A 72089-nucleotide genomic window follows, 5' to 3' on the forward strand; every position below is an offset into this window, starting at 1 on the left:
TCATCAAAATGGTACACTTGGCCTTTGATATACATGGTGTAACATCAGCCTTTAATATAAAATCAAACAAACATAATAATTGCCGGGTTGGGGGGAGGGAAGGGATGTTGTTTCTACTTATCATCCAAAAGCATGATGCCGATATGTTTGTGTATAAACTTATGGGAAAGTTTTGGAAGGATACAAATCATCACCTCATCAGTAATACAATATTGTAGCATGCATATTGTGCGGTTGTGGCCAGTGTCAGTTTCTCACTTTAACCCGTTGAAGGCTAGTCCCGCGTATACTCGGGCATGTGTGTATGGGAAATGCATGTTGTGGCAAAATCAGTCCGTCCTCAACGGGTTAAAGCCCATTTTAGTGGCACTTTTCACGTTCTATCTGAATTTTACCCCATTCATTAAAACCGAGTAGAAAAAGGTTTTGACTTGCACTAGAAGCGCACAAAACGAAACATGATGCTTTCACATGATCAGGAGAGAAGTAAACATTTTTGCAGTTTCTTTTCAACAACAACAAGGAACCAACAAAATCAGAGAACAAAAGGAAGTAGATTTTAAAAAAATACAAACGAACAAACAAACAGACAAACCAAAAATCAGTTGTTATCTTTGCTGAACATGAGGTCAAAACACAATAGGCTTCTCGATTCACTGGGTAGGAAGCATGCTATGAATAGTTGTCTCCCGAGGGCGCCCTCACTATTTGCACATGCCCTTGCTGAACTGCAGAAACCCAGTCTGGGTCACAAGCAGAACTCAATGGAAGGGAGCATATCACAGACCAGCTTGAATATATGCAATTCCTTATTGATCTTCTTCTGAGAACCTATAAACAAGAGCTCTATTCTTTCCAGCTATGCACATTTAAATTCACTTTGATATAAAATGCTTGGAATCCAATTTGAACACAATAGCTTCTGCTATAAGAAAAGCTCTACGGGTGTCAGTGACAACTTTAATTTAAAGGACAAGTTCACCTTCATAGACATGTGGGTTGAGAGAATGCAGCAATATTAGTAGAACACATCAATGTGAGTTTGAGGAAAATTGGACAATTCGTTCAAAAGTTACAAATTTTTGAAATTTCTGCTCAGTCACGACTGGATGAAAAGACTAATAAAGCTTGTGATGTCACATGTGTACAACTCTATAAAGAAAGAATAAGGAAAATTCAACATATTTCCATTTTTCTCGCATAGCAAAAGAACACTCAACTTCTCTCTTTCGGGAGGCAGGGGGAATAATATTACCCCTAACATACGTCAGTAACAAGTCGAAGAAATGTGCACTTTATTCAAAAAGTAAAGTTTTGTGAAATTCTCTTTTTACTTTCCTTATATCGTTGTATGCATGTGACATCATACACCGTAGTAGTCTTCTCATCCAGAAGTGATTGCGCAGACCCTTTAAAAATTCATAACTTTTGAACGGATTGTCCGATTTTCCTCAAACTTCCACCAATGTGTTCTGCTAATATTGCTGCATTCTCTCAATCCTTATGTATATGAAGGTGGACTTGTCCTTTAAGTAATTTTCTTCAGGAGTAATTGTCCTAATATGGTACATACAATATTCACAATACACATACAAACTGTAAAGCATGAAATATTCAAGGTATGAAATTTTCATGAATTGTAGCCAACAGCCTTTTTTGCGGCACTGAATTTTTACAAAATTTGCAAAATTAAAATTCACACAAATATTTATAGTTTTACAGTAGGCCCTAAACAAAAAATGCACAAAAACATACACATGATTATGTATAAACCTCTCTTTGCTAACGGAGGGCAGCTCTATATCTTGGTTATTCCAGTGAAATGACTGGTTTGCATAATTATGTAAGCAACATGAAATCATACAACACTCCATTACTTTTGTGCACAGTCATCTTGGATTTGATATCAGCTCCCAATATTCAAATACTAATGACCATCATACGTATGTCAAAGACACTACCGACACAAAAAGAAATTCTTCCGTATAGCGGCTGTATAGATATGCAGGTCTGACAAAATAAATATTATCAAACGAAGCTTTTGAACAGAAACAATTTTTTATTCTGAAGAACTTTAGCTTGAAGCATCCATCCTTCCAGTAATCTTACCTGTCATGCTCTGTAGGCAAAGATGCATGTACTGTAAAACAAGGAATGTTCGCATGCATTTTAATTTCGCGAATTTCGCGAGCGCCAAGATTAAAATGCACGCAAAATTTCTTGTCTACACTATATGCATTGAACGCCAGTGGCAATTCGCGAAAATTTCATGCCACGAAAAAGGCCGTCAGCTCCAATTCGCAAAAATTTCGTGCCGCGAATATATCAGGTTTTACAGTATGTCATTGTCTAGTGTGTATATGCCATATCTATCGAATCTAATTTTTCGTGAATCAGGACTTCCCGACAATTTCACAGGTGGTTAAATTCGCGATCGTGGAGTACGGTACTGAACGGAGAAATGTACACGTGCATGTCACATTCATGTCGGGATCAGAGTCAATATTTTCACTTTTTGTCACATGAATTTGCAAATAGCACCCACTTGAAAATTCATGAAACTAAAAACATTGCACAATATTCGGTGTATACATACAAATATTTGCCTCAACACACGTGGGCTTTCACGTAGTGTGAAAACCAATACATCTCGAGCATACATGTATCATCAACCAGAGCAACACCACAACACTAGCAATTCCATTTTATATTAACATGCAGCATTTTAGCTACATCAGTCATTCACTGATTTGGTCACTTTTGTCTTAGTCAGAGCTAGGTTAAGTTTAAGAATGACTCAAACACAGTAATCAATGACGGTGTGCTGTTTAAAGGTGGTCAGTCATATTACCTGAAGGAATCAGACGATTGTTGCAGTCCCCTTTGCAGCCTACTCCATGTGAGACCACGGGCTAGCCAACAGCAATCATGCATAGACCTGTGAAGATATAACAGATGGGAATCGAGAAACAGGATGCTATGACATGACTACCAAAAAAATACAATAAAATAAAGGGGGGGGGGTCGGGCAAAACTGTGGGTCATGTGACCCTTAATATTCGACGTACTGTGCAAATAATCATTTTGACTTTGATTCATGTCCTTCATCTGTTTGGATATTACAAACATGTCTTATTAAAGGACAAGTTCACCTTCATATACATGTGGATTGAGTGAAGGCAACAATGTTAGTAGAACACATCAGTGAAAGTTTGGGGAAAATCCGACAATCCGTTCAAAAGTTATGAATTTTTAAAATATCTGTACAATCACTGCTGGAGGAGAAGACTACTACAGTGTATGATGTCACATGCGTACAACGATATAAGGAAAATAAAAAGAGAATTTCACAAAACTTGACTTTTTGAATGGAGTGCACATTTATTCGACTTGTTACTGACTTATGTTAGGGGTAATATTATTCCCCCTGACTTCTGAAAGAGAGAAGCCGAGTGTTCTTTTATTATGTGAGAAAAGTGAGAATATCTTGAATTTTCTTTATACTTTCTCTATATAGTTGTACTCATATGACATCACAAGGTATAGTAGTCTTCTCATCCAGCCGTGACTGGGCAGAAACTTCAAAAATTCATAACTTTTGAACGAATTGTCCGATTTTCCTCAAACTCTCATTGATATGTTCTACTAATATTGCTGCATTCACTCAACCCACATGTCTCTGAAGGTGAACTTGTCCTTTAAAGCATGTGGTTTTAAGGGCAAATCACACATAGACATGCATACTCTTAAAAAAAGTCATCAAAAACAAAACCCTGAAAGTTTTCAGGGTCAACAAACTCAGATTTACATGAAGAGTGCATTTTTGCCTACATCAATTTAATGAATATGTGCATGAAAACAAGAAACTTGTTTACAAACTGTGTGCTTGTCACAGCAAATGAGCCCTTCCTTTTACAAAAAGGTCAGGTGGTATGAAGCCGCACATCAACTTACTTACATGAAACAACTCTCACTGTAAAAAGGAAAAAAAAAGAATTGTAATGCGACAAACACTTTCCACATTGTCACCAGTAGCCAGAAGGGCTTCATATTTCTTTGATGATTTTTTTTTTTTTTTTTTTTTTTTTTTTTGTACAACAACACAGTGGAGTGTAGAGGGACACAGGTCTCCCAGCTCAGAGAGCTAACCAACCCTTCGGGTAAAAGTGATGCTGCATAATGAGAAATGTTTGTGTGCATTTTAATTTTGCAAATTTCGCAAGACCAAAGATTTGTGAAATTAAAACGCACGCAAAAGTTATCATCTACGCTACATGCATTGAATGGTAGTGGCAATTCGCGAAAAATTTCATGCTGCGAATACAGCTTGTTTTACCGTCTGTCCCAGGTAAAAGGGTACATTTCATGAATGTTGGATTGTTTTTTGTTTCCAATGTGCATTATCCCAAATACAATACAATCTTTGAGAACACTTTTAAAATGAGAGATCATACCTTTGCCACAAAACTACTTCAAAGCAGTAATATATCAAATTTTTGCCAAAATCATAATTTTGAGGGTGACGTATGTAACACTGGACAAAAATCTATGCACTAGAATATGAAGATCAAAAAATACATAAATATACATTGTATGTAATTGTGATGCCAGATTGTTTGTATCGTCATGATTATTATACAATTGTAATGTCAATGGGAACAAAATTTCAATGTCCCATCATAGACCAATAAAGATGAATCTGAACCTGAATCTGAATACATGTTCATTTAACTCAATAGCCTAATATTGATTTAAAGAGATAAATTACCCCCCCCCAAAAAAAAACCAAAAAAAAAAATTCTCATTTTAGCAAAAATTATAATCCCTTCTTTAAAGCAATGTTGGGGCAACATTATCTCTAAAGTGTGAAAACTTGACCAAAGAAAATGGGATTCCATCCCGATGACATCCCATTTGCTTTGCTCAATTTTCATTAATGAATTATATTCATTTCTGGTCAGTTTCCCTTTGTTTGAGTTTATCTCATTGAAGTGTTCTCAAAGATTGTATTGTGTTGGTGGGTAATGCATATTGGAAACAGAATATAACATGACATCCCTCAAACATACCATTTTCCTGTGGAAATGCTCAAGTGCATGTACATGTTCCCATTAAACTACATTTTTGTGTGTTGACTTTGGAATATAAAACCATTATATTATTAAATACCACAGTATGTTACGCTCAATGTTCTCATTGGCAAAACAAAACAATATATTACAAAAGATACTAGGGTATTTTAATTGGAGCCATTCTAATTCATAAAATACTGTGGTGTTTCCTCCATGTAGCCATGTGACTCACACTCAAAGGTCACATTGCATATTTCATGAGAAGTTTGATTACCATCCTAAATAACATTATTTTGTGATGTATTTTGCTGGATCTTTGCATTCAGGTTATGAAATACTTGTATTATATATGTACAGTAGAGCTCTTCATATTTCATCAACAATATGAACACACCTTATGTCTTTTAATAAAACAGTGTGGAATGTTTTATGACAACCCTCAAAATAGTTTAGGATGTCAGAACAACCGTTAATCAACAGGTAAATAGTTAAGGGATGGATATTGAGTGTTATCACTTCCAGCATCATTGTACAGCATGTGAGCCGACGATTAATAGTACAAAAGTTGTATGTCAGAGAAATGAACACAGGCAGCGAACACAGATTATCTCGGTAAAAGTAGGCTTTGGTTGTCAAAACGTGTCAAGAATATCTATACATCACAAATCATAGATGTCAGTATCACATAATCGACAATGGAACAAATGAAAATCACAATATGGGAAAAATGCACACACAACCACAAGGTATTACTTGCTATCGATGTGTATGGTCAGTGACATGTAATTACTGGCCAAGCAGACACATACCCTGGGAGGGTATACAGTGTAACAGCTACAAGTACAAATTTATTTAAGACTTTTTGAGTGGTGGCTAAACATATATGAGCATATGCATATTTTCTATGAATTTTTTTCTCTCCCCAGATCATGTGGAGCCCTCATTTCTTCATAATTTATGTCAGCATCATTTCTCTCATGCTTGCATCACAGCGAGAGCGATTTTTTTTTTTTCCTTCGACGTGCGACTCATAATAATCTATTCTCGTTGGCATTGATCACCAATCAATGGCCCCATGTCACCGCTGACATCACTGCTGGAGTCATCCCTCCTCAATGGCTTCAGGGATGCGGTCGCCATGGCGACCGGTGAGGCTTGAATGGGCAGTGAGTCATCATTTGCGCACGGTGACAAAAGGGAGCACGCCGTAACAGACCGGCAATGTTGACAGCAAGGTCCATTGAGACAACGAGAGAATGAGAGAGAGATGGAGGATCACAAAAGAAGAGTGAGAGAGAGAAAGAGAGACAGAACGAGAGAGGGAGAAAAAGAGAAAGGGAGAGAGGAACACAAAGCATATTTCCTTGCACCTCATTCATGTCTCCTTTTCTTGTGCAGATGTACAATGTACATCACTTATGACGGCATCGCTACCACACGACAGCACGCACACTTTACGTAATACAAGGTTTCGGCAACATTCAGGTAGGATGCACTTTTGGTGCATATGTGCAATAGGGAAAAAAGAGACAAAAAAGAAAACATATAAAAGCACCGGCGATTTTTTTTGTCAAAACCGTATAAGAACTGATGATCATGACGCACATCGACTTGAATATTGCGTTAATGCTGTGGAATACAAGCGTGAGATTCACGTCTTAGCGCTGGCAAAAGACAGAATGTAGACCCCTGGGAGAGCACCATTTTGGACAACAAAATAATGACAGTAAATCTCTTGACAGTGAGAGGAAAAAAAAATGGAAACCATACCGCGGCAAAAATTGTCGTCAACGATTGGAACAGAATGTCTTCATCATAGCAAACCGTGAATCCGACATGATCACGCAAACTCATACGTGACGGGGCATCGCAGATTCTTACTTGCCCAAAAGGCCCCACGGGAAAGGGTCAAATACTTTATGCCCCTTCACATCACTTGCCCTTTCCATAAGTTTCAGTTGGCCTGGGCGGGCTAATGGGTTTATAGCACCCTCCATGGAAGTATCAAGATTGCTCCTTTGAAGAGAAAGTTGAACTCTTTTAAGTTTTTGTTTGCCAATCCCTACTAGGTTATAATGATCTTGTGTGAACCATGATATTATACACTTTCACATACCATGTACATGCATAAACTTTCACTTTTCTTTATCCCCTCCCCCCCCCCCTTTTTTTTTTTTTTTTTTTTTTGGTGGGGGAAGGGGATAGTAAAATGCAAATGAAAGACATATAGGCAGCTTGACAAGTTATTGTAAAACCAGAAATATTCGCGGCAATTTTTTTTTTGCAAATTGGGACTAAAAACTGCCTTTTTTTGCCACAGCATATTTTTGCGAATTGCCACGGGCATTGAATGCATAATTCTTACGTTCTTTGACAACATGTACTTTTGCATGTGTTAATTTTGCGAATCGTGGCTCTCACAAAATTTGAAAAATCAAAATGCATGTGAGAATGTCCAGTTTTACAGTATACCTATGTGCATATGGGCACATGGAGGGTTATTCAGCCTCAATCAGTGACTTGGAAATATCATCATGGGCCAAATAAAAATAAATAAATAAGTGAATAAGGAGAAGTACTTCATGTATGTCTATGCCATATGACTCGGACTTTATTTTATCACCTGAACAAGACGAGATTTCTTGGCTTGCCCATGATCGTAATTTTGATATCATGTTCATTTTTGTCTTCTTTTCACTTCAGACAGTAACAGATTTCCAGCATACAAATAATCCTCTATTGCAGTTTCATATTTAATGTAATTTGCAAAAACTCCCTAAAATGACACCTGAACAAGTTGACTTCAATGAGTTATCTCAATTCAAATGTTGTATTAAAAGAAGAAAATGATAGTAATATTTGTCACGTGAGAGGTTCATATCGCAGCCACAATTCTTGCCCACAACTCACCAGATAAATCAACTTTATACAGCTAGCACTGACAGTAATTCCACTCCTAAAGAAAAAAAAAACAACAACATTGGCCTCAATCAAGTCTAGCTATCACAGACAGAAAACAGCATGAATCTGACATCGACAAGGAGCCAAATGCGCTGTGCATTTCTATGTGAAAGCAATTACAATGTACACTGTATGTATCTCCCTGCCCTATCCCAGTCCACTGTCAAAACAACCACAACACAATCCTACAATGTACATCCCCTGCCCAATCCCATCCTGTTCCACATCCCCCAGAAAATTCAAACGAAATAAAACAAAACAAAACAAATCAAAACAACAAAAGTGGGGATATGAACCTCGGACCATGTTTTGTATCCCGCCCGGACACACAGTAATACCATCTGCAATACAATTATGAACTTCATTATATTGGTCACCTTCTGACATACAATGATGTCTGGTATGTGTCCACCACCAACACATCAATAAAACGGGCTCAGGGAAAACTATAATGACCGCTGCCCTATGTTTTGATGATGCAAACTGCATTGTGGGAAGTACCCCCAGCACACAGCGGACGTGATTGACAGCCTGCTATTGATCTCTCACTCTCACATCCGACTATTTCCACTCCCCGCCATCTGGCATACATCCGACTCATCGTGGCTTCGTCGAATCCTTTACCATGTGACTCACGGCAGCCTGTTTGGCACAATGATTCAACATCAATCACTGTGTAAACATGGGGTACATTTTTTTTGGAAGGGGGCACATTCACAGTTGAGGTGGACAGACGTAATTAGGTCTATGCAAGGTTGACCAGATTTCACCTTTCAAAAGTCAATGACGTCTCGTCAGTTTTAAAAGCCGAGAGTTTCGATGGCAACAGCATCCACATTTCTACTAAATATACATGTGGTAAAATGTTCCCTTCGATATGTAAACCATGAGTCAAAATATTTGTTTTGTCTTGAATGTTTTTTGTTTTGTATTGTTGCATTCTATTGAAAATGTAACCTGAAGTGTTCTAGATCCCCTTTTAAGAAGTACATGCTTGTACCTCCATTTCACCAGTTGCCCATATCAGCACAATAATGACACCATGGACATGCATGTTAACCCGTTGAGGAGGAGTCCCGAGTATACTCGAGCAGGTGTCTATGGGAAATGCATGTTGTAGCGAAATCAGTCCGTCCTCAACAGGTTAAATGTAAGGGCGAATTATAAAATGGGCTTTAGAATCTCTGTAATCTGATAGGTCAATTGTCATGCACTGAATTTTACTGATCCACACTGCCATGCGTCCGGTAAAATCCGACTGCATGGCCATGCGTCCGGTGAAATCCGAACGCATGGCTCAACTCTTGTACAGTGTTGTAGGTGTACCGGATGCATGATGGGGAAAATGGTTGTATTTCATGAATTTATGGGGCCATTTTATAACACAAATGATGCACAGGCCTATTTCGTGGATCAATGAGAATTGGATGTTCTCGTTTCACTTTGGAACAGTCTAAAACCCACTCGCTGCGCTCGTGGGTTTAAACAGTTCCAAAGTTAAACTTGCGCATCCAATTCTCACCGATCCACTCTGTCCTGTGCATCATTTGTATACTATCATAAACCCATACAGTACTTTGTCCCCCTATTAAAGCACAGACATCTGGAAACTAACTGTCAATGAAGAAAGATTACCTCATCCCCTTTATAAATCCCTATTGTGACACCATGGCCTTCCTACTGGACTGAGGAACACTAAGTCCATTCACACACAATGAGAAGAGCATGTCAAATTGTGTTTCAAATCATGCTTTTCTTTTGCCCTCTGGGTCACACGGGCAAGAAAAACTTGTGATCCAACTTGTGATCCAACTTGTGATCCAAATCCCACCGAAGGTAAATCACGACTCAAATCGCACCGGTTGCACCAAGGCCAAACTGCACATGCGCTAGTCTCAGGAGTTTGAATGGACTTTGTCCCAACTGTCCCATGCACCTTTATACACTATAAAGTATCAACAAAATGGTATAATTTCGCACCATATACAATCGCGATTACTTACACACACAAAAAAAGAAGCATGACTGTTTCAGAAAACAGCAAACTTTATTAAAGTTGTGTGTGGATAACGATTTGAATCTCGCTAATAGTCACGATTATTATGTCCACACATATAAAAAAACTGATTTTGTATCGTGATTGAAATCATGACTACTGGAGGCTGTGTGAATGGGCCTACTGTTACACCTGAGTGGGCCTGGTAACTTTTCATCTAGGTTATAATTCGGATCAATAAGCCAGTTCGTAGTTAGCTCATGTGTACGTTGGTACAAATGACCTTTCTATTTTCTTAGTTGGTTAGGCACTTCACTCATATTCAAATCAACATAATGCGTACCGGTAAGTTTGCCCGGCATAACAATTTATGGAATTTTTGTTAAACAAAAAATGATCTTGCATAGCGAGACAAGGTGACCAGAATGGTCCGTCAAACAACCCTTGGGGGAAGCATCCATTTCTTTGTTTTGTATCGAATGCATATTCGTATTGCCAAATACCAGGTTTGCAGTCAGGTGGATGTAATGGCAAGTATCATGTACAAGGATTGCATAAATAATCATTATATGGCAGATGCTTATCTCCGTGAATTTAAAAACCATCATGCGTTTTGGTACCAATGACCTTTTTCTGCTCATGCGCAAAGTAGAACTACGAACTGGCTTATTGCTGTATGCTGATGAAAAATCTTGGCAAGTTATCCCAAGTGCCTGGGTCCAATAAGGTTTTAGTTCGACATGCTGTGCTCTGTGATCATACGGTAGCTTAGCGTTCAAAGGGTGGTAACTCTCCTGATATTCTAAACCTAAATCATATAGTAAAACTAAACCTGTTTCTTCCTCGCCCAATTTCCAAAAATGTATCGTATGTTCCACTACTCGTGCAAGTCATTAGATAATTGAAAATGTATTGTACTGTATGTTAAAAAAAAAATGATTTAGCAGCACAAGAGAAGAATACAGCTGCTTATTTCTTACACTAATCTTATTGTAAACGTGGGCCTGATATCAAATGAAATTCAAATAAAGAATATCGTAAAATAAAAATTCATACTTAAAAGAGCCTTTAAAGTAAGAACTTCAAACGTGCAAAACTTCAGATAAAAATGGAAGTCAGTGTGGCTGAAGTGAATTACGCAATGAGTCTCAAAAAACCACCTTTTTGTGGTTTGTGCTAACATACCGGTATCTCTTAGTATAACTTGTATTTCTCTTTTAACTGCCCATTGTCAGTGTTTCACAAGGTGAGTAAAACGATGTCTTTCATTACAAAACCCTTACGTTTAATTGCTTTTTTTTTCATATTGCAGGATTTCAAAAGCCCCCTTATTTCTCTTAAATTGTTAATGCAATTCTTAAATTGGCAACAAACTTTAAAGATTAAAGTTCCTCTTGCTCTCTCAAATTGAGTCAATTTTGTAAATTTGTTTCTGATTTTGGGCAGATTTAACTAATTAACCTCCTCTATTAGAGTGCCAGTAATTATAATGCAGTGAAATTCAGAGACTGCATGAACAGGGTGCTACATAACTTTTTTTTTTTTTTACCATTTGCCTGGTCGAGCAGGCAGATTTCTATATTGTTGCAGAATACTTGTCCAAACGGCCCAAAAAGAAAGTCTAAAAATATCAGAAAATGATATAGAAAATCACTTGTAAGTCAAAAGCTTCATAACATTCAATCATTTGAATAAATAACACATGTTGATTCATACGCTTGAACAAACTGGATTAACAAACTGGTTAGATTGAGTGTAGGTGTTGCATTGCATTGGGGCTTCAGTGATGGAAAGTTGCTGAAATAAGATTTAAGTGTGTAGCATCACTAAACAGTCATTATCTTTGGGCTTCTGTATGGTTGACTTTGTGAGCTTGAAGGGGTTAAAAGTGAAGAAAAAGGGTGGCTTCAGAACTTTTTAGTTGCCCAATTCGGCCATGCATTTTTTTTCTCATTGTTCCAAAACATTTGCTACACCTGTAGCACTTTGCATGTACATATACAAATTTACAGATGGCAAAATGATAATTTCTTCACCAAAATTTTCCCAGGGCTTGATGGGTTCAGAATTTAGTAAGTACATTGTATGTAAGGGTCACAAGGATTTAGCTGATTTTCTCTTGCTCAATTCTGCTGTTCAACTTCAAAGCCCATTAGGGTTTATTGCTGGAGTCCAAACTGCTACACAATGATTGTTATCTTTGCCCTTTTGCAATGTGTGTCCAGTCTATGGGGACAATTGCTAAATCACAGTAATGTCAATATTGGCTGGCACTTAAGGCCCTGATAGCACACACTTGTCGCCTGGAATTGAATAAAATTAATGATTGGGTTAACACAATTGAGGGCTGTTTAACAGGACTCAAAGTAATCTAAATTGGTGGGCAGCTAAACCGCAGTGCACATTTATGCCCAGATTATCACAAGTAGACAAACACTACTCAATTTGGTGGTCACTGTTCTTATTTCGGCATTGGGGTCAAAGCAGAGATATCAAATAAAATGAGTGACAACAGTCAGGACACATTTATTTGCATAAATCTACATTTTTTTTTAATAAGACTCCACACCACTCTCATGCTCCTGAAAAACTCCTGAAAAGTGTTTACAGAATTCACCACATAATCTAACAAGGTGAAGAGCTAATATGACTTTCTTTTTTCAATCAGACAAACATTATTTCATCTACTTATAACCAAGTGCTTTATCAGTTTTTTCCTTCTTTAGTGTGAATGCAAGGGTGCTATATAAAATATAGGATATATCTCCCTATGTTCCCCACCAGAAGCAAATAATATCTCAAATTATAATGTGTATGAAGTACATAACTTTCCTCAAAACAGGATTTTTTTAGCACCTGTTTATAAATTTTGAGGGCTTTTCTCAACTAAAATTCAAAAGGTCAGTAGAGGGCATAGATTTTTAACCAGTACCATGAAAGAGCGGACCGTACATACAGTGTATCTTTCTGAACATAAGATGCGAAGAGTCCAGCATCGTATTCTCACTTGGCTTGCATTAGATTAGGCCAGGACTTGAGATATGTCCATGACTGCTTTTCCCAGCTACACAAACCTGAATACAGTTTCATGAAGAAGATGATGGTAGCAGAGGACTACACACAAATACCTGAAGAGGATGGCAAGTTTTCTGTTTAGGTATTGTTATCTTTAAAATGGAGAGTGGCTGTATTAACCTATTAGTACTACTTAACATGAATCAATGCCATGAATCAGTATGTATGACCATACAAGTATATCTATATTATTACAAGCACAAAATGGTTGAAGGTCAAAAAGAAGTATTTTTGATGATTTTTATAGAGCAGCAGCTCGAGGTTCTCAGATATACGAGTTCAAGAGTTCAAGTTTCCTCTTCCTTAGTTAGTTCCTTTTCAATGTTTTTCCTTGGTATCACTGCCAAAACTTGCTTCCGAAACTCCTTGAATTTGAAGAACTGTCTCACCGATTCCCACGCTGTGACAGAAATCTTTTTCATCTAATTTTTTTTTTTTTTAATGGGAAAACAAAATTACGATAGCTACGTGTAGAACCAAACATTTGAGAATTTTATACAGAATTTAAACAAACAAATATTATTATTACTAGACTTGCCGAGCGATCTATGATTCCAGTATGAAGGTACCGGTAACTATAAATATATATAGACAGAAAGATCCGTCTGTCCGGAGGAGTCTTTTATTTTTTTGACGTTATCGCTCTCCTACGGTCCGTGAAGCCAGACGCAGTCTCCGCAGAACATATACCCGACGACCAGATACAGACTGATCTTTTGGTCAACTAATGTTATAATTTACTGAATTAACAAACCAGCATACATGATCATGAAAAAACAAAGACAGGATCCAGCACTAATCAACAATGCACTAAAATGAAAATATACCATTAACAGGCAAAGTCTTTAATATTATAACAGTTCTAAACCATTATTGATGCATTGCCTTTGAAATGTACAATTGCACAGTCAAAAACAAACAAGGTAATGTCAAGTAGAATGTAGGCCTAAGATTATAACTAATATTTATCATAAATTGGCGATGCCACATTTTGGCATGAGCATGACCGTCACTAACAGTTACACTATTAAGAGCCTCAGTGTAGCTGTATGGTGTGGTTGATGGTCAATCTATTATTGGCAAATTTTGCCTGTTATCAACAGTAAGAGTTACCAAATGAGAGTACAAAGTCTAGTATCTATCGTTCCATATTGCTACCCGTTGATCAGGCCATTGCTTTCGCCAGCGATATGGCAGCTAGGCACGCGTACATAATTTGTAGAGATGCCGGTACGAGTATTTTGCCCGTACATGGGCCTGTTGCGTTCGAGCTAAAAACCCTTCAGCACAACGCTCCCTGGCCTTGGATCGTAACAAAGAACCCGGCGATATACTCACGAAATAATGGTACAAACAGATGAATTTTAGGCCAGGAATACCTTCAGGTCACGGCGCAGTTTGGTGATCGTTCTCTAAACACAATGGCCAGTTCATGCAGAGTTCAGAATATGGCTGCAGTGTAAAATACGGCATTTGATGACTCAAATCGGGACCGCAGGACCGAAAAAGGTGTAATATCAGGTCAGGGGTCACGCCTCGTTGGTTGGGCCATGGGGAGAGCTCGAGAACCACATTTTTGTGTTTCTTTGTTCTCGGGCGCCGATTGGTGCATATCTTATGCAAATCAGCCAGCTGGCAAACTTCTCGACACAGTGGGCCAATCACGATCGTCCAACAACGTCGACGTTCTTAAAAGTATTTAATATTAATGAGATATTGATTGCGGACCCGCTGGGTAGCTTTGCAGCGTTAATAATAGCGATAAAAACAAGCGCTTCGGTAAATAATTACGTTGACTCACATTTTCGTCCTTTTTATTTTTCACTGCATACGACAAAGACTATTGAGTGTTTACACTTCTTCTTTCATATATGAAAACCTTCACAAAATTTAGAAAAACATCATATTTTTGTCAGCTTGTTCCTTAATCAGTTTTTTTTTTTTTTTGCTGCATGCAAGCATAACATCTTCATAAGCACATTTACGATAAGATAAGCACATTGAGCACATAATGCATAAAAATTAAGCATAGAAAAATAAGGAGGAAATGTAGAATATAAAAAGATGCTAGACATTCAGAAAAAAAAATCCCAGGAAATCACAATTCAAATCAATTAAGTGGGAGAATGATTATGATACAATTAGGCGATTACATAGAAAACCCATCAGAATATTTTCAATAATATGGATTTATTCTTTGTCAATGAGTCATTCCAAGATTATCATCGTTGTTACCATTAACAATCATTATCAATAATATCTTATCGTCACTTCATCTGATTTCATTTATGTGATTTTGATGGTAGAAAGCACAAAAGTCATATAAATTGTGATACATCATTATGAAAGTCATATTATGTTGGGGAAACTGATTATTTGGATTTTGACAGATATGAATTCACCAGTAATTACAAATTATAACAAATGATATGGTTACATCACCAAAGTCGGCTTGCTGTATGCCAGTTTCCCTTTATGATTGTTGACTTTCTATGTAACATGATGACACCAATAACTACAATAAATAATGTAATAGATGCCATCAAAGCTCAAATTAATTTTTTTTTCGGATTAGTGTTTGCTGTTGTTTATTGATCTGAGCATGTTTTGTAGCTTGAAAAGCTTGAATTGAAAAACAGATGAATACCCTTTTCCAAAAAAAAAAATAATGAAGTAAGATCATCATCAAACATAGGAAAACCTTTTCTTTTTAATCATACTGCACTTGGTACATAACAAGAAAATATTTTGAAGACATTTTAAACATCATCACAAAATGATTTATTCATTTTCTCTCTTTTTTTCAGCAACTTCAATCTCAAACATCTAAAGTTGATAAGATTCACATATTTTCCTGTTCATTTGATTTTTTTCACTCACTTTTATTCCCACTATCAGTGTAAAGCACCAAAGTATGACAATATTTAATCCATTAAAAAAAAGGAAAATAACTTTCACAGCTCTAGGATCATGAAGCAGCCGCTTCCCAACGTCTGTTGAAAAAAAAGATTTCCTATTCCCATTCTATGCCAAATGTTATTCCACATGAACTATTGTTAAAAATATACAATTTCGATCTAGTTTCATCATTAATCTCTTACATCTATTCTTACTATTGTTCAGGTAGCCCGAAGTCTCTTTGATTGCGGGGGGGGGGGGGGGGGGGGGTTAAATAGTCTGTCGACTCTTGACAGCGTAAATTATCGCATCCAATTTTTTGTAACCCAATGAGGACTTTGAAGATTATGTATATAGCGCCCTCACATGACAAATACATTATAATCTCCACCTAATAAATTGTGCGTGTCAATCAACGAAGAAACCGTTCCCTATGGGGATTTCAGAATTCAGTATGGAGTGGGTTAAAGGACAAGTTTAGTTCACCTTCATAGACATGTGGGTTGAGTGAATGCAGCAATATTAGTAGAACACATCAATGAGAGTTTGAGGAAAATTGGACAATCGGTTCAAAAGTTGTGAATTTTTGAACTTTCTGCTCAGTTCTGCTGGATGAGAAGACTACTATAGCTTTTGATGTCACATGTGTACAACAACATAATGAAAGAATAAAGAAAATTCAACATATTTTTACTTTTCTTGCATAACAAAAGAACACTAGACTTCTCTCTTTCAGAAGGCAGGGGGAATGATATTACCCTTAATATACGTAAGTAACAAGTCAAAAAAATGTGCAGTTTATTAAAAAAGTAAAGTTTTGTGAAATTCTCTTTTAATTTTCCTTATATCGTTGTACGCATGTGACATCATACACTGTAGTAGTCTTCTCATCCAGGAGGGACTGCGCAGAAACTTTAAAAATTCATAACTTTGGAACGGATTGTGGGATTTTCCCCAAACTCTCACTGATGTGTTCCACTAATATTGCTGCATTCACTCAATCCACATGTATATGAAGAGTTTGTTTGCAAAAAGTCCATATTTGGCAAATGGAGATATTTGCGATTAAAAGTCAAGAAAAATAAAGAGAATGATATAAGAAAATTTTTGCTTCTTTTGACCATAACTTCAAAAATATGCCTTTATATGTAGTGACCAATAAAAGGTATTATTTTGTACTTTATGACAGAGACCGTACTTCAAAATCTTCAAAAATGGACTTATCGGTTTTTGCGAACAAACTCTTCAAATGAAGGTGTACTTGTTTGTGTCACAACTTATCTGAATGATGTCAGGCCTAGTTAGAGAAATGGATCCCTGCTATGAAAAAACATGTCAAGACAGCTATCTCAAGAAAATCTATTTCCCTCTTGGAGAAGAGATTAATAACAAACCATCATTCTAACTTGTTTATAGTCTACACCACTGCAGTAGCGGATCCAGGGGGGGGGGGGGCGCAACCGGCGCACGCCCCCCCCCCATATTTTTCGTAAAAAAACAAAAGAAATAAAAAGAAAAACAATGAAATGAAACCCGGAAGTGGCACCAGAAATATCAGTCACGCCCCCCCCCCCCCCCCCCCTTTACAGAATTCCTGGATCCGCCCCTGCCACTGGGCAGCAAATAATGCACCTTTCACTGTTAGAAATGAAAACCAATTCACTGTACAAGTGTGTTATGTTTTGATGTTCTCATCCGCTGCATAGGGATTTGATCTGCATAGGGATATTATTTTGATCAATTTACTCAGTACTTGCAGGAGTAATTCCATCATGTATTCTTGAAGAGTTTGTTCGCAAAAACCGAAAAAACCGATCATCTTGATGTCAGTTGACATCGGTTCGTTTATTGTGTTTTATATTGATGTTTTGTGTATTTTCTGAGGGTCCCATATCGTACAAGCTTTGCTTCTTAGTGGGACCCTCCACTTCCATCCTCATCCTTAGTTGACTTGTATTATACGTTTTATGTATTTAACAAAGATGTAATCGCATCTACTTCTCATTTTCATAATTTTCTTATGTACCTTTTCAAATTTTGTTCTGTATCACAAATATCCCGTGCATATGCAATGTACATAATTTCTTTGTTTATTTTGATGGAGGTGAAAATAAAGTTGAATTGAATTGAAAAGTCCATTTTTGAAGATTTTGAAGTACTGTCTCTGTCATAAAGTACAAAATAATACCTTTTAAATGATATATTGGTCACTACATATAAAGGTACATATTTGAAGTTATGGTCAAAAGAAGCAAAAATTTTTCTTATTATTCTCTTTATTTTTCTTGACTTTTAATCGCAAATATCTCCATTTGGCCAATATGGACTTATCGGTTTTTGCGAACAAACTCTTCACTTTCTTTGTAGAACTAATTTTCCTTTAAACTGCGAGAAAAGAAATCCCATCTTCCTCCCCCTCCCCATCTCTCCTTGCTCTGTAAAAACGAAATCATTCTCATCCAAGTGAGTTCGTTGTTTACATGGCAACAGGTGTCAATATACCTAAAGGAGTCCCTTTTATTCTTTTTCTTGTTGTCTTTATTTCGATCATACTGTGAACAATGGCGACCACACATTTGGTCCTTGAGATGTCTTCTCTTTTTGATGTCGAAAGTATCCCCAGCCTACCACCGCCTGTGAGTCACCCCTTACTAGTTTTATAAAAATTGTGTGGTCATCCAGAGCCGTTACTACTGTTTATTTGACTGTGATGTGTTCTTCGGCCGAAAATGGCTTGGTGTAGGCGTTTATCAGTGACAAGTCATGTCACAACTATGCGACTTTCTGGTGGTTTACAAACAAAACATGTCAATATCATCCCAATGAATCAAATTTAGCCAAGTTACTCTAACGCCATCTAGCGGCAAAAACATGGACAAGAGCACCGTCCTTTCACGACACGCCAGGGATTGAAACCATTGCGGTGCGGCTGTAGCGTTCTTTGAATGGTATTGGATGTGTGTACGATACACTTCACTACCCCGATTTTGCCGTGTGTATCACGTCGTGTACCGTGTGTACGGTGTGTGGTGTCAAATTAGTTTACGTTTGGTGATGATGTAGGATAGGAGGACCGGAGGGAATGGCAATATCATACTGTGGATGCTGAGAGTCTGAGCTTCTTTTTCTCGTGAACATGGCGGCACCAAATGCAGAAATCGTCGAAACCAGCAACCCAGGTGTTAAAGAAGGTACGAATTATGTAATTTGTAGGATGAGAGAGAATGAACAAGCCCCGTAAAACGGTCAACATGGTCAATGTAGACGATCGGTAGGGCGTTGTTATGACGAGCGAACGCCAGAGCTAATTTGAGAATTTGGTCCAACAGCTGAGGGGATGGGTATGGGATGGGATAGGAGAAAAGCGGCGACGCACAGCTCTGCTTTTCCTTCAAATAGGCCCTCCACCAGTATCGTAGTGTCGTACAAAACAAGAATAGCAATATGTCTACGTATTTTCTTGTTAAGTTCGCAAGCGGCAATCATATACTTAATAGGAGTGGGCTAAATCGTGATATCGGTCCCCTTTTGTTCTGCGTGTGCGTCTGAAGTTCAATATGTGCAAAGGGAGGTTGAAAGCAGCCACCAAGAGTCAAGACTATCCCTCTTTTACAAAGCTCTACATCAGGAAGCTGCTGTCACCATACCCCCATATGTGAAACATGCATCCAGACCCTTGAGAGAGGACACTGAACGCTTCATTCCGCTGCAATGCAGAACAAAAGCATACCTATACAGCTTCCTTCCAAACACTATTAAGGACTGGAATCATTTAACCCTGGAATTAAAAATGCAAACTCCACATCGGTTTTTAAAATCCAAACTGAAAAGTATTTGATACTCGAATAAAACAATACGCTGCGCAGCAGCCGCAACCAACTCTGGACGTTAGTGCTGTCATCGGCGATGTCCGGATTCCGATTCAGAGATTCAGAAAAGTTGCAAGACCGGCTATGATGAAATGAATGGCGGTGAATGGAGTGGCTGGACTATTTCACGATATATAATGCCATGCCTAGGATTGCAGTTATAGCAATTGCAAACATCCTTACATTAGATCTAGATCTATAGGGGATCTTCCACCCATCTTGCGTGATGTCATAACTTGATTTAGGCCAGGGTTGTTGGAGTGCATCACCTTTTGACGATGTGGCAAAGTACAGCGGTAGATCTACTTCACTGTGTAGGCTGCTGTGAATAGTAGTACCAAAGACAAAGTATAGAAATTCTTGACTGAGAGGGAGCAAAACTCTGACTCTTTGTCATGACAAGTCTATGAAATACGACTTCGTAGATCTATTTCACTTGTTAGCAAACCATTTGACCGAAAGATAGGTCCGTAACTTGTCATCGTGGATATATGTTCTGTGGAGGCCACGTCTGGCTTCATAGTAGGGTGTCTGGAGCATTTTTGTAACTTTTGAAATTCTGTGAGAAACGAATTGTGAATTATTTCATATGAAAGAGAATGACATCATTAAGATATATTTCAAATTTCATGGCGAAATGATGTTTCTATCTTGAGAAATTTAACTTTGAAATCACAGCAATATCACCCCTTTTTTTTATGAGCACGCATGAAAATGTGACCCAAATCATGTTTGCAAACAACGCCGAAAAGCTGCATTCGCGTGTGGATCTCCAGCGATCAGATAATGAGCTTACAGCGGTTAGAAAATACGCGTAACAAGCGCAGAAGCCACTCCCCCTATGTGTCGTCATACCCTGTGTGCGCTGCGTGCGTACGTACGTGCTCGGTATTCAGTTTACATTCGATTCACATGTACCGTATTGAGCGCCCTACAACACGTACGAACCCCGCATATGTATGCAAGCGCAGCTAGCTAGCAGCAGCTAGGCAGCCCCGCCGGTAAAATTCGGGGAGCCGAGCGGAGAGCATCGCGATTGTAAGCCAGGGCAGCTGGCACGGCGAGCATGGTTCGAAGAAATATGCAGTCGATTGTCGAGAGCAGGTGCACGCAGCTCGCGTGAAATGTACAAGCTACAACCTCTACAGCCACAGGCTTGGAATTGATGCCACATTACCACTATTCGTACATGCAAAAATGGCCAAATAAGAGTCTTCCGAAATCTTTTGCACGCCCTTTTTGTCGATTGGGTGTTCGTAGTACACCGCTGCCGCTAAAACGAGGCCTACTTCGTTCGCACTTGGCTAAGCGGACATGATTGTACAGGTGTATTCACAACCGACTTCTCGGCTTAGTGCCAGTGACTCGAGCATCGCGAGTGCACTTTCGAAATATAAATGAACAACGATAAGATCATAACCAATCCACAAGTAAACTATTATAATAGTAGACAGAAATTTATTAGAGTCTGGTTGTTTTGCAAGACGTATGTGATTTGTGAACGTGACTGTATGCGATATGTACAGTACAGAGTGCATGCTATATACATATGTGATGCATGTTGAAGGAGCTATCGCAAGCGACAGCCCAGTTTCCTGCCTCGTGATATGCACATCATACACAACACATACACACACACACGTAGTGACACACACAGACTGAGGTAGCTCTTTGCTGGCAGCATCTTCCATAGGCGCGCGCCGCATGCACACGCGATCCATCCCCACACACCGCAGAGGCCATGTGGTGGTAGACGGCTATGCGTAATCAAATTTACATATGCATTAGCCCCTTCGCGCGAAGTTACCATGGATTCTTGCATACGAAGCCCCGCCTAAAACGTTCGCTGTGACCAAAAAAATATTGCAAGGGGTATCTTCAAAGCGATATCTTCAAAGCGATATCCCCACACCTAGGCGTGGAGTTAGCGAAAAACTAGCGGCACCATCGGATTCAGCATGTCCTCAACTACTAGCATGTCTCACGGCGATACAAATACCGAAGCAGACGCTGAGATATGGGGATAGATGTGCTTCTATCGATTTTTACATCAATTTATCGTCGGATTCATGTACCGCCGTTCCGATAGGATATGGAGAAAAACTTCCTCTTTCATATGATACCAAATTTGTCAGGATTCGTTAATGGCATGGTCTGGGGATTTGGCAAATTTGGCTCAAAAATGCTGGGTCAAAACAGCGTAGGCGCGCGGCTCCATTGCATTCTATGGGACTTGCGTGTTATAAGATAGGAGTGCGTTTTGGTCGAGGGTTAGCAGTGCGCGATCAGACACCCTATTCATAGTGTGTTCATGGAATCCCCTCAACATGAAAGATGACGCCGGGTGATGTTTTATATTGCTCTGAGTCTGAGAGACAGTTCTGGAATCATAACGAGGTGTCTTACAGTTTAAAGATTGTGTCAGAACTTGCCTGCCTTTTTTCAAGTAGGAATCATTAATGACTCATATGATGCGTCCATTGATGGTTTATTGTTTGAATAACAGGGCACTTTTCCACTTTGTATTGAGGATTGCTGAGCTGTCCATTGGAAGTAATCAGACCATGGATTGATCCCCTACCCGTAACCTGTTGAGGACGAGTCCCGAGTATACTCGGCAAGTGTCTATGGGAAATGCATGTTGTAGCAAAATCAAACCGTCCTCAACAGGTTAATTGGGTCTACAGTTCAACTCCTCCATTAGCTGGCTGTGGTAGAGCTCTTTGACAAGGAACTTTATCCTCACAGGGGTGCTGCTATAGACAGAAGTTATAAGACCACAACTTTGCGTATGAATAGAGCAGGGTCATGGGACAGTGCACATTTGTGTACAATGACGTTATTGATGCCTTTTTACACTACAGTATTTCTGCTCTGGTATCAGTGTGTGACACAAATTTGTTTACATACAAAGTGTAATACTTTTTCAATGAACATTTGTTAGATTGTCACTCTGCAAACTGACAATATATAGTTCGGTTTTCATGTAGTGCTGCTCATGTAGTGCCCACTCCATTGCCATTAGGGCCTTTGTATACAGTCCACTTTTCCTGTGTAGGGTTAACCAGGCATCGATATCCATTGAGCTACAGTGTATTAGATACACAGTAGTTCAGCACTTGAAATTGTATCCGTAAAACAGGACAGCACAGTCAAAATTTGATGTAGCTCTGATACTGTTAAATTTGGATGACATTGTACCTGATTGTTTGGTGTGGCACAATGAGTATGTGCTTTCTTGAACTTCATGGTCAATAACTAATTCAAACTTTCTTGCCAGTCAAACAGTTTACTTGGCTCAGAGTGTAATTAGCTTTGCACTGAATCAAACATGGACATACTTCATTTACAGCGCTGCATTTATACATTGTATTAGTGTTTACTCATGCATATTCCTGAGAGCATGCAACAGTTTTGGGAATATGTTTCACTTTACCATTGTACATGATGTTTGTGCTTGTGCTACAACTGTATATATTAAAGAATAGATAATGAAGACATTTCATTTACAGAGAATCTACATCACTAGCTGAAACTGAACACAGTCCAACAACTTTTTAAACATACATTTTAGAATGCAGCTTATGAACTGGAAAATCACGAACTCTTGTATACAAATAGGGGATCATCTTCAGAAAAAAAAAAAAAATGTACTGCATGGAAGTACATGTACACGTATTTCACTGAGGCATTAGATTCTTGTGGGGGGGGGGGGAAAGTAAAGTAAAAATGAGTGAATACATACAACTGTACAACTGTAGGTACAATGTAGTAGGCGAAGCCATTTTGTTGCTGACTTCATGCTGTGGGAAGTCATGCTTGATCGCTTCCACCATTGTCGCCACCTGGGTGTACATGTACACAGAACAGCTCACCTGCTTACCGGTATATGCCACAGTAATAGTTCTCAAGAGTCCCCATGAGTTTAGCCGTGTACATCAAGTGCCAGTTAACAACTTGCATTACTCGCATAGTTCAGTGGGTTTGAGTGCATTCAGGGCATTAATGCCTTTGAGGCTTTACAGAGCTTTTAGCAACTTGCACTTTTGTCCTGCATCACTTTGACAGAATTGTCTAAAATCCTTGGCAGCTGTAACTTCCTTCTACTTCTACAACAGCCTCAGAATTGTGGAAATTTACTATCTATAGAAGTGTCTCTTGTTTTAACTGAATAATAATATCTCAACTGTAATATATCTATGATAGAAGTGAGATTTTAGTGATGATTATCACAACTTTTATTTTGGTTAGAACACAAGAATAATAAATAGTGGTTTTGCTTGATAAAATAGCAAGCTACAGCTTGGACAATGCATTTTATAACCCCTCCCACCCCCCCCCCCCCCCAAAAAAAAGAGTTGTCACTACTGGGTTGGCAACATGACAACAATATTTTGATACAAACTGCACAACCTCCTCTTCTTGATTTCATATTCAAGAAAGGAACCGTAGGGAAAATGTGTGTTCTCAACAATGGACAACTTGTGTGAGACCATGATATCATTTACAAATGTAATAGCCCATTTGTACAAGTACCATACATTTTCCTATGCAACATAAAACACATACAATGTAGCGAGTTTAGTGAATCGGGGCTTTACTAATTTATAGATATCTATCTTCAGTTTTATGGACAAAAATGTACATTGTAATACACACATCCCTCTCTTTTGTAAGAAAAATAGCATAAACAATACATTGTAAAATTACTCAATGTACACAGCAATAGCGAAATATTAATGCTAAAAAACGAAACATTGTAATGAATAATCGAAGTGAAGTGAACAACATACATGTAATGTACAGTTGTACATACAAATATTTTAATGAGACTGTTTAAATACAAGTATACACTGCACTTGATTAAGTGTTTGCGTATGATCCAGAGGTTATGTGCTGACCCAAATAATATCACACTATATTGCTGATATACCATTTGCTAGATGATGAATTGAGTTGTGTACCCTGGAATGCGCTGCGGAAACACTTGACAGCACGGATAATGAACAACTTCCTGTCTGTATCAGGTCTGTGCGCTGAATTGGAGATTAACATAACACGAGCACAGCTGTTAATTTCAGTTCCGATACTTGTGTGCTTATACCGTAAGTCTGATAGAAGCGATCGCAAGTCGTGAACTTTACTACACAGTATACAAATTTCGTTTAATTTTTTTTCTCTATTGTAGCATCAGCATTCATACCATACAGTATTGCCTTGATTCTGTAAGGAGTAAAAAGTGTTAACATATTTATTAAAAAGGATAAAAATGAAAAGCAGTTTAATATAAAGTACATTTGTAGTATAAAATCAAACAGTTACAGTTGTAGCGATCTTCATCTGTCAGGTTTTGTGTGAAAATTTCGGATGTATGATAAACATATGAAATATTTGCAAGATATGCATGCTTAATATGAATGTTAAACTGTTTGACTCATCTTTCTTCTTTTCTTTTTTGGTATTCACTGTGCTTTGACATTCCAGCTGATTGGCATTTAATTATTTTATGTCATTATTATTATTATTATTGTTATAATTATTATTATTATTATTATTGAATTATTTGTGTTTTGTTTTGTTTTTGTTACTGGGTCCAATAAATCCAGACCTGATCGCATGAAACTCTGATAGGGCAGGCTCTTGAAAAGAATACACAGCATCCTGTACATATACAGTTGTAGATATTGCAGACATCTGAACCATACACTGCCATCAAGGTTGAGATACAATGTATGCAATTCACTCTGAAGTCATTATGGAATAATGATTCAAAGCATATTTGCAGATTATGATGTGGTGCCTATTATGATGAACACTGCTGGATGTGTTAATACGTGTAGCATTGTACAGTGTGGTGACGTCATGACGTGATGATTGCTCATAAATTAAAATGCAATTTTTATCCAATTAAAGCCAGGGTTGATTTCGTAGCCTTCAATGCCAGGATATGTACAGGTTGTACTCTGCAATGCTGTCATAAAAGGAGGGGGGGGGGGGGGTCTAAATTGTCACTTGGATCCAGTATAAGGGGAGTTTTTAATACCCTGGATAGACGGTGACTCATTCTGTGTGTCATACCAACCATGGCTGACTAATATTTCAGCCACTTCATTTGCACAGAATTTGTGGGACGACTGTAAAATGTTCATTAAAGCCTCATGCTAACATTTGCGAAAATAGTTCTAAAATGTGAGTTACGCTGTAGGGATAAAAATAACCAAGTTCATGAAAATGTTAATCTGTGTAATCAATGTTAACTACACGTACATGTAATCTTATATGAAATGTAAACAATAGTCTCAATAAAAACTGTTTCGACAATAAGTCGTCTACAGTTATGGTTTATTGAGGAAATTAGGGCTATCCGTATATATTTGCGACTTTTTGCAAAATTTTTGTATTGTACGGTGTTTTTTGATACAATTGAAATATCTACACAATTATGTACAAGGTAAATATGTATAGAATGTGATAATTCGAATATTTTTTTTTAATCACTGTTCCCAGTATTACTCGTTGCTGTAGATGCATTCTGCCGTCATTCTATGGGAGGGAAGTGTTGACATAATATGAAAATATAATACATTATGTCTTTTTCCATTGGCTGTGATGTCTTACCCTGTTATGCTATTGAAGGGGCATCATCCTTTCATCGTATTAATCGAACATGGGAGCTGCAGTGTTCTTGTGATGGGCGTGCCATATCCCAGTTGACTTCGAATATCATCATTTAAGTTGATGAAATTAGATTCAACGGAATGGCAGAGGTCTCATCAATTAATATTGGATACAAGAAAGTTATCTTTTGTTAGTGTTCTATTTGTGTTTGCGCTGAAAGACTATAGTGATATTTATTCAAGCATGTACAATGCACAATTATGTATTATATTTACATTTGTTTATTTCTAAATGCCAGGACATGTACATATCTTTATGAATTATCCATCGCTTTTTCCATTGTTCTTTCTTATTTTCCCCTGCAGTGGCGAAGCAGTGGAGCGTGTACGAAGATGGCGCCCTCGCATACCAGCTTCAGTCCGAAGAAAGTAAGTGGTGACTTTTTCCTCAGACCGTCTCCTGAAAGAGGCACCAAATATACTGTATACGCCGAATATTTCGCGAGTAATTTCGCAAGTCAGGTGCTATTCGCGAAATTAAAGACACGTGAAAATATTGACTCTGATCCCGATGTGAATGTGAGGTACGCATCATGTACATTTCTCCGTTCAGTACAGGACTCCATGATCGCGAATTCAACCGCTCGCGAAATTGTCGGAATTTCCCGATTCGCGAGAATTTAGACTCGCGAAATATATGGCGTACACAGTAACTCATGCCAATTCATAATGTTCTCATTCTTGAAGGAAAACTGTGATGCCTTGCCTGGATCTAAGGAATATTCAATCATGACATTAATATTTCACAAGCAAATCTGGACCTGAAACATTGTTATCGACTAGTTGACTTTAATCAGTTGAGAACCACAGTGACAAAATAAGAGATTTACATTGTATCTCTATCCAAGGAGCAAGTTCAGTGATTTTCAGTATCGCATTTTTGTTACTTAAGAGGAAATAGTTACGCATTATTTATTCATGTATTTATTTATTGAATTTAATGAATGCCAGGGCAATTTGCAATACTAAAACCACAGGAAATTGTGGTGTCTGATATAGTAGATCAGTTGTAACTGATTTGAGACAGTTGTTGCAGTTCATATTATGAGGTCACAACAAGAATTTTCATTCCGTTTGTGTGTCATAATAAGGCTTTTTTTTAAACTATGGAATATATACAGTCAATTCTGCCTGAATTTACAAAAGTGCATTAAGCTAAATGTTGAAGTTCTTTTCTTGAGACCAAAATGATTCTAGAAAGTGTGTGGTTACTTGAAAAGTAAAATGTTGTTGAAGTTCAGGCTTTTATATGAATGTCAATAGATAAAACTTATACTGAGTTGACTGTGTTCCAATCAAGCTGTAAAATTACAGTAAAGTGGTTAAAAGGATATCTGCATCAAACCCAAGTTGGAAAGCATTCTACATGTCAAAACACAGTACATTCCATTTAACATTGTGTACAAAGGTACTGACATAATGATGGTGTATTAAAGTACTCTGCGAAATTTCGTGATACAATCTGTGTATTTGAAGTCATACCCTGGGACTCCAACGTGTGTTATGTGTACACTGTATGTGTACCCAGCCCCAGGATTGCCACAGAATGACACTTCAGTGTATTGACAGAGTGCTTTTGATGAATCATAACATACATGTATTTGGGATTTCAATCGGGAACTTGTTCTTCTCACACTTTTAGTAAAATACTCCCTATCTTTTTTTTTTCTTCACTTTTTTTTCCTACTCCAACTGGCAGGGTTTTTTAGGCGAGGAGTGCGGATTCTCAGCGTAGCTTTTTGTAGGGTGTATGAAGTCACCAGACAGGTGCTGGATGTGTCTGAAAGTAGCAGTTATGTAACCATCATGCTTGTGTACTGTAAGCCCTTAAATGGCCATGTGTTTGTTTGTTTGTTGTTTTTTTTTTTGGGGGGGGGGGAGGAGGGGGAGGGGATTGGGCACTGGTGACAGCTTTGTTAGCAATCACATTTTGAAAAAAAAATGCAAACAAACCTTCAGAGATTCTACCGAACATCCATGCTCTTTTCATTTAAAATATTTTTGCTGAGTTGTAAGAAGTTTTCTGCCATTTTCTGGCAAAACCTTGATAGAATGTGAGAAAGACACAAATTTTCAAAGTCATCACAGTCTCAGTCATTGTGTATTTGGATGAAACATGACCCTCACCCCCCCCCCCCCCCCCCACCCAAGCTCAGCCCATTCATATACAATGTATATAGCACTCATGAAATTGGTGGGTGTTGAAAATTTATTTTGTAATTTATTATTATTATCATTATCATTTGCAGTGAGATGCAAAAATGAGTCCATCTTTGCTGACTATGAAAAAAATATTAGTATACTACAACATGTGCATTGTGTAGACAAAACTTTTGAGTGCATTTTACTTTCACAAATCTTGGCCTATTATGAAATTCCTAAAAGTTTCATGCAAATGAAAATTTCTGATTTTACAGTTAAGTAGCTGGTGTGGGCAGAGTAAAAAAATTATAAGTTGTGTGCTCCTTTGACAGCCCTACAACAGTCATCTGTATAGTGAGTAAATACACACTGTATAGTGAATTTCATGCAGCTTTCTCTCTGAGAAAAAACAAATAACATGACCTTAAGTTGTCGATCAGGAGCTACAGTTTGTAGTTTCTCGCAGAATTAATAACTCATGGATGATGGGGCACTGTCATAATACTTTGTGATCCCAATTCACACTCCAAAAACAATAAAATGATCTTAAACAGAATTGCTTGTGGTAAAACCCCCATTGATATATATTTGTGTACAGGTTTCTTTCAAACTGATTTTCCTTCCCCAAACTTGACTCCCACCTTACACTGTACTTCTTAAAGGTTAAGTTCACCTTCATATAGACATAGGTAATGTACAAGTAGGTTGAGTGAATGCAGCAATATTAGTACAGGGAGGTGCTATGCACCTCCCTGATTAGTAGAACACATCAGTGAGAGTTTGAGGAAAATCGGACAATCCGTTTTTATGAATTTTTTATCTTTCTGATCAGTCACGGCTGGATGAGAAGACTACTCTAGCTTGTGATGTCACATGTGTACAACGATATAATGAAAGAATAAAGAAAATTCAACAGACAGTTATTGTATTTTCACTTTTCTCGCATAACCAAAGAACACTCGACTTCTCTCCTTCACAAGGCAGGGGGAATAATATTACCCTTAACATATGTCAGGTACAAGTCGAAGAAATGTGCCCTTTATTCAAAAAGTAAAGTTTTGTGAAATTCTCTTTTTATTTCCTTATATCGTTGTATGCATTTGACATCATACACTGTAGTAGTCTTCTCATCCAGTAGGGACTGCGCAGAAACTTTAAAAAATTCATAACTTTGGAACGGATTGTCTGATTTTCCTCAAACTCTCACTGATGTGTTCCACTATTCGGGTATTGCTGCATTCACTCAATCCACATGTATATGAAGGTGGACTTGTCCTTTAATATCAACTGCAGTACCACAAGGAGACTATAGGAAAATGCAGTATGTACTGTAATGATTAGAAGACAGATTAGATGAACCTGTAGTGCTTTGATGGTGACGCTTATTTTTTTAATGTGAATGGAGCCCTGGCAGACAGATTCGTACTGTTGTCTCTCTGCTGTGGACTCTCACCAATAAAACATGCCCTTGGATGGTTCTGTGATGTGTGTCAATACACGTTTGACCGCATTAGTAGGCAAACCAAAGTCTGGAAAGAAATTTGATGTGCAGGCCTACCACTGTCACGGTCACTGAGAAATACGTATCATGTAGGCTACAAATCCAGACCCACAAATATCACAAGATAGTCTAGACCCTCCTCAAAACACAACACTGTCACAAAAAGCAAAACAATGGTTTTTACCATGCCACATGAGAACTTGTACTACGGTGATTGAAGCAAGATTGATATTCTTTAAGATTAGAGTTATTAATATTTCTCCCCAGAATTAAACCCCATGTTTGATATTTGATATAGACTGTTCTTGAAAGTAATGTTTACCATAGCATTCCAATTTATTTTCAAAAAGAACTACATGTACAATGTACATGTATTCTGTACCTGCATGTACATTGTATCTGTTTGAAGCCGAGTATAACCCAGAGAAGCATTCTCATAGAGTTAGTCTTAAGCAGAAAAGGCAGAAAAGGGCTGCTATTGCTAGAATAAGAATTGAATTACCGTCTTCAGTATGACTTACATTGTACTGTAAAAGTGGAAATTTTCGCGGTGTTGAAATTTTCGCGTATTTCGCGCAATCAGAAACTAGCGCGAAAATAAAAGCACGTGAATATTTTTGCTTGCCATATATGTTCCTGTAGTTGATGTCTTGATACCGCGGAATTAAAAACACGCGAAATTCTTCTTACCTCGCCGAGCGCGAAAAATTAGTCGCGCGAAAATAGCCACTTTTACAGTATGTAGTAAATATGTTGGGTAATATGGGAAATATGAAGACAATAATGTCTGAATGACAGACTAACAAGAACACGTCTTTGGTTTAGGACAAAACCAGAACAATTCTCTCCCTCTCTACCTCTCCCTCTCTCTCCTTCTCTTTCTCAAATTCTTTCTCCGTCTTTCTATCCACAGCTTGTGGACAGAAATTACAAGTTCATTGTACAATGTAGGAATGATTGAATCTGTTACTGTCAGAATTGTGAATTGAGAATGCATTATATCGCTGTGTGTATTAAACTTTACGTGATGTGGGAATCGTGATACAGAGACCGGTGTTGTAGAATGTAAAGTGCGAAAGTGACACCTCTGTTCCAGCAGTTCAAGGACTGTTGTTACGCTCACAGTGATACAGATTTGATTATTTGCAGATCATATGTACAAAGGATACAATGTACATATATCTGTAATAGATTTGATTGCAATTGTAAACAGACAGATTTTTGACTGTGGAAAATGCATTGTTTACTTGTTGCTAAACAAACATAATTGCTGGTTGCATAATGTGCCATTCCATATAATCTCTGTACAAATTTGTCTAAAGAGAAAATAAAACAAAAACAAATGTGAATTCATCGTGGGGCTTTGGATATCATTAAAGTAGAAGTACTTTGCTTCTGATGTACAATATGGATCACAGTTGATATTGATGTTTAATACATCAAATTGCTATTAAATGGTCTTTGCATAGTTATTAAAAGACGTTTATGGCAGCTGAAGTGCATTTTAGGGCTGTGTTTTAGTACTCATTGGCTGTAAAACTAAAGTGATCTGCATTTTTTTTTTTGTAGTTAATGTTTACAATTATATGGAAGAAGTTATAAAGATTTATTATCATTCATAAATTTCATACAAAGTTGGAAGGAGACATTGCACTTTACACAGAACATTTATTACGATATACTGGGTGTGGTATATCAAGTTTCCAACACACACTGTACAGCTGTACAATGTAAAGAAAAGAAATTATGCAAGAAGATTGTGTCCGTGCCTGAGCTTGGGAGGTGATCAAATGGTAAATGTGTACATATAGGGGCAATGATTTGCGCATCTTTTGAATCCATACACATGATACATGACAACTTCAGGTTGTGGCAAGTTAGAATATCAGCGACCAATCAACCATTTAATCCAATCGCATTCATCACAGCACGTCTGGAAAACCCACATCTGTATTTCTGCTTCCTGTTAAAGTTCTTTTGTGTGGTGGTTGTTGTGTGGGTGTGTGGGTATTTTGTTGTTGTGGATGGATATCAATGTTTTGTCTTTTAAACACAGGAAAGTTTGTAATGTTTATAAATTGCATGTGGGAATACGATGTACAGTGTACCACACAGCTGTACATGTATAGACAGTGGAATATGTACACTGTATACATGTACATTGTATGATCCTAGATACATATTATTTGATATCCTCTGTACAAAATTTTAATACATGTACACATAAATTACATGGCACATGTACATTGTATCCTAAAGAGTTTATTGACATAGCACGTGGTAGATAAATTTAGTTTTATGATGCTGTAATTTTGCAGATTTTTTTCTTTTCTAACAGTCAGCATAGCAGTTCAGGCACGAATATTGGCCCAGCATTTCCATGTACAAAATTATACGACATATGTCCAACAGATGTCTGGAGATCAGTTTCTTTGCGCTCAAGTTGGCCAGCTAAAAATACAAAGCAAATGCACAAGGTCGAAACGGAAATGTGCAGTATGGACCTTGTGAATATGATGTAATAAAAGTTTATAGGGCATCTTTTATGACCTCTCCTCCTCCCTCCAGCCGAAAATATAAACATGCACTCACACACAGACACAGACAAATGCATGCATTGCACAAACACACAAACATATGCACATGATAAAGTAATACTTCAGATGAAAACTCTGCAAGCTGCAGGTCAATACAATAGATTTATTCTTTTTTAAGGCCATGATGTCATCACATGGTAAGATAAAGATAATTCTGTAGTTATTCCTCTTCCGTGAGAGCATGAAAGGTATTAAAAAATTGATTGACTTCTATGAGTTCTGATAACTTTTTACAACTTCCACAGTTCAAGCTAATGTGACAAAGTGCAGCAGTAAAAGTGTTTGAAGTCACGTTGTAATGCCGTTGTCACTTATCAAGCTCTTCTTTGTTCCTTTTTTTTTGTTGTTTCCTTCCTCTCAGATACAAATCATTTTTCGGGAAACATCTCTAGGAGGAGAACAGTGAGGACGGACAGGGAGGTCGCAAAGGTCGTTGCCAAGGAGTCGGCGCTGGAGGCCTTCAGGGAGGAGCATGAGATCGCCGAGAGAAACAGACAAATGTGAGCACACACATTGAGTGTTTACCCAGGGCTCGACACTAGCGGTGGCCCGGTGGCCCAGGGCCACCAAAAACGCACGTCGGGCCACCAAAATTTCAGAAATGAAGAAGTTGGTGGCCTGATCGGGCCACCAAAAAAGGTCGGAAGTTTGCCTTTGGGCCACCAAAAATAAAAGTTAGTGTGGAGCCCTGGTTTACCACTTAATGTAAAAGTGAATATTTTCGCAGGAGTAATTTTTCGCACTCGACCAAGCAAGATGAATTTCACGTTTCTAATTTCTTGGAATCAAGGCAGTGATTAGTGGAAAATGTAACAAGCATAAAATTTTCATACATGTGCTTTAATTTGCTGTAGTTTCTGGTCGCGTGAATTGTGTGAAAATTTCCATTTTTACAGTAATCCTTTTAGAAATAGTGATTATGATGATAATACAATTAATATGGTCTTCTTTATCCAGGGGAGCCTCGACAGTGTTGCTGCTGTGCTTCCAAATGGCTCTGCTATTATTTTTGTTACCCTAACATTGCCAGGTACCGATACACCTGGATCGTGAGGGACATGGTAGGTAAAAAAGACTTATCCAAGGATGTAGGTGCTCGACGGGATTTTAACTTAGGACTTCTGATTGAAAGTCAGGAGCCTTATCCACTGTGCCAAAGTGCCTCATATTTTGACTACTGTACGAGCTGACATTTTCGCGGTGGTTTTATTTTCGCGAATTTCGCGAATCGACTTTGAACCGCAAAAATAACAACACACGAAAAAATAACAACGCGCGAATAACTAAGTTCAGTTAGACCCTCGCAACCGCGAAATTAACAACACTCGAAAATGTCCTCCAAGTAGCAATTCGCGAAAATATCTGTACGCGAAAATTTCAGCTCGTACAGTATGAGATGTGGCAATTTACTGTGGAATTGTAAAAGGGCATGTGTGGTCCCATCCACACAGAGTCTTTTTTTTAATGATAATAATTATCACAGTTGATGTAATTTTTGTCATCATCATGATAGTTGTTGATATATATTGGACTTTTTTTTCGTAGTTTTTTATAGATGGAAGTAAAATGTAGATTACATAGTGGTATGCTGTTCAAATTGGCTGTGCCATCATCAAACACCAACAGACAGATGAGAACAGCATCCCGTACTGATGAGATCGCCATGGCGACAGAGATGGAGGAGCTGTGCAGAGTTTCAAAGCTGTTGCACGGTATACATGTGTATGTACACACATTGTAGTCTTTATTCCATGCTGGAGCTTGGTCATATTATCTTTGCCATCCTGACATCTTGTAAATTATCATTTCCTTCTATCATTTTGACACAAAGAGGTTACAGTCTTATCAGGCTGCAAGTTTTTTTTTTTTATGTGTTTACACATGTATTCTTTTCATGTTACTTTATCTCTTCTTTGGTGTACTAGTGAAATTGATTTAAATGATCTATGGCTGTCCATACATGTCTGCTTTTCTATGGGTATGTCTCCAATAGTCAATATACACTGTACATTGTATGGGCAGTGCAAGGCTTCAAGTGTTATGTACACTGTACTAAACGTACTTCATTTTGCAATAATTTTACTTCATGCTTACTGTGACTTCACCAAATCACAAAGGAGTTATAATTCTTGCACACAACTGCTCGAAATGAGATTTGACTGTTCCAGTCTGGGAATTATAGACTACTATTTGTGTACTCGTTATACAAGAAACGGGGGGGGGGGGGGGGGGGGGGGGGGGGAGAATAAAAGTAAGCCACACTACGTATATTGCTGGAGCTCTATGCTATACGATTACGATGCCCTAGAAAGGAAGGGTGACAAGAAAATACATTGTAATGAGTAGAACAGACCATCAGAAGTTAATCGTTTAATCACATGTATCTAATACAGCATACATGTACATTCCTCGGGTGAGACAGAAAAAACACATTTGCTATTTTTTAAAGTCTACATTATGTGCTGTGGTGACTTCCAGTGTTTCAGAACAATGATTAATAATTTTTGTTTTCCTGTATTTTAATTTATTTGTTGTGAATTGAATCCTGTAAAGGAATAGATTACACAGTGCTGAGAAATGTCAACAAGCTCCCAAAGATATAGTGATAATATTTAAGATAGAGCACTGTAGTTGATTTGGATATGATTTTTTTTTTGTTCCCTGTAGTTTCAGTAGTTTTGTTGTGATTTTTTAATGGAATTCACGAAGCGTGAAGTACTGAAACTGGTATTGTCAGCATTTGCATTTTGTGCACTCAGTCATATGATCCTGTATTAAAAGCATGAACATTCCATGAGTGTTTAATAATAGACAAATGAACATGAGTTATGAATTAAAGAAAAAAGTCAGAACCTTTTCTATAGGGCATTGTGTGTATATGTATATCAATGTATACCGTAAAGTTCCGTGTATAAGACGCACTATTTTTTCGTCGGAAAACGTTGAAAATCGGGGGTGCGTCGTATACACGGGTACAGTCGAATCACGGAAAAAAATCCGTCATGTAGGGACTACACCCAATTTTATAAGGCCAACTTGGGGCCATGTATGCCCATCGACGTTTGGAAGGTAAGCAATCACTAGAACTTACGGATAAAAGAGCGATCTTTCAATCTGGACACACACAAAAGCTGCAAATACGAGATAAACTTATATCGGCCTTGTGCAGTAACGATGTACATGTATCAATCTGGCCATAGACAACAGCTGTAACACTGACAGCACTGCTGTATGCTACCGATGTCAGTCTACCAAGCTACCAACAGCCAACCTAGTAGCTGGAATACGCGATGTACAGGTATCATTACTAAATTACCGATACCGTAAAACTTATCAATGTACTAGTATCAATATGGCCATAGACAAAAGCTGTAAAATACGGAGTAGGATCGACACTATGTCACCGTAAATATGAACGATGTGTGAAGCATGCATGCATATCCATGTCCTTCGTTTGCTCTTCATTTCACGAGTGCAAGACCAGCTACAGTAGGATGATAGCATAGCTACACTGTGCTGTAGCTAGCTACACTGTAGCTAGCTAGCAAGCCTTTGGCAAAGGCAGCAGCTGCAGAGAGGCTTTTGCAATGGACTCGTGTGCACACAGCGATCGGATCGAAGCGCGCTTGCCCGTTGCGCGCTGTGTGTGCAAGTCCATTGCTCTCTGTGTGCTTGTGCTGAAATTATAGCGAGCTGCCTTTTGCAAAAGGCTAGCACTGTGCATACAAGCATGGTACAAGAGACACACATGTTACTGGTAACAGTGCATGAGTGTAATTACCGTACGCACCATACGTCTTGCCGTATGATCCCTCTGCTACACTTGTTGATGTTTTTCTTATTTTTCGTAATGAACCTTCCACTCTGACATGCGTCAATATGCGAGACACCCTCTGCTATGGACAGCAAAGATCGTACTGTTACTCATGAGTATGCATGAATATGCATGAATATGCATGACACATGTACCACGATTGAAAGGCGAAACAAATAGCAAGTGAGTACCGAGACAAGTCTCGCATTTTGCGTCTTCCATATTTTGTTGATATCCGATGAATACCGTTAAAATAAAATATAAAAGGAAACGAAAAATAGAGCAAATACATGCTGCATTCTAGGGAAATATTGAGCTGAAATAATATGTAGGACACACGCAATATTTGCGTGGACATTTTCGTGTTTTGTTTTGTTTTTTTAATTTTAGGTCCGAAATTAGGGGTGCGTCTTATACACAGGTGCGTCTTATACATGGAACTTTACGGTACACATGACAATGTGTATAAAAGGCTCTTTCAGAATGAGGGGAATAGTATACAATTCATTTTTCCCCTTCTATAAATCATGACACGTCCGCTTTAGCTTGTAAAACACCGTCAGTTCATCTTAGGCGTGTACACTTGTATGATGTTGTGTGCTATATAATTAAGTTGACTGGGCAAAATATTATTGATCATGTCTGCTCTCAACAGCAGTGAATTGATACAAGAATCTGTGTGTGCTTGAAAATGTTCTCAGACGGGCAGGATAGTGGTAAGATTCAGCTTCAATAAATCATAAAAGGCAAGTTTATTCAGCTTTGATCTACAGCTAGTATCAAGGCTGTGACTGTTGGGCCATTTTCTGCATTTTGCAGTTAGTTCTTCCTCCTCTTAGCTCCATCAGAAACTTGTCCAGGGGGACAGTGATGGATACAATGACATCGATACTTTAGATATTAGCGGGAAAATACAGATAAAATGGAGAAGAGGAGGAAATGAGAGCTGAAGGAGAGGAGGAGGAGATGGAAGAAGAAGAAGAAGAGGAGGAGGAGGAGGAGAAGAGAAGAAGAAAAAGAAAAAGAAAAAGAAAAGAGGAACAGAAAGTAGAAGATGAAGGCTTTCTTCATAAGCTTCCAAAAGTCACATTCAAAATTTGTACATATTTAGACTCGGGCTCCATGCTTTTTGGTAAGCAAACAAAATTATATGTGTCTTTTCATATATTTGTATATCACTTGCCCCAAAGCAAGTTTTGTTGGCCCAGCTGGGTGATTAGGTTTGCAGTATAACATACGTGATATATCTTGCTTCTTGTGCCAAATCTTACCATTATGTTGGCCACAATCCAGATGAAGGAAACATGCTATTGAAATCCTGCAGTGTTCTTCAGGCATCAGCTAACCACGCCTTCGACTGAGCAGATGCTTACTTCCTTTTCTCATGTTTGAGGAGTAGTTCTAATGTCATAGATCAGATGACATTTAGAGTGATAAACTGATTGTTCAAGTGACTATCGACTATCAACATACAGTTTGAGGTCCTCTTTCATCCTCGGTATCTTGGGAACCTAGTGTAGAGAATATAGATTAGTATTAGTGGTCATATTATTATTATCTTCATTACATTGTTATCATTATCATCGTCAGTATCACGTTTTTCATTATTATTATGATCATCATTTGCATTGAGAGCAAACATTGAAAACTAGAGAGGGGCCGTCAAAGGCGGCAGACCCACGCCTAAGTACAAAGTCGGGGTAAACATAATGTGCATTCGGTCATCTACCAGAATTCGGCCACTTAATTGCCAGTGTGCTTTATCACCAGCCAGTGAGTTCTACCAAAGATCGTACGCTGAAGTGTACGATCTTTGGTTCTACAGTCACATCACACGCAAATCACATAATTACACATACGGTATTAACACTCATTCACGTACAGGAAAGTCCTTAAGTCTCCTCCAAAAATCCATCGAAAATCCCAAATTCCACCGTCAAAAGTGCAGAATCGGAACTTTTCCAAGCGCGCGCGAATTAAGTCCAGTTTAAAGAGTATTGTCTACGCGACGGGTCGCGGAAAAAGCGCTAAAAATCGAGAAATACGCCGTTTTCTTGCGGGATATTTTGATTATAGCAAGCCGAGAGTGTGATGATATCAAAGGTCGTATGAGTGTACGATCTTTGATGGTATCCACAAAAGCAAAAAAGAAAAACAAAATTTACGTACCCCCTAGGCAATTACCCCTATGATTAGTGTCTACGGGAATTATTCAATGCAAGGGTTGAATGCAAATGTCTACTGCACCAGTATTCGGCCACCAACGAGCGCCGCAACGTCCCCGGTGCAATTTTGCACCAACAGTGTAGAGCGCGATGCATTTTCAGCGGCCTTGCACACGCATTGACATTGAGCACGCATATCGTGCAGTGTGACTGCGACCGAGCAAAATGCTCCTCCAACGAAAAAAACAATCAATGTTAATTTGAAAAATCATCAAAATACGGGCCAGTTTGTGATGACGGAGAACGAACTTTCATAAATCTAGAAGGACATAGTCCCTCAAATAGGCCTAAACGTAAATTTCGGAATTCTTACGAACATTTGAGCAGCGAAGTCGGATCGTTGGGGAGTTTATGTCTTCGTATGGTAGCGGAAAATCGCAAAGTGAGAAACGGGAAATTTTCGGAATGGTCACTATACCATGGGGTCAAAACTTCAAGGTCACACAGAATTTGCAAGGGTCAACCGATTATCACCAAAATCTAATCGATTCTTTCCTGTCATTATCCAAACATTCCCTGAACATTTCGTGCAAATCCGTTTACCCGTTCTCTTGTTATCTTGTACACAAACAAACAAACAAACAAACAAACAAACAAACATACAGAACCCTTTACATAACCCCCTGCCGATTTTCATCGGCGTGGGTAACAAACATTTTCAATTCAACAAAGCGTTGGTTGTGTGCAGTGTTTAATAGAACATAGAATGTGTGGTTTAACATGACAAAATAATGGAATGGAATGCGATGATAATGTCGTCATGTTTGCATAACACTGAATTACAGCGATGATATACAAGACTGAATAAATCAGATAGTCAACAGAGATCAAGTGTAAAATGATCCAAGGTTAGAAAATATACAAGTGGAAAGTTGCTATGTGATACAAAGATGAAAGCAGTACAAACTCTCATTGGCGGGTTACATAATATGGATTTCATTTGTCCTGATGGCTGCAAGTGAGAAGGCTCTGCGATGTACCAAGTCCTGGCCAAATATCTAATGACTATGTGTAGATGTTGGATACGACGAAGAAGATCTTTCCTGTTTTCATCCTGTTTAGCTGAACTGTTTTTATACTTTGTGATATCAATCTCTTTTTCTAAATTTGTCTCTTTCTTTAAATTTGTTACCTTCTCTCTTTCACCTTTGTTTGGTAATGAGGAGGAGGAGGAGGAGGAGGAGAGAGAGAGAGGGAGAGAGAGAGAGAGATGGAGAGAGAGGGAGACAGACATTTATCTTCCTCTCTTTGACATGTCAAGGTGAACTGTTTTATATAGCCATATGTAATATATTTTATCTCTTACACACATATTTTGTCTCTTTCTCTCCTTTACTATCTGTTTGACTGTGAAAAGGAGGATTGCAGGAGAGCCAGGGAGATATAGAATTCATCTTCCTCTCTTCAACTGTTGTGAATGTTATATATGCTGTGTTATATATTTCATCTCTTTTTGATACTTTGTCTCTTTCTCTTCAATCTGTGTTTGACAGTGAGGAGGAGGATTTGGAGAGAGCCAGGGAGATCATATAATTTCATCTTCCTTTCTTCAACTATTGTGGTGAACTGTGTCATGTGCTGTGTAATATATTTCATCTCTTTTTTGATACTTTTTGTTTCTTTCCCTCAATCTCTGTTTGACAGTGAAGAGGAGGATTTGGAGAGAGCTAGGGAGATGGAAATTCATCTTCCTTCTCTTCAACTGTTGAGGTAAACTATTTTATATGCTGTGTAATATATATATGATCTCTTTTATATGTTTTGTCTCTTTCTCTTTCTACAATCTCTGTTCGACAGCGAGGAGGAGGATCGGGAGAGGGCCAGGGTGCTGCAGCTCCAGATCTTGCGAGAAGAGCAGGAGAAAGCCTTGCAAGAACGGGAGACAGATGAAGTGAGAGAAAAAAGAAACTTTAATAATTTATCATAATTTATTCAATTTATCCTGCATATCTATGTGTGTATATATATCTCTTCACCGAGGTGACAAGACTTTGTACCCCAAGTTTTGGTGAAAATCACTTTTGTGATTAATTGCTAGATGTCAGGTAAGGGATTTTCTGTCAAAATCCCAGCTGTCTAACCCCCAAAATGAAGCCACCATGGTGTGTCTAAAGGAAAGGCGATCCCCGTAATAGATAAAGAGCTTTGACATCCATTTTTGTTTTGTTTTTTTATTTTGCTCTCTTAAACATTCAAAAATTGCTTATATATGAGGTGTTCTTGCCCCAACAGTGGTATATTTATTTGTTTACTGTATTATCTATTTCTTTATGCATATATTACTTTATTCATTTATTTATCTCCCAATCTATTCATTTATTTCTGTATTCTTTCATTCTCTATTGGTTATCTCGTTATTTGTTTATTTATATGTTGGTTATGTTCTCTGCGTGTTCTTCCTTGAAGCTTTTTTTTATTCATTCATTAATTTAATTTTTCCCTTGATTGACTTCGTGGTATCTCATAGTTGTTTTTTGTTTGATCTTTTTTTTTTTTGGAAGTGTAAAGAGTAATCTTGAATGTGGCCCCGTTAATTTAATTATTTGTTGCTTTATTCATTGAATCATTTGCTTTCCGTGTATTCTCTTCAACTTTTGATGTCTGTTTAATTCTTCAGTACAAATATTGATTTAAAAAAAAAAAAGATTATTTTATTTTTATTTTTTATTTTTTTTTAGTGGGGGATGGGGTATTCTTTGTTAGAAGTGTACATTATAACATTGAAAATGGCTGTCCCTGCCCATTCTGCTGCAGTTGAAAGAGAGCACATTCCACATAGTGATGTGATGTTTACATGGTATACCTCTTTCATTGTCTCATTTAATTGTTTCTTGTCGTTGTTTTGCTCTTGAAGATTTGTGTGGGTGTGGTGGGGGCGGGCCTTGCCTGTTTCATAATTTTCTAAAGTTTTCTTTGAATACCAAAGTATGCTTTCAACTTTAGCGCAATCATTCAACATGTGTACACACGTGCAGGGATATCTCCTTGTAAAATGACGCAAGACACCCACTATCAGATGGTGCCATACTCAGGTATGGCAAGTGCATGACAAATGAGACACAACCTTGTATGGAGGAGCAATTTTTGAGATGTTAAACAAGAGAAGTGTTTTGACTCGGGGGTTTTGTTGGAATCTACCATTTTCCATCCTGTTGTGTCCGTGACCGTCATTCCGTTGAAGTTGTTATAAGCTTGCACTCGGCAACTAATGTGCATAGTGATGCAAGGCGGATTCAGACATTAATTTGACAGTTCATATTTCATCTACAGTGTATGTTAGACCCAGTGTATAATCTTACAGTTGAAGCACCGAAATATTATCACATACATGTATCTGTATAATTCTATGAACAAAATTTGTAATTTCCAGGAAACTTTGATTAAAACAAGAAGTACTGTCTGTTTTGATATCTAACCCCATATTCACCTCTTTTTGTGTGCTTCTTGATCTTCTTCAAATTAAGCCACACATTTATATAATGTTAATAGAAAGACCAACACAAAAATGATGCAGTTGTGGCTGCTTCTGTTATTTTGTCACAGAGAAATGCTAAATGTGTTCTTGTGCAGCTAAATCTCCTGGAATGATGTGTGTTTATGCTTAATGTGTGATGATCACCAGCTACATTGTACAGTGTGTACTGTAGCTGTTGGTATAACGAAGCGTTGCCCATGTGAAGCATATAAGCCTCTGTGGAGGTCAGACAAGCAGAATGCTTAACCGATTAGTGCGTTGCTATGACACGCTATTAAAGAACTGTCATTAATCCTCTTGAGGTTCTCAGATTTCTTATGCCAAAACGTGCAGCCAACACCATGCAGCCAACAACATGCACCCAGACTCTTAACCCTTTGAGGATGAGTCCTGAGAATATTTGGACAGGTGTCTATGGGAAATGCTTGTTGTAGCAAAGTCAAACCGTCCTCAACAGGTTAACTGAGGCAAACAACTTAGACAAAATAAAAACGGAAAAGAAAATATTGTATATAATTGCATAATATAATATGAAATGTGTAATGCAATTTGAACACCCCCCCCCCCAAAAAAAAAAAAAAAATGATACAAAACAAAACCAAAAAACCAACTGTCATTTTAGTTGTAGGAACTTACTGGAAATCTTGTATGTTTGTACAGGATAGGTCCCTTGGGGCAGAGAGAGAAACATTTACATAAAACAAGTAGAACATAGAAGCATGATTATAACTGCATGCATATGTATGGACTGTACAAAGTGTAAGTTTACATGCATGCCTTTCCGTTCAACAATCTGAATCAATTCTATGTTGATTGGATTATCTCCTCATCAACTACACTTTCCTTGCTCCCTGATTATGCCATTTCTGACCCCTTTTGTATAAATTGGAGCAGTCATTTGTTCATGTTGTTAGTCTTACCCTGAAGTCATTCCAATGGAGTAGTGGTGACTGTATATTCCCACATATCCAAAAATATGTTGAAAAAACAGCAATAAGCAAACAACAATTATAGAGCTAACATTTCCACGACGTGTTCCTTTTGTTTTTGTTGATGGTTGGTGTTTTTTTTTTTCCACATCAGTACTCATTGTAAGGCATATCAGTGCAGTTTTCATGAGGTCACAAGGCAACTCGTGACTTGAACCGGGAGAAAAGGACCAGGGTGTTTTCATTGTGACAGTTTGCATGTTTTTTGCCTATCATGGATTTTCACAATCCTTTGGGAGGAATTTTGTTCAGAGAGAAACAGCCATTCAGATACTGTGGGTGTCCTGATTTGGACACCTCCCAGATCTATTTCTTTTCAATGATATGTTTTGCATCGTGGGCTCCCATGTTGACACTTGCTAGTTTGCCCAGCTCACTGGGGCTTGAAACTTTGCAGCACACACTCATGGTAGCAATGATCTTGATCTTTATTTCTTTCTTTCGTAGCTCTCTGCTGTTGTTGTTGTTTTGTCTTTCTTTCTCCTTTAGTTTCTCTTTGTCTGTTTCTGCGTCATGTCTATCGGTCCATCTCTCTCGTTTTTTCTTTTTTTTTGTCCTCGGGACATTCTTTTTTAATTCATGCACCAAATGCCCCACCCCTTCACATGGAAATGGAATTGCATTTATATCTCTCCTTTTCAAGATATTTTTTTTCAAACATTTTTCTGTAAGAAATCAAAGCACATTTTACGTTTTGAGTTTTATAGAGCGAAACAAGCTTGATTTGGTTCCCGCACAGCACAGCATAGACAAAATCCGTCTGTATCCGTGGTGAAATCTGATCACATGACCCGTCTACTGCATTTTAGTTGTAGCCTCTTGAGTATGTGAAGTTTATTTTGGGCATTCATACAATTTTGTAGAGTGGGAAGTTGGCGGATTAGACATTGAATCACTGGAGGCTAACTATCGGTCTATTTAAACAACAAAGAGTGTGGTGTTTGGGGATTCCCCTTCCACTTGAACTTCTCTGGTTGGTTGTCAGTTACATTTAAAATCCTTTCCATACTAAATTCTGAAAATCCCCATAAATTTGATACAAAGGCCACCAGGTTCCCGTATGGAACAGGTTAGATAGTTGACATGGTGTAAGCAGGATGTGGTTTTAGGGCTCATTCTCACAAAAGATCGGATTGTTTCGAACAATGTCAGATTCAAGCAGAGTTCATGCCACAATGATGAGGTCATCTGTAGAATTCTTGTGTTTTCCTCGACTGTCTGTTTGTGTGTTTGTTGGTGGGTGTGTAAGCGGTTGTGAGGCTAGCATAACGAGGGTCAAAATGCTACACAGGTTAATGATGCATGCAGTGAATTTTTTTTTTGAATCAGAGGTATTGTCTGTAAGATTTCATGCATGATTTTGGGAGACATAATTCTTCAACTGTGCAAAATGTTGTGATGTTTGCAAAAGGGATATAAAAATACAACGTTTAACCAATTACTGACCAATAAAATTGTGGCATACCTCATTTCTTATGTTAGGGATTTCAAGATTAGAATGGAACAGGTTTAGTTCATTCCTTCATTTCAAGGGCCAGTTATAGCGTTAGCAAGGTTAAGGCCTTTCCTGATTCTGCAACCGAAATGTGACCGAGAAAATTGAAGGAATTTTACTCTTCTTTATGAAATCAAAGCAATACCAGGTAATAAATAACACAAGCTACATTTGTAGTTAAAAGATACAGTACGAAACTACCGAAATGTGTGGGTTTTTTTTTTTTGGGGGGGGGGGGGGTTTGACTTGTGTATCCAAAAATCATTCTTCATGCCATATCAAATGCTGTCACGATGTTGTGAAAAAATGATTCTCTATGCAATTTTGTGTATACCCTGTATGCACATCAATCGTTCTGCTATTAAAGTCTGTAAAGACATCAGTAACTGGCCTAGACTTTGCATCCAGGGGGGATGGCTCATGGAATAAATTAAAATCTTTCAAACTTCAGAACTCTAGTCTTAAAGATATCATCTGCTTTTCCTCAAATTTTTCCACCAAGAGTTTCACTTTCAGACACTTGTGTGCATTCGCTGAATCTAACAATGTGTGTGTTTGGGGAAACTTTCCCTTCTTCAAGGATATGCATTATGAGTGTAACTTGAAGGCACATTGGTATTACCAAAGTTGAACATGAGTCAGTAGAATCACCTGTAGCTCTGCGTCCACTGACTGATTATATGAAAGTCTTGAGATAATTCATCCACTGTGAGTTGTGGAATCATTTTGAGACACTTTTTTTCCAGGAAAGATACTGAGACGAGAGCGAGAATTTGCGGGCTGTAGGTCAAAAAAAAAAAAGATGGAATATCCCCACCTCTCGCAGAAGAAAAAAATAGTTAAAAGAAACTAGGAAAAACCCATAAAAAGCAGAATATTGAGATTGCGATTGAGATTGAAATAGCTGATTCGGTGCAACTTATTAAGAAGGAATATGATAAAAATGTTAACAATTTCATGTTACAAAAACAAATTCTTATGGTACCTAGCAAAAAGTAGGAGATTGAGAGTGAAAAAAGGAAACTCTGTCAAGATAATCCCCCCCCCAAAAAAAAAAAAAAAAAAAAATGAGAGAATAAATTATACAACATTATCATTGCCATTAGGAAGGGAAGCTTAGCATAGCTGAAGGTATCAAATGAAAAAAAAAAAAAACTAACTGATACATAGTTGTAGAATTTGATATTGTCATTGAAAACATTATCCTTCCTGCAGCAGCAGTAAGGAAGCCTACCTCTATCAACACTTGCAAATATGGTCGGATCAGTACTTAATGGAAGAGAAAACATGACACTTGTCTCAGAAGCATGCATAAACCATTGTGAATTTTTGTCACATTTTTTTCTCAAATCAGGGTTGCTAAATATTTTTCCCAAAATTTTTATTTTTGAAAGCTAAGAACAGTAGGAATTGCGATGATTAATTTTTCTTTCTCTATTTTGCTTTAATATGTTAAGTTCCTGATGTATCAGATTAAGCAAGATATGGAATGAAGTTAGGGCTTTACCGCATTGTGCTACTTATATTGTACTTCAGTCATCTGTAATAAGTAAATTCTAGTTGGAAGAATGTAAAAAAAAAAAGCAAGATTTAAACGCAATGATTTATTTTTGCCTAAAGTCATGTTTTAGCCTGAATCAGTTTTCACTAGCAAAATATTCTGATTGGAATAAGAAGACTGTATATACAGCAATATTCATGGATTTTACACTTTTTTTGGCCAGTGTGAATCCCAAAGCCTGCAAAAATATTTTATTGCTCTTTCTGTGCACATTTTGTGCAGGGAAAGTCTGACACTTTGTTTTCTTGTGTTTTGTTTGTTTATTTTATTTTATTTTGTTTCTCTGTTATCACTTGTATTGTTTTGCAATTTTTCCGAATTGATAATAATAATAATAATGATAATAATAATAATAATAATAATAATAATAATAATAATAATAATAATGATAATAATAATAATAATAATAATGATAATAACATTTTTAACATGTTAAACCATTTTCTTCAGCAGCTTATGAATACCACTACAGTGGTAGCACGTGTGCCTGTGTGTGTATGTGTCCTAGTATTCCTTTCAGTGTGTGTGTGTATAACAATGGTTTTCTGTGCAGGCTGTAAATTCAAAGGGATTATTTTTGTGTATACTGTAATGAAACATGTGTACTTGTGTTGTACTTGATCTTCTTAACCCTTTTCCTATGGGAACCTGGTGACCTGTTTATTAAGTCTATGGGGATATCAGAATTAGGTATAGAACGGGTTAAGAGGTATGATACGTTGTACACACACTTCAGTGTGCATGTTCCGCTGTTAAGTAGTACATTGAGCTTCATGTGTGTATCTGGAATCAATTTCAGTTATTGTTTTTTGTGAATTGGATGAAAAATAGCATTAAAAGCTAATTGCGCAGCTCAAATTTGTAGAGCTGCAAATTCAATGATGAAAAATAAAGATGATTTACAGTATTCACTTTGCTATATGGTTATTGTTTTAGATATCAATTTTGTTTTGTGTTTTTGTTTTCCCCAAACCATTGCAGATGCTTGCCAGGAGGTTACAGATTGAGGAAAAGCAGCGGATGGAGGCGGAGCGGCGGCGGAGGATTGAGGAGCGTCAGATGGAGCAGGACGAGCGGCTGGCGAGGCGGTTGTCACAGCAACAGAACGGTCACCGGCACCACCCCCACTCGGGCAAGCACAAGACGAAGACAGGTAGGTTATCATCCAAAAAAAACCCGTCTACATACTACATACTGTATGTCCCCCCAAAAAAAAAAATTACAGTGGGACTTTCCGCAATGATAACTTTAGAAATAGTCAATCAATCCAAATGCTATGTCAGGGTTTGAAGCTATAACTTCTTACCCACATCTTACAGAAAACCCCATCTGGTTTGCTTCTGTTTTCAAAGAGAAACGAGGATCTTTGTAGAGCATGTCAGGAATCCCTTCCCTCCGAGTTCTGTCCATTCTGTTCACACATTAGTACACAGTTCCAAGAGCACTTGGAAGAAACGGACCCATGACATGCTTTACAATGACCCACATTTCTCTTTGACCGCTTATCCAAATTAAATGTTTTTTGTTTTGATTTTTTTAAAACAAAATTTAGATAAGATGGTATATTTTTAGGCCGTGAAAGAGCATTCTAAAACTTTAATCATATTGAAAGTTATCAATGTGGAAATTCGATTGTATTTTTGGAGGGAGACATACATGTAAAAGTAATAGTTATAGTTAAAACACAGAAATAAGGTGCAATTTCAAGGCTGCTAGATTCAGATTCTGAGTCGAGTGTCACATCATCCGCACTTTGGCAGCACAAAACAAAGACAGGTGAAATTCTACTAGCTGAAAGTGATTATCACAAGATATAATGTTGAAATCAAATACAAAATTGTTGAGTAGGTACAGCAGTTCAAGAATGTTATTTTCTGTGTAAATTTCTAAAGTATCACTCATTCAGAAGTTCAATTGTAAGAGTGGTAATCTACTTAACAACTTTTTAAAAACGAAATTTGAATTCTAGAATGTATTATAACACCGGTTTTACATATTTTAAATTCCACTTTTAAACACTTCCCCACCATACCAGGGGACATCCTCCTCCCACATCCCCTCCCTGCTCGGTGACTTCATTGTCTTTGCTAAGTAGCTCTTTTCTTTTTCTTTTCTTTTTTAATTTCTCTGTCTCATGCCTGTGACTGTTGCAGTGTGTTTCTTTTTCGAGGTAATGAAGTATTAATATATTTATTCACTTGTTAATCTATTTGCTTATCTATATAATTGCCTCTTTTGGCAGGGGAGCTCCTTTAATAGTTATGACAATGCTGTTAGACTTTGTGACATTGAAGTGTAATCATAACAAAAGATATTTTTAATAGCAAACACAAGACAATGGAAATTCAACACCATGGCCTAGTGGAAAACTGAGAAGTTTTGTGTACATGTATCCGTGTCAGTTATGTGCTTGGTCATTTTCTCACCCTCCTACCAAAGACTACGTAGAGGACGCCATGGGAGAAATGAGAATAGCAGACTCGAGGCCGAGCCGAGGAAGCCACAACCGATCGAGCTCATCGCCGGCAGTCGCGGCCGCCGGGGGAATCGAACAGCCAATGACCGTCGCCATGGACAACAAGGACAGCGACGAGGAGTCGGACGCGCTCGCCAAGCTGAATTACGACGAGGTACGAAACTCGCTGGGGTCCGTCAAAAGTGGAAATGTCGTGGTCGAGCAGTCGAGTGACGGTATTCTTTTGATCATAGGGTGTTCGGTTCAAGACTCGGCCAATTTAAATGTAGCCGGCTTTGATACAGTGGAGGTGTTGTGGTCTCGTGTGCAGCACCATTAGGTTGATCAGTGGGCTCTGGGTTTTTGCCACTTGTACTGCAGAAGTACTAATAAAGGAGGTGGAAAATCACTAACTTTTTTTTTTTAATTCTGACAAGGAATAGTTCTTATTTTTCACTCCATCAATGGTCCTCAATGGTGAATTCAGCCACCTGCAAAATTGTCTCCCAAATTTCAATTCACAAAATATTATAGATATATACAAAATATATGGCGTGTACAGGGGGTGCCATATCCGTTTTTCCCAGTGAATCGATACCCACGTAAGAACCTCACATGAACATGAATGTACATGTACAACACCGCACTAATATTTTGAACAAAGCTTGGGATAGTAGAGACAATTGTCCTTGATTCATGAAGAAGTTTATAAACGAAATGTCTTGTTGGACTTTGCAAATCTTGTGTAGTCAACAAATTGTCACCATTGAAATGAAGAAGAAGAGGGATACCACAAGTTTCTTGAAAGTTCATCTCGATTTTGAATGTAATGGTGTTAAATATGTAGCAGACTTGCCAGTGAAATGTGTTCATATATGCTTAAACTAAGATGCAGGAAACATTTCTTTTTTCCATTAACGAATGAAAGATAGAGGAAAATGCGTTGAATTCTCATTAAATCTAATCTTCATTTTAGCCCTTTTAGATATGACTTGGTGATCAATTAATTTCCCAAGGATTTGAAGCTACAAATGAGCATTGTTTTGTTGTCATCTTATGATTTTTTTCCCAGAATATCGCGAGACGTATGCAGAAGGAGGAGGAAGAAAGATCAAGGTTATCAGAGCAGCACCATAAACAGCTTCTACATGATGAGGTAAAGCATCAAAACTGTAAGGCATCAAAAATGACAAGATAGAAAAATGGTTCCATGACATTTGTTCTGCAACAATTGCTCCCATAAAATGTCTCTACACTATAAAGTGAGACACAAATTCTACCCTCATACATAACCCTAAACCTAGCCCTAATCCTCACATGAAACTATTAAAACCTGAAACCTTATCACAACCCTAACACTTACCCTAAGTCGTTGCAAAAAATAAGAGAGCAATTGTCGCAGGAGCAAATGTTTTGTCACCAGAAAAACAATGGACCAAAGGAAACTGTAAAAGTGCAGATTCTTGTGCAATGAACTTTGCTCACTAGCCAAATTTCATTAAACCTCACTTAATAATATCCCAAATGAGCGTATTTCTGTACATATTACAATACCTTCCAGAAAATATTCACGCATTCTCATTTTCACGCTAGTTCATTTGAGGGCGAATTACATTGCAGATAGATAGATTAAAGAGAGAGAGAGAGAGAGAGAGAGAGAGAGAGATGGAGAGAGAATGTTAAAGGAGAGATGTATGGTGGATAAAAAGATTGCATAATATGTCGTTGCAAATATTGCAGCAAAGTTTCTCTGTGTAGGAGGAGTACTGAAGCAGCCATTGTCTTCGTGTTTAATCCACTGTGCGTGCCACCAGTCCCACATAGGATCTTGAAATTCATGTTCTTTGTTCGTCCTTCATTAACTTCTGCCACAGTGTTTCCTTTCGGCCTTGATAAATAGCAGCGTGAGAAAGAAAGTACAACGATTTTCACAGTTTTGAAACCATTCGATTTTAATAACTTTCATGAAAGGGAATTCTCACGAAATTGTAGAGGGGCTGCGTCTAATGTTCAGGTCGTTCAGTTCCAGTTTCAATTTCTCACAGCTCTTTCTGTGACTATGGAGAGCTGTTGACAGTGATGTGTGAAGCTGATAAAAATCAAATGAGGAAATAGTATGTGTGTCAATAAAATTTGCACCCAACTTTCCAGATGAAACATGCATTGATTCTATTTTGAGGATATGTTGGAATACTGACCGGCGCAGCCCTTCCTGTGGCTCTAAGGGGTCAAAGTATAGAATATTCTCTGGAACATTAAAGGGACAGTATAGTATTGGTTGAGATGAGAATTGAGCTGCTAACTTTTTGCGCGATATTAAGAAACCAGGTTTGTATGAAATGTAACAGAGCATGCCATTCTAAGAGGAATTTAACGTTAATCTGAGGAAAGTTATGTTGAAAATGGCTTAAATATCCAGAAAAACAAAATAAAACACAAAGTGATCATAATAAAAGATAGATCCCTCCAAATTTATTAGGATCCCTCCGTTTTGATAATCGATAATAGTAATGGTAAAGATAATGATATTAATGATGATATATGATATGTTTATGATCATTGTGAGTGAAGTAATTCATGTGAATTTATTGAAATGTCAAGTCCTTACCAGTGCATGAAAAAGAACTGGAAGGGACACCATTGTGTGACAGGTTAGCCAGTACTTTGTGATATCTTTTATGGGGACAACATGCAGCAGTTTTGTTTTGTTTTTTTCTATGTCTTTGCCAACAAATTATTTATTTCTTTTTCACCCAGAAAATTGCCAGAAAAATGCAGCACGAGGAGGTGATGTTGGCAAAGAAGAAAACGCGCAATAAGTACATGAACAGGGTCAGCGCAGAGGTGGCAGATCCCGCAGTAAGTATTCTCCGTCCAACCTCACTTCCGTAGAGTGACTTACTCATGTAACCCTTCATCACAAAACCCATAGAAGTTGGAGGGATCAATTTGTTTGTTTGTTTGTTTGTTCATATGTAAGTATGTATGTTTTTTTTTTTTTTTTTTTTTTTTTGGGGGGGGGGTTGTTATACACAGAGGGTGGTTAAGGTCGAATTCTGAAAGAGAAGAATTTCATCTTGATCCGGATAATACCCATCAATACCCATCAATATTGGACTTACATACCATACCATAACATACATAACATACCAAAATTAAAAATGGAAAATCAAACGTGTTGGAAAACTACTTCTTAGGGGGAAAAAAACAAAAACAAAAAGGGGATAGAAATCTCAGTGACAGCCATTTTGAAGGGATTATAGAATGAATGCAAATTTTGAACCTTTCTTGAAATCATTCTACTTCTGTTTATGTCAAAGTATTCACAAGGTTGTGCCTTTTTTGCTGCTTTTGAAGAGCTAAGCTGCAAGGAAATGCAAAAGATGCATGTTTATAACAACTGAAAGGTCAAAGGTCAATGAACTTTGCAAGGTGACTGCACTCTCCATAATCTCCCACCTTCCTGAAGTAGCCGGGGCCCCGTTTTATCAAAAGATAAAATCAATTTTTAATTTCCTTACCACATAGGCTGCCATAGACTTACAGTTGAAATCAACTATATAATCAATTTTAACTCTTCATAAAACAGGGCCCAGATCTAATCAGATTTCAGATCTGGTAGAATTTTAGACCGACGTTCGCTTGTAACAGTTTCACCCGCCTAGTTTTAAGTTAGTCTGTGATCAAAGTGTACTTGTCAAGACCACAAATGTGTTGGTAAAATCTATAGCTTTAAGAAACCTACTGCAGTATCTGCGCCTCAGTGGTGACCTTTGACCCGTGAGGTACAAAGATGAGTTCCACGGCACAATTTCAAAGTTTCCAAAGTTGCTGCTGAACTTCGTAAACTTGATGAATCAAAATTGCATAACGATCTAAATAATGACTGTTTTTTTGTTCTCTCACTCTGCAGCCAATGGTCCACGTCAGCAAAGAGAAGAAAGTCCCAGTCTTAGCGGATGCCAAAGAAGGCAACGGTGTGACACTCACAGACATCAGCAGACCTGTGAGTTATAGGGCTGTCTTAGATTTGCTGTTATTTTTTTAGTCTCCAATCATGTACAAAAAGAAAATCAGCATCAAAAAAAAAAAATGAATAGATAAACAAATAAGTGAATATATACAGGTAGATATTATAAATATTATCTTTTTATTTACACTTTCAAATTTTAATTCTTTTTTATGTATACTTTCCTTTTTCTCAACTGCCAAGTAAAAGGCAGGTAAAGGTTTAAAATGCAGGGGAATTTGGTACTGGTATAACAAGATCTGCTTGTTACAAGATACTGCCTGTTACATAGACAGTGATTTCCACCTTGTGAAATATTCCACGGTCAGAATATTCATGACTCATGGAGAAAAACACAAAAGTGAACAAGGGAAAAAGCTCAGTGGTGAGCATTACATACCTTATTACTACTGTAAAATGACAGATGTGCATGTAGTCCCACATATATGTATTTGTGTTTCTTTTACTGGTATATGAACTATCACCACAAGATATCTAGCATGGTGAGGAACTGGGTTGTTTGTAGCCTTCTTGTCATGTCAAGTTTTCCCCCGTGTTGGCAAAATGACACTGACATTGCTCTCCATTCAGAGGGTTTTCAAATCAAGTTTTCCTCCCATCTTTGCTGGGTCTGCTGAGCATCTGATTGTGTGCAGGTTGTTGAACACGTGAAGCGCATTGCGCTCCCAGAGCAGAGATGTGTGTAAATGTGGCTAGGAATACATAGATTTCAGAATGATTAGTGAGCTCATAAACTCTTCCATTGGTTCTCCCAAATGCACTTGTGCTTGGTCCTTGGAAAAGGACACACCTCTTACAAATGTAGATAACAATATGTACTGGTGCTGCATGCACAAACACTTCTCGAGCTACATTCACATGCAAAACTCAATCTCAACCTTAGTTGATCCCCAGAACTAAAAAATATGTTATATTTACCTCCGCCAAGGGAGGAGGTTATGTTTTCATTACCGTTGTTTGTTTGTTTGTTGTCCGTGTGCAAAATAACTCAAAAAGTAGTTAACGGATTTGGATGAAACTTGCAGGAAAGGTTGAGAATGACACAAGGAACAGATGATTAAATCTTGATAGTGATTCGTGAATTTTTAGGGAATTTATGAAGGATTTTTGATATTTTGGCAGGGTAGGGTTAATGAACTTGGGAGTTTAGGCTACGCGTATCTGAGGTTTGCATGCGCTCACTGAAGTGCGTGCTCTAGTTTCTTCTAAGGCGAGGCACGCCGCGCAGCTGGAAGTTTATGACGTAACAAATGGCTTCTATATTGGGAAATTGGGCGACTTTCAGCACGCGTACGTATGGGTGGAAATCACAGATCTCTATGGAAGAACAAGATCAGTGGTGGAAATGAGCTGCATGCTTGTTGGAGGTCTGCGCTCTCAGAGTGCTTCTCTAGTTTGAGTATCAATCTGTCTGTCTGTCATATCTGTCTGTCTCTCTGTCTGTCTCTGCGTCCGTGTACAGGGAGAGGGGCAAGACTCGCTGCAGCGGAGCGAAAGGTCAGGCGAGAGTCAGGGCAAGTCAAGCGGCAACATCCTGACGGCTATTGACCCGACCTACCAGCCCCAGCCGGGCAGCGGCGGCAATGTGGTCCTGACCAAGAAGACGCCCATTGGAGACTTCGCACCACCACAAGGTAGGTGCTTTGCCTCAAAGTGCAGTTTTTGGTTTTATTTTTGTTTTACCTCTGCCAAGGGGATTACGTCATTGCCAAGGATGGTTTGTCTGTCTGTTTGTCTGTTCACAAAATAACTCAAAAAGTTGCAAAGGGATTAATAATGTTGATAAAGTTGATAATAACACAAGGAACAGATTACCAACTTTTGGTAGTGATCCAGATCACTGTCTGGATTCAGATTTTTTTTTTCTAGCTTTTTGAAGAATTCTCTCTCATTAGCATAAAAAACCCCAACAAATTAGGGAATTCAATCTGTGCGTATTTGAGGTGCCTGTACATTATATGTGCACTTAGCGCATGCTCTATGCGCAGCAAGAAGCTAAAGTAGAGACACTGGAAGGGATTCTACATCGTTTGGAAAAAGGGCTTTTTTCAGCGCATGTATACACAGGTGGAAATGGGCTGCTTGGTGGAGGTCTGTGCTCTCAGAGTGCTCTTCAAAATGTTTATGAATTTTTCTTTTTTTTTCCTTTGGGTCAGGGGCAATATGTGCTGGGTTGTTTTTAGTACATGAACTTCAATTCACTTCAACAAAAAGGTGAAACTTGGTAGTTTAGCACTCTGTGCAGTGCAGATTGATAGTTTTCCGTGTTGTTCTTTTTGTAAATGGCAAGGTCACATACAAGCAATACATATATGTGTTATTGTTGATACTAAAAACTTTCATCGGCTGCGGATGATGATAAATTTAGATTTTTGAGCTTCAACCAACCTTTAATTGTAGAGGGCAAGACAACACTTCACTGCATAAGGCTTGAGAAAGTCCTCAGGAGTAGGACGAAAGCTTGCCCACTACAATTAAAAGTTGGTAGAAGCTCAAACATTTAAATTTGTTTTATTGTTCTTTGTCTTTTGGTGGACACATGGAGACAGAAAAAATGTTTTATGGAGATATTTAGGGATTTTAAAAAAATGTGAAATATTATGATGTGGGGTATTGTTTATGTTTGCATATACAGTAATTTTCTCTGTTTTTAATACAAATGTAGTTGTAATTTCTATAGATGAGGAAACTTTGTCCTGGGGTTAATTTGACATTATGGACTAGTGTACGTAAATATCCCTTTGTAATCTAGTAGACAGAAGTATTTCTGTACATATGCTGTAAAACCAGAAATGTTCATGGCTTGAATTTTTTCGCAAACTGAAGGCAGCATGAAATTTTCTTGAGCTGCTACTGGCATTCAATGCATATAGTGTAGACAAGAACTTTCATGTGCATTTTAATTTTGCAAATCTTGGCTCTCGTTTTTCTTGTAAAAGCAGAGTGGTTCATGGAACTACAGGTATATTTCTCTCATCCACAGACTCACATCTCCCGCCCGCCAACGGAACTAGCGAGGAGAATTTTGGTCCCATCCAGGGCACGAAGCGTTCCAGTACCAAAGAAAAGAAGAGGGGGTCCATCTTCTCCAAGCTGAAGAAGAAGTGAGATGGGAGAGGGGCGAGGTCTCACCCCTGTGCCCCTTCTGGCGAGCGGAACACGCCCACTTCGAGAAAACAGCAGCCAAGGTTTTTATCTTCAAAGAGTCAGAGACCCACACCGCCATGACTATTAGATTGATCCATGTTTGAGGAGGATGACTGGTTTGATTCCAGTGGTTGTGTGGATATATTCACTTGTATGCTGGTGTATATATGTACAAAGATAGAGATTTCTGTTAAACTAAGTGAAGAATATACCTGTTTATGAACTCCTTGTTGCTTCCCCGAGTCAGTTATTCGATATGTTCTTTCAGTTCTCGTGTTATTCAGGTGAGGGATATTGGCAGATATTTAAATCTTATGTTGATTTGTGGTAGAATGATATTTTCCTTCACGTGAAATAGCAATCTTTAGTTTCAGAGATGATGCAAGTCGAAATTGGGCGTGTTTTTATTCTGTTATATGATTTTTCAGTGTGAAAGCACCAGTGCTTTCAGCTATCAGGTTGCAGTAGTTACTTCACATGTGAATCTTATCGATGTCAAAAAGATGAATTTAACTGAACTACAACGTGACTACAACTGCAGCCTCGTTTTAAAAGAATGAAAGTGTAGCATCAAAAGAAGGCTGAATATGTGATCATTGAAATATCTATGTGGATATGCACTTTGTGGTTATGACCCGGAGATTTGGTCTCGTGTTTCTCTTTATTTATTAGTTTTTCATCTGTGTCTTTCGTAACGGTATGAGTTTCTCGGCTGTTATAGGTGTGAAGGGAATGGAAGAAGTGGCTCTTTCTTTCTTTTGTAAAATGAAATACAGTTGAACCTCTCTTATCCGGCCTCCCTTTATCCGGATCTCTCTATTATACGGACGCAATCTCGCCGTGATTTTTTTTTTTATAATTACGGGAGGAAAGGGGGATTCCCAACTCCTTGAGAACTCCTGCACAAACACACATGAATTACGTATTACTTCCAACATGATTAACATACATTACATCAAATTTCCTCCCAAATTGCTTACCTTCAGACATTTTAACATCCCCAAACATCCCCAAATGTAACAATGAAAAGGTTGCAGTATACACATTACTACATGTGGTACTACAATGGGCTACATCAGTACATGTGTATGTATATGTACATGTATAAAGCATTGAGTCTCCCGTATCCGGCCAAATCCCTTATCCGGATGAGCCCAGGTCCCTACTTGTCTGGATATGAGAGGTTCAACTGTATTAACATAAATGCCGTGACATAACACATCCCCTGTTGGCATCTTGTTACCAATTTGTTCAAAACTCTTTCCCCCAAAGCTTAAGTTTGTGAGGGAGGGGGTTTTAGCACTTTGAACAAATAAACCAGCAAAGTTGTTCACTCGCCACAGCATTTTTTTTCTTCTTTTTTTGAATGCAGCTTGGTACTCTGGCTCCAGTTTACATTGTGTTGGCCTGAAATTAAGTTCATATTTTTGTTGTTTTTCTGTACGTGTTCAAGGGGAATTCAAGATCTTTACATCGTTTCAAGGCCAGTTGTTAACATGTTGACAGTGTTTGATTTGATAGAATACTTAAAGTGTTTCATGTTCTACTCATCACTACAATGTACCTGTGTAGTGATACAGAGAGAAATGCCATGTCATTCGATATCTCAACAATATTCATTGTTCACCTAATGTTGTTGTAAACTATTTTCAAGAGGGTATTCAAATATGATAAAGAATTCCACATTGTGGCTGGTCTGGAAAAAAAAAAAGAAGAAAAGATCTCCCCGCAATATAAACACAAAAAGCAGACAAAAGGAAGCCAAGTATTTGCAATCAACTGTCAAGTTTTGGTTTCCAGTCACGGTATGAACAATGTCAGCACCGTTCTGTACATCTGCAATGACACAGATAGAGGGTGATGAGATTCTTGCATAGTCTGCTGCACATTTTTTCCTACGTCTTCCTAGTCTCTGCTTGGAGAGCTTGCCAAACCTTCTTGCTTGTTGCGGATCTTTTTAGTGGCAGAGCCCTGCGGACTGTTGACACTTTTTCCCTCCGCCAAGGGAGGAGATTATGTTTTCTTCGGCGTTTGTTTGTCGTGTCCGTGTGCAGAATAACTCAAAAAGTTGTGAACGGATTCGGATAAAACTTGCAGGAAAGGTTGATGATGGCACAAGGAAGATATGATTAAATTTTGGTATTGATTCGGGTGTTTTTAATGAATTTTTGAAGGATTTTTTAATCTTTTGGCTGATAAGGTCAATGGATTTTGGAGTTCAAGCTGTGCAAATTTGAGATTTGCATATGCACGCACTCAAGCGCATGTCTGCTTGGGTGAGGCACTGCGGAGCAGCTGAAAGCTCATGACATGAACGAAAGGCTTTTATATTGGAAAAAATTGGTCGATTTTCAGCATGAGTTTATGGATAGAAATGAGCAACGTTGTGGAGGTCTGTGCTCTCCCAGTGCTTTTCTTGTTCAACCTGATTGGGCAGTGCTTTACAAAGAGGAAGTGGCGGGAAAGTCAATGAAATAAATCTGTCTCTGCATATTATAATAATAATAATAATAATAATATGAAATATTTATTTAGCGCTTAATACAACATGTTTCTAAGCGCTTTACAATGCTAAACAACCAAACATACAAATCAGCTTAGAATAACAAATAATTTACTACAAATGCATACAGGGCCTACATAATCATTAATTCTGCTCTAAAAATAAATGAGTCTTAAGTTTCTTTTTGAAGATGTCAACGGAGGTGGAGGTCTGAATGTGAGTAGGGAGAGTGTTCCAAAGAAGGGGGGCACAAACGGAAAAAGCACGGTCACCATAACGATTGTGGGTGCGAGGGCCAAGTTTAAGTTGGGTTGCAGATGATGATCTTAGGTTAATGTGTGTATCCGGTCTGGGTTTCGATGAGATCAGGTCAGTAAGATATATAGGTGAACGGTTATGGATGATGTTGTAGGTGATGAGAAGAATCTTGAACTTGATTCGTTGTGGGATTAACAGCCAGTGGAGATTGCGGATGACAGGGGTGATGCGATCATACTTTCTAGTACAGGTGATGAGACGGGCAGCAGTGTTCTGTATATGCTGAAGTGGAGCGAGATGACATGCAGGTAAGTTGATGAGCAAACTGTTGCAATAATCCAGATGCGATGTTACAAGAGCATTAACAAGTCGTTCTGTGGAGCTCTGGTTGAGGTATTTCCGGATTGTCCTGATCCTGTAGATGCCAGAAGAAGCAGCCCGGCACACCTTGCGAATGTGCTCCTTTACATCCAAGGAGTTGTCCACGATAACGCCGAGATCTCTGGCAGATTTGGACGCATTTATGACAGCTCCATCGATGGTGAGGCTAACAGACTCAATTCTTTTCCGAAATTGTGACACAATGTGGACGACTTCTGTTTTGTTTTCGTTTAACATCATGTTGTTGCCATGAGCCCAAGCCTTTATGTCCCTCACACAGTCTTCCATAGATGAAAGACCGCCAGCTAGATGATTACGTTTTATGACAACATACAACTGGGTATCATCTGCATACAGCATGTGGCTTATATGTCTGTGAGCCGCGATGACCTCACTCAGAGGGCCAGTATACAAGACAAAGGCCAATGGACCCATTACAGAGCCTTGCGGAACCCCCCACAAGAGAGGGTGTTCGTCTGATTCTGCGCCGTTAATGATGACGGTTTGCTTCCGGTTTTCGAAATATGACTTCAGCCAGGTCAGAGCAGTTCCTTCAATGCCGTAATTGTGACTGAAGCGTTGGATCATTGTATCATGGCCAATTGTGTCGAATGCTGCCGAATAATCCAACAGAACCAAAACGACTTCATGTCCATTGTCTAAGGCCAGCAAAATGTCATTGAAGACCTTGAGGAGAGCAGTTTCTGTGGAGTGACCATGACGGTATGCCGACTGCAGAGGAGGTAGTAGCTCATGTTCTTGAAGGTATGCCCGTAGTTGACTTGCAGCAAGTCGTTCCAACACTTTTCCAAGAAACATCTGATTGGCAATTGGCCTATAATTTACGAAGTTGTCCACGTCCAGCTGAGGTTTTTTCAAGATTGGAGTAACATGTGAAGACTTGAATGAAGAAGGAAAAATCCCTGAAGACAATGACATATTCACAAGTCTGGTGATGAATGAGATGAGCACGCCAAGACATTTCTTGATGAGCCAGGTGGGAGCAGGATCTAGTCTGCATGATTTAGATGGACTTTGATTAATAACATTCATGACATCATCCTCGGATACCGGATGGAATTCTGAGAAGGTAGCAAGAATGGTCTCTCGTTGGATGGATTCAATTTCATTTTGATGGCCATCTAACTTGTCCACTATTGTCTGGATCTTATTGTAGAAGAATAGTCCGAAATCGTTGGCCAACTGTTTGTCCGACTCATGACTTGGCAGACTCAGTCTAGATGATGGTGGAGATGTCAGTTTTTGCATCCACTGAAAGAGTCCTTTATTGTCAAGTTTCTCTATCTCACCTTGTAGGTAAGAAGACTTGGAGTGTGACAAGATTTCATTATACAATCGACACTTCTCGCGGTACAATTCCTTGTTGGCTGGCGTTTCAGACTTGACCCAACGGCGTTCAGCACGTCGTTTCTCACGTTTTGCTTTCTTGACGTCCTTATCATACCATGGAGCATTGGGTCTCAAAGACAGAAGTACAGTCTTTTCCGGGGCATGTTTATCGACAAGGTCACGCACAACTTGATTGTACTGTTGGGCAAGATCTGACGGGCTGACAACATCAGGAAGATCACCAATGGTAAGTCTAAGATCCTCAATGAATTGATCCACATCGATGTCCTTCAGCTTGCGACACTTAATCAATTTCTTAGATGAAGGGGGGCGTGCAAAATTTAGAGAGCAGACAACTGCGTCATGATCAGATGGCAGTCCAGAGAGACATGATGTACTAAGAATTGGATGTCCATCCATCCGCGTGATGACCAGGTCAAGAGTGTGTCCTGCGAGATGCGTGGACACGGTGACATGTTGAACAAGTCCCGCCGAGTAGAGTATATCAGAGAAGGTCTTGGAGTCTTTATTGCTGACGTTATCCACTTGAATGTTAAAATCCCCTATCAACAACGGCTGATGACAATGGACTAGAACAGATTCAAGCAGCACAGAAAATTCATGAACGAATCCTTCGAAGGTAAGTTTGTTCTTCACGGATGGTGGTGGACGGTAGATAGCACAAAGTCTGAAAGCTATAGATGGAGAGATGCGAATAGTGAGGTCCATGTGCTCAAATGTCGTGAAGACATGAGCATCGTTCAGAGTGATCTTCAGGCTGGTGCGGTGAATGACACATATACCTCCTCCACGTGAGTGCCTATGGACATGTTGGATGTGGTAGTTAGGTAGCGTGGTGGTAATGTCAGCGAGGATATGATCATCTCGGAAATCCCCTCTTAGCCATGACTCAGTTATAATCATTAAGTCTAAGTCACTATCCAGAATATTATATCAAAACGCTGCCACTGAGGGCGCTGTAGGGATATTTGATGGAAGCTGTTTCCAGAGACGAGGTGCATGAGATTAGTGAAGCGTCATGTCCTGCTCCTGCCGATGTTCTTGGTACGTGGAAAACGGTATCAGCCTGTTGATGGACAAAGACCAGGTCATTCACAGAAATACAACTGTAAGGCTTCATTGCAGCTACTCCTACCATCTATTAACCCGTTCCATACTACTGAATTCTGACATCCCCATATGGTTAATACATAGATCACCAGGTGCCTGTGTGAAACAGGTTAATAATGTTGAGTTCTCTCTTATTCTCTGGACTGTCCCCTTTTTCTGTCCTCACTCGAAGTGCCTTATTACAGTGAAGCCATATTTTTTTCTGTTTTTATCCATTTTATCCTTTATTCAGCTTGATTTCTTTTTTGCTTCTGGTACCAGATAGACTACGGCTTCTCTTAATGAATTGGACTTTAGCATAATTGCCATATTTTGCAGCTGGTTTTGCAAGGTTCTAATGGGAGTTTGTAGCAATTTTTGTCCACTTTGACTACGCACTGCCAAAACTTTGGGGTTGATTTTAGTTTTGCTTGCTGTTGTTTTCTGATAGGAAAAAAATGTAAAGATCAGAGAGTGGAATTGAGTTTGAAGGAGTCTTGTAAAGTACAGTAGATTGAGGGGTTGACTGATTCAGAGGCTCGTGGGCATTAAAAAGAAATTCATTCCATAGAATAGTGTAAGGCGATGGGAGGGAGTGTGAACATGCCAACATTCAGTTTCATTGTGTGTGTGAACGTGCCCTTTATCTTTAGGATACCTACTTATTGGATTTATTGAAAACATATTTCAATTAGTTTGGTTCATCTGTTTGGTGCAAGACATTGTGATTTTACGTGTGTAGAATGTTTAGATGTCAAAAAAAGTGAGAATCCACTTGACGTCTTTTCATGAAATGAAATGATTCTGGCAGAATTGAAAATTACTGAAAAGTTTGATAATCCGCATGCAGACAACTAATGTAGTAAACTGTCACACTTAGATAATACATTGTGTATATGCAAAGGAAAACTCTTGCAATTAAGTAAACAGGGTCACTGATACTTTTTTAAAATGAAATTCTGGGAATTTACACAGGGAGACTTGTCAACAGACACATTAAATGTCTTTACTGTGGTATTACAGAATCTCAAATCAGGATTTTTTTTTTGTCCTTGTGAGCAGTACCATAGTGGTACCAGTTTAAAGAAAAGTCTTGATCAAAGGGAACATCATGCAGGACCCCATTGCATGAAACTATGGTAAGTTTACAAGTAATGGTTACACCTGCAATCAGTGGTAACCATCAGTGATTTCTTGGCTGTGATTGGCTATGGGATAGTGTTGCTATGGTAATTGCCACTGATCGCAGAGTTACCATTAATTGTAAAGTTGCCACAGTTTTATGCAACGGGGCCTAGGTTACCGGATTCTTATTTTCAAAAAGCTATGCCATGCATGTTGATTTGATATGCAATGAAGGTTTAGGCCTTTTACACAGGGTAACTGTGAGTCTCCCGTTTTGTTTTGTTCATTAAGAGGTGACCACCATAGACCAGAGTTTGAGAAACTGCATTGAATCTGAGTGTTTGTTTCATGAGCAAAAATGATGTACAAGTGTGGGAAAGCAGAAAATTCAGCTATGAATAGTACTTCAGAGGTGTTGATAGCATTCAAGGTGGGTGTAATATGGTGGGGGTAGGGTAGGGTCTGGATGGGGCAAGACATTGAACTCTCCTATTAGAACAAATTAGCAATGACTGTATTACTTGACATACACATGAACCTGTGTTAGACCCTGTATTTGATTATCTGTCTGTTAGTGCACACAGTTTACCCAGTCAAATGCCGTATCAGCATTTAGGTCACATTTTGTTTTGCCGGCCAAGATTTTTAGGCCAGTCATCAGCTGCAATCAAAATTTACAGAGTGGGTGAATTTATGTCTCGATTGTCCGGTTTCTGTTCATTTGGCACTTCTGGCGCAACCTGTGGCACAAATTGTAGAGGATTCCAAAAGCGCACAACGATATAACTTCATCTCAACAAGGCCATGGCCGATGATACAGATGAAGAGAAATCCTTTAGGAATGCAACTCAAAAAAGAATATTGTGTTTCTCCGCTTTATGGCAGGCAGACAGTTTGACCTGAAATCAAGAATTTTATCGGATTGCTGCCTTGATGTTAACCACCCGCTGAAATTCTATGACCCCCTAGGTGGTATACACGGGTGGCCACCTTGTGTATTTTTACAATGTACATAACCAGCATGCTAAACAGTTTTCAGGTGTTAGAGGCAATAGCACATCCTTCATGAATTTTGGTAAGACCACTTATTTACTATTTATTATCCACTATATAAAAAAGAAAAACATGTACAAGATATCTTTGCATATGATATACATTATTAAGTTTTTGATTGAATTATTGATATATGTGGATATTCCTGAATATATTTTTTTTTGATCGGATTTGAAGATTAGAAGTGACAAAATGGTGATGATGGAAGCGTATTCACTGCTATTCATTTTATGCAATAGGTGTTTTCTTTTTCTTAGCTGTAATATTATAAATGATATTTCAAACTAAGTGGGCAACTTCTGATTGAGGAAATTATATTTGAGTTTGTGATCACATAGCATTTTATGTAGTGATGTATGATTGTACTGAGATGTGGTATTCTGTATCAATCTGTTTATGATACCCCCCCCCCCCATGCATGCCCTTATAGTGATGTTGCTGCAATATTTTTTTCGTCTTGCTCTGTAGCTCATGTATTCCATTAGCTGTCAGTTTTATTCACTCCATCAAAGTCATATTCTTGAGAGTTTTTCACAAGTAGTGCCGCGTGTCATGTCAATGAAATCGTTTGAGTGTGCCGATTGTCTAGTTACTCTTTTCTGAGGGGCTTCAGAGACTGTACAGTACAGTTTGTGTGCTTTAACTCTTTCAAGTTGGACGCCACAAAATGGTCACTGACTTCATGTAAATGCCAACAGGTTTAGCAGTGGCAGTAGAAAAAGTAGTGTATTGCCGCGACCAAGGAATGCAATATCTTGAGAGTGAGCGGGAAAAAGTTAACCAACTGTATACCCCTTGCTTGCATGCAGACCTTCCAACCATTCTGATTTTGGAAGAAAGATTCTGAATTTTGACCATTCCCAGCACTTGTTTCATGAGGAGTTTACTGTGTACGTCATAAAGTTTGCGAGTCAACCGACATTCAGGTGATGAAGGACTCGCAAAAATATTCCCTGAATGACAGAAAATGTAACCTTTATTGGCATCAAGGTGGGAAGTAGTTCTGTTTTCTTGTGAAACTGGTAATACTACTTCCACATTCTGTCACTGCGGTTCTTTGATTGCGAATCCGACCACTCATGAAAATGTCATGCGAGTCGCAATTTGCGGAATGTTACGCTCGCGAAAATTATGAGGTGTACACAGTATTATCGTCCTGATGTTAGCTTTCTTGTTTATATTTACTCTTTCATATTTTACTGTCGTATTCTTCGTGCTTCAGCGCATTTACAACATTCTTACCATATAATGGCTATGTACTCTAATCTCTGTCTTTTCAGTAGTATTCAAATATACTGTGTTAGTTGAAATATGCTCATCTCTATTCTATGTTGCTGTTTACCTTTGTTTTACGTGTATTCTGTAACTTGGAACTCATCTTATGACAGCTAAGAAGCATAGTATTGACTGTGTAACTGCAGCTGGGCGTATGTTTTGCTTTAAACTCATTATAATACATTGTATGTAGACCTATATCATGCATTATATCCTGCCTTCTGTTCAAACTGGGATGGGACGGAGCATGTATGTCTTGCATTCTCCAAGGCAGATGTGTGTGGAATTCCTTGTTCGTATTGAGAAAAATGAATCCAAGAATTAGGGAAAGAGAAAAAAAAATCATAAAGAATGCCTGTATTAGTGTGATTTTATTTGTTGATTTATTTTTTTTTTACCAATACAAAAATGCAACGTGTGGATTTTGCAATAGGATGAGAATAACGAGTTACAATCATATATCTTCACTTGTATTTGATATTGAAAAGTTTGTGAAGTAGAATGTAGTATTTATTGATGTGACTTGGTTGGAGTGATGCAGATTTGTCGACACAGATTATCCAGCGACCAGCCTTTCATTGAAAAACCTGAACTGTCTGCATTTTGGTGACGATGATAGGTTGAGCTGTGATAATAGCCAAGGGTAAGATGTTTCGTGTTAAACAGAGATTCAAGACGTTTCACACTTGCAGAATGTATGTAGGATGGTGTATGTAGGAATGTATTTCATGGCAATCATTTTTTTTTTTTTTTTTGCCAGTCTGAATCTAAACTTGAATCACAGAAAGAAAGAAAGGAAAAAAAAACTCATGCAAATAATAATGTTGACTAAATTGCTAACTTCTTTCAATGTAGGCCTATTTAAGTCACGTTCTGGCAGAGGCAGTAGTAGTAGTGAATCTAGTAGTAGGACTGCTAATAGTATTGAAGTTGGACAGAGTCACAATGGAAGGGGCAGGGTCACAGTGGAATGGGCGGGGTCACAATGGAAGGGGCGGGGTCACAGTGGAAGGGGTGGGGTCGCAATGGGAGAGATGACCTCGTTATGACCTGTCCCAGCCGTGCATTATCCAACCATGAGAAAGGAGTTGTGGAGCGCCCTCGTGTGGCTAAAATCTCTAAATTCATTTTGTGATCTCTCAGATAGCATTTAAGCATTGTTGCAGTGAATATTCTTTGCAGTTTACTCTGTGATGAGAGTGCGAGTGTATTTTTTCATTTGCTGAGTTAAAGTGATATCTGGCACCATGCTTGAATTGATTATAATTGCAGCATAGTTAAACTAACATAATTGGACCTTAGTAACTGAGAAAGTTGTGGGAGTATCACAGTTCGTTGTTACTGACACCACCAACGCAACCACAATATTATTGTGGTAATGTCAATGCAATTTTGCACTCTTGTGGCTTGCAGACTCCAAAAGTGTTCATTTTTGACACTGGCATACAATCGTATTTTGCATTTAATATTTTCGAGTGATTTTTGCATTTCTTTTGCCAGAAAATGTCCATAATTTATGCATTAGTGAGGTACTACTAAGCTTTTACGAATTGCCACAGTGTCAACGTCCTCAAATAAAAGACCCAATAGGCTTCTAAAGGGTGATGGGTAGTAAAGTGCGGTCTAAATGCAGCAGTCCGTTCATATTTTATATGTATTCAGTTTTAGTTACATATCCAGTTTTTCTCCAGAGTACGTTGTGATTCTGAACTAACGTCATTCTAGATGATAATTATTGTATTACTGTATACGCCATATATTTAGCGAGTCTAATTTTTCATGAATTGGGACTTACCATGATTTCACAAGTGCTTAAAGGGGCATTCCGGACGATTTTCATAATTTCACATCATGTAGTACATAAATCGACAGCTCCATGTCTAGATTCATGGAATTTATTGTGGTCCTTGAGCAGAGAAACCAATGAATTCAAAATCTTAAACAAATTACACTGAACAGTGTTGATGACATCAGAGCCTCATATATTTCAGAAATGTAGCAGTGTAATTCCATTACAATACCACTTGCTCAACAAGTTCACCTGTGAAAAATCTATGCATGCCTTCTTCTTTTGTTCTGCTTCCTTGAGCCCCAACTCATACATTCTTATGGTGAGGCTGCCATGTCATCATCCTTGTTCATTGCAATTTGTTATAAATTTTGAAAACATCCTCATTCCTCATCCCAATCACTTTCAATTCTGAAACTCTGTACTCAGTTTAACCAAATTATAGTTGTTCAAATGTAAAAGTCTGAAAATCATCCGGAGGTCCCCTTTAAATTCGCTATCGTGGAGTACAGTACTGGATGGAGAAATGTGTGCATGCATGTCACATTCATATTGGTATCAGAGTTGATATTTTTGCGTGTCTTTAAATTTACAATAGCACCTGAATCACAAAATCGCAAAAATTATAAACCTCGCAAAATATTCGGCATATACAATAGTCTGCTCCCACAATCAGTGTAATTGCAGTGCACATGGATGGCCTATTTTTAAGTTTAACAGAAAAATAACTTGATATTTAACTTAAGTGGCGTCATCAAAATTGTCTATGCAAATGCCAGCTTAAAGAGGAAAAAAAGGGTCTAGATATGAACAAAGATGGATTTAAGATAATAAAGACGAACTTTTTGTAATGTAATAAAGGCAGACAGGGTATAATGTGTACTCTCAGTAAGTTAGTATGTTATGTCTACTCACTGGGATAGAGTACAGTTTGTATGTGATGCATTCAAATACAAAATTAAAAATCTTTAAGATTTGAAGCATACAGCTCTTTGTGAAATGAGTGAAAGCAGAACAGAACAGGTAATGCCATGCTTTCAATGTGACTTGAACTTGGGCTTAATCTATCATAGAACCGCAATGCTTTGTGGAGTATATAAAGTGTGTATATTTCTCAAGAGGAATGGTTCAACAGTATTATGTAGCTTGGGTGTTGTTTTCGTTTTTCTTCCTTTATGACATCACAGAATTCTCTTTGTTTGTTGTCGTACATCTCAAATTCACGCTCTTGCATAGCTTTGTCTGTTCCGAGTGTCTTACAAAATTTTAGCAGAGCATGAGACTCGGTGTTTACTGGTATACTGTTGGGGGAAATAAAAAGTGAAAAAAAAAAATGTGTTTCCTCATTGGCAACAATCCTATCCTTCAAAGCAGGCTGAGTAAGAATCATGTATCTTTGTACTAAATGATAATAATGTCATTCCACTTATGACCAAAGCATTTTGATATTGTATACGTTTGTGAAACAGTACACATATTTCATTGTCACCATAGAGATATTAAGATGGTTGGGGGGGGGGGTGGGGGGGGGAGTGAGTGAGTAGGAGATATGTAGGTAGGGTTGGGAATGTTCAGTGAGATATGTTTTTTCAAAAAAGAAAAGCCGTCAAGGAAATAAACTGTGGAGAGCTACATACGGTAAAATGTCATTCTTCACACGTTTTAGTTCCCCTCTTGTAAACGTGGAACAAAGTATTCGTACTGAACAAAAGTGTGGGCAAGTTGGTTGCATGCATGCACCTGTATCTATTATCAAGAGTTAAATATTGTGTGTGAGTGTTCGTGTGTGTGTGTGTGCGTTTGTGGTTGGGTTTGCGTATGAGGAAAAACAAATAAATATATGTAGTTTCTCCTCGTAATATAGTGGAAATTTGAAGAGACCTGTTTCATGTCGATAACTGCATAAGATGTATTTTACCCTTGTAAATATTGACCTTTCAGTCTCATACATGTATAACGTTCCTGTTATCATTTGTAATGTTTTAAAGTAACATGAATATTTACTGGTGACAATAATGAAATGAGTTAATGATAAAACAGTGTACGCAATGTTTGTTACAGTTCATATGGCACATGTAGAACAATAGGCATATTGTACTTACTGTGGCATGCATTATCTTTGAAATATATTGGTACACCTACATCTTTTTCCTATGAACTACGTGCTGTGTTTTCTTTTGTCGGTGTGTGAATTGTTGTTACTTGCTGCCCTCTTTGTTTGATAAGTGCACAACGTTCTCAACTCGCCGCAAAGTGAAGCAGAAATAATGGGGTCGATGAAATTGTTCAATAACAAATTAAAAAAAAAAAAAAAAGTTGTAGTCCTTGTTAAGAAATATTTGCTCCTCAGGATCCCACATAAATATCTATTGATATTATCATAGTTACTGGTTTATTTTTCCTATGAGCAGCAAAGACATGAAAACAGCATACACTTTATGTGTAGGCATGTATACTTACATAATATAGGACATATCTAAATCATACACATACATCTACCTGTCACTGTTGTTAATTGCGATCATTCTTTATCATTTTATATGTCATATACACTGTAGATCACATGGATAAAGAGAATGGCAAGTTTCCCAAAGGGGCGGGGAGGGGGAGGGCAAATTTCAAAAGCTTGGAATAATACAATTGCAAGACATCAATGAGAATGTCATATTAAATGTTTGGCCGAATGTCCCCGACGGCCTTCAAACCAGGGAGGTAGATACAGATCTTTCCATCTCCCTGTTCCAATGCTACGCCAGGACTTCGGCCTGCAACGCAAGACCCATTCACACACAAAGTAGTCATGACGAGACTTCATTATTTTGAATCGCGATTCCAACTTTGATATTCGCATCGCGATCCAACATTTCACTGTTTGTCCTCTGTGTGAACGAACTTTTTCAAAGTAATGTGGGAGGTGGGGGTGGGCGAAGACATAAAAACCGCGCGTTGCATACACGAGATTGAAAATTAAAAAAACATAAGGCTTCCGCGGTGTGTGTGTGTGTGTGTGTGTGTGTGTGTGTGTGTGTGTGGTAGGGTCTTAGAGTCTGAATGTAGGATTATTATGGCTTATTCGTTAAAAGCAAAAGAAAGCATACTCGAAGCTGACGGAATTTCCTGCATCATCATTATTGAGGATTGATTATTGCGACAGCACGGGGGGGGGGGGGGGGGGGGATCTACAACAATTTCCGAAGAAATAATCGAAAATATCAAACGACCACGCATGATTCAGCGTGTAAGGTTTCGTTTGTATAATTATTCTTTCACAATGATTTCGGAGATTTCAGCGGTCCTTGCGTAAGACGAGCGTTTGCATAATTATCATACGTTGAAACCGTAGAAGAGAAAACACGCACCCCGCAAAAAAAAAAAAAAAAAAAAAAAAACGCGCCTCTTGCTTTCCTTTTGAAACTGGCGCACACACCGAGAGAGCTAACGTCAAGCAGATGCTCAATTTCCATACGAGACGTCAGAAAACGCCAGGTTTGTATGCCAAGTACAAAGTGAACGCATCATTGGCAAGATGCGTAAGATTTTGTAAATGATACACTAGGTCTTTTTTTCCCCTTTTCATTCTATTAATGTCATATTCAATGGAAAAAAAAGAAGTTCCATTGCAAAATGAGCTAAGCGCCATTTTGAAACATCTTAAAGTAACCTCGTCATCAAACAGAGCAAAATATAACATTTCCAGTGATACCTCACCTGTAATATAACAAGGAACATTCTTGAAGTTATAATAAAAATGTCCCGTATTTTCTTATTATTTCCTTTGATTTTAGCAGCTTTAATCGCAAATACATGTACCTCAACTTTGCAAGAATGTAGTTAGTTCGTTTTGCACTGAAACTCTTCATATTATTCAAACAATGTGCATGTAATACAATGAAGTGAAAAGAATCGATTCAAACTATCGATGTGAAATGCCTCCACCGTACTTTTGATATCAAAAAACAAAAACTAAACAAACAAAACAAAAACAGCATTTATGGGACCAATATCTGGTGTGTTTTTGCTGGGTTTTTTTTTCAATCGTTAGAATGGGAGACGATAGTTGTTTTTGTTTCTCAGTGTGTTTGTGTGCTGGTAATTCCCTCTGGGTTAAAAGAGAGAATTATTATGTAGCGATGATGAAAGGTGATAGCTCATGATTATAAAACGAAGGTGACCCAAAAGGATTTTTATAAAATTTAATATGGCATGCCTCGCAGAGAAGGCAGAATAGCAGGAGCCATGGGAGAATCGCAAAAGCCATCGAGTAAAAAGAACTGGGCGACAGACTATAGATAGATAGACAGATACATAGATAAGAACTGGGCTACAGACTATAGATAGATAGATAGATAGATAGATAGATAGATAGATAGATAGATAGATAGATAGATAGATAGATAGATAGATAGATAGATAGATAGATAGATAGATAGATAGATAGATATAGATAGATAGATAGATAGGCAAGCAGATAGATAATCAGACATGTGTACTATAGAAGATTATGATAAATAGATATATAGACTGATCGATTCATAAATAGATAGATTATGATAGATAAATAGATAGATAGATAGATAGATAGATAGATAGAAAGATAGATAGATAGATAGAAAGATAGATAGATCGATAAATAGATAAATAGATAGATAGATAGATAGTACAATGTACTGAGTAAAGTAAAAAAAAGAAAAGAAAAAAAGACAAACTGTTTAAACATGCGGACACACAACATATACGTGGCGGCTCTGATCTGGCTCCGCTTTTCGGTACATCACTCTTTTCCATTGGTGTATTTACTTTCGTCACCATTATTTCACTCGTTAGGGTGCCGATATCATATCATATAATGTTAATTCGTACACATATTTGGTATTACACTCTATGATTTGTACTTCGTACAAAATGGTTTTACGGTATGATTACTTTTGTCGAATTACACTTTGCATCATTATTCATATTTTGCCGGATAAAAATTAAGTATGATTGAATTAAAATAAATTGCCAAAGGTACAGTGTATGTCGACTCCAATTACTCGTACCATCTCATTTCTCTCCTTCACGCAGATTTGTTGTTATTTTCTATCTTTGAATAGCCGTATTTGGATGATATTCTAGGTTCAAAAAAACATCGTTACAGTACTCGTGATCACTGCATACCCACCTCTCATTACACCTGTATTAAATCTCGCGTCCTCCACGTGCAAGCGATGACGTGTGTGTAATAGTATCAAACTGAATAGTGTGACGACATAATTATGGTATAACG

At 38.1% G+C, this 72089-nt stretch overlaps 1 protein-coding gene across 1 annotated transcript; it reads left to right on the forward strand.

The window, feature by feature from the left end:
• The first annotated feature begins 19061 nt into the window (after positions 1-19061).
• On the forward strand, positions 19062-56369 carry LOC139723540 (uncharacterized). The gene is made up of 11 exons (XM_071634780.1): positions 19062-19193; positions 26855-26917; positions 33150-33288; positions 40625-40718; positions 47329-47500; positions 48787-48977; positions 49875-49958; positions 51560-51661; positions 52716-52808; positions 54319-54466; positions 55816-56369. The coding sequence occupies exons 1-11, from the start codon at positions 19139-19141 to the stop codon at positions 55938-55940; spliced, it is 1266 nt and encodes a 421-aa protein (XP_071490881.1). The 5' UTR covers positions 19062-19138; the 3' UTR covers positions 55941-56369.
• Positions 56370-72089: the final 15720 nt, after the last annotated feature.

This window comes from Diadema antillarum, unplaced genomic scaffold (assembly GCF_040938485.1).
Source record: "Diadema antillarum isolate AM-2024a unplaced genomic scaffold, OU_Dant_1.0 scf00000192, whole genome shotgun sequence".
NCBI classification, from domain to species: domain Eukaryota; kingdom Metazoa; phylum Echinodermata; class Echinoidea; order Diadematoida; family Diadematidae; genus Diadema; species Diadema antillarum.

What these genes read in the sequence shown, in the direction of transcription:
- LOC139723540 (XM_071634780.1), top strand. Translation starts at nt 19,139, where the DNA reads ATGGCGGCACCAAATGCAGAAATCGTCGAAACCAGCAACCCAGGTGTT. An exon ending in CCAGCTTCAGTCCGAAGAAA is followed by an intron (nt 26,918 to 33,149) that starts GTAAGTGGTGAC and finishes CCTTCCTCTCAG; the next exon opens with ATACAAATCATTTTTCGGGA. An exon ending in GCCGAGAGAAACAGACAAAT is followed by an intron (nt 33,289 to 40,624) that starts GTGAGCACACAC and finishes TCTGTTCGACAG; the next exon opens with CGAGGAGGAGGATCGGGAGA.